The sequence below is a fragment of the Hemiscyllium ocellatum genome, chromosome 35, assembly GCF_020745735.1.
Source record: "Hemiscyllium ocellatum isolate sHemOce1 chromosome 35, sHemOce1.pat.X.cur, whole genome shotgun sequence".
Classification (NCBI taxonomy): Eukaryota; Metazoa; Chordata; class Chondrichthyes; order Orectolobiformes; family Hemiscylliidae; genus Hemiscyllium; species Hemiscyllium ocellatum.
Window position 1 is genome coordinate 11,740,706 of NC_083435.1, and position 72,089 is coordinate 11,812,794.

Here is a 72,089-nt window from a genome sequence, read left to right on the forward strand (position 1 = left end):
TCAACCTGAGCTAAAAATCTTCTCAAAAATCGCTAACTGATGATGATATTCGACAGCTCCCTGGACTGGAATAAGTCCTCTGATAGATTATGCACATTTCGGTCCATGCCGACAATGGCACAATCAAGTTGCTTTTCTATACTTGCAGTTCAAACCTATATAACAGAGAGAGTATCATTCCAAATTGTTGGACCTCCCCTCTGACCGTGAACACAAATGGTGCCGGGAACAACCCTAAGCCTCCAGGCCAGGCATCAATCAAGGAGTCCTTGATTGGTGAAGGGCATTGGGCTTTTTCCTATTTTCTCCTTTCTTTCTCACTTTTTATTTACTTAATAAATATTTAAGTAGATTTATGTTATTGAGCCTTCTCTTCAAGACATTTAGCCAAATCCAAAGAACGGTTTTCATACATTTTGTGACCTGAGGCAATGTTTGATCAGGTCCCTTTTTTATGAAAACAGATCCAGTTCTCAATTACTGAACACTAATTAGCCCTGTGATCAGTTTTAATCCTGATCAGTTAGGAGTCAAATGTACTTACTCAATCCTCCATCATTGATAGATGACCTTCATCAGCCTGCTCACACCACAAGTTCATTAGGAATGAATGACTTAAGACAAATTACTCAACACCCAGTTCCGTTCCAATCACCAAATGATTTATTTTACTTCAGTGTAAGTAAATCACTGTGTTAACCATGCACTTCTCCTCTGATCAAAAGAAATCATACCTTATTTATACCTTTATACCAGATCATCCTTGTTGATTACAGACCAAACACAATGTCAATTGCTTACAACTATATCCAGTTATGTTAATAATTAGGCATCAAGTGGTAATACAATTAGATTGTGAACAGTAGCACATCATGTCAATGTTCATCAGCAACCTTATTAGCCATCTTTAGACCTTCATAATGATTCTCACTACTCAGGATTTCCTTGTATCTACGAAATCCTGGTTTGCATGTTTCAGCACACACAGCTCAACTGCCTGCATAGTGATAATAGTTGTCCTGTTGAATAAACTTAAGCTTGTGGCAACAGTAACTACAGAAAAATGATCAATTTGGTGACCTCTGGATTTCCATACAATGAATCAATAGCATAGTCATAACCATTTTATAGCATACACTACAAATATGTGGTTACTGGCAGATGCCAGGGTGATAGATAAATGATTGATCCCAAAATAGCCATTCTCAAAATGCCTACCTTTCTAAATGTGGTTAATCTTTACTGGGTCTTATTGAATGTTACCAGAAACATCGGCGATTATTTTGTGACAATCTGATCTTGTAGATTCATTTTTAAGTTCAGTTCACTGACTGTGCCTCCATGCTGGTGATTTGCTGATCAAAGTTAGAGTTATAGAGCCATAGAGTCCTACGGCACGAAGGTCAGCCCTTTAGTCCAAACTGGTCCATGCCGACCAAAATGACCAACCACGCTAAACAGATTTCCTTGCACTTGGCCGATACCCTTCTAATCCTTTCCTATCCTTGTATTTGTCCAAATATATTTTAAACGTTGTTCATGCACCCACTTCAACCACTTCTGCTGTCAGCAGATTTCATATATGTACCATCCCCCATGTAAATATTTTGCCCCTCAGGTTCCCTTTTATTCTTTCCCTCTAAGCTTAAACTGATGCCATCTACTCTTCGATTCACAAACCCTGGGAAAATGACGAATGCATTCACCCTAACTATGTTTCTCATGATTTTATATTTCTTTCAGATCCCCTCTTCGTCGCCTATACTCTAAAGAAGAAATCATAGTTTGTCCAACCTCTCCCTATAACTCAGACCGTAGAATCCAGACAACATCCTTGTATATTTCTTCTGCACCCTTTCCGGCTTAACACCATACTTCCAATAACAAGGTGACCAAAACTGAACATAATACTCCAAGTGCGACTACATCAATGTACTGTATGGTTGCAACATAACTACCCAACTTCTATACTCAGTGCACTGACTGATAAAGTCAAAGGTGTCAAAAGCCTTCTTCACTGCCCTGTCTATCTGTAACTGTATTTCTAGAGAACCATGCACCTGAACTCCAAGGTCACTTCGTTCCACTATACTCCTGAAGGCCCTACCATTCACCATGAAACTTCTTGCTTGATTTGACTTTCCAAAAATGCAAGATCTCACACTTATCTAATTTAAATGTCATTTGCCGTTTCTCAGCCCAATTCCAAGCTGATGCAAATTCTGAGACACTTCCTCACTGTCCGTAGTACCATGTAATCTAGTATCATCTGCAAGCTTACTAATCATGCCTTGTATATTCTCATCCAAATCATTGATATAGATAAGAAACAGCATCGGCCCAGCAGCGGCCCCGGAGGCACTCTACTAGTCACAGGCCTCCAGTCCAACAAGCATCCTTCTATTATTACCTTCTGCTTCCTACCAACAAGCCAATTTTGCATCCAATTTGCCAGCTCCCACTGGATTACATGTGACTTAACCTTCCAGAGCAGCCTACTAAGTGAAACCTTGTCAAAGGCCTTATGAAATCCATATAGAGTATGTCTATTGCCCTACCCTCGTCAACCTTCCCGGTCACTTCATCAAGTTGACTGGTCGAGTGTGCCTCTGATGAAAAGTGAAGAAAATATTCCAGATATATTTCCTTTACCGACTATGCTCACCATTACGGCCTCACCTTCTAAACCTTGCCACTTGCAAGGACATGGCGACTTTCAGTTCATTTGTTTACATATGTTTTAGATTTATAGAATAGCAAAGTAGAATATTTTAATATACCCTGCTTCCAATGTGTCAAAATGTATCTATCTGTGAGGTGACTGACAGTCTTAAGTATGTAATCAATATTATTCTCAGCACAATTTGGGTTTATTTACAAATGTGTTCAAACATGGAATCATGTGCAATGTCGGACACTTGATCTGAATTTTGAAAGCAAAATGGGTTCCAATGGCAATACCCAATTTCCATTTATTCATTTCCTCACCTTACCCCAAACGACCCCCACCCCCTGCACACCCCACACGGCCCCACCTCCCCCCCCTACTCACCCTTGTCTGACAGAACTCCTTGCTAAGCTTACAATACCCAGTTCTGGTATAAATCTCATTTTCTTCTTTTTTCTTCTCTCTCTCCAACTTTGAAAGAGTCCCAAAGGATTAGTCTGAAATTGGCAGGGATACATTACAGGTGGATCTTTTAGCACTTGTTAATGCCACAGATTACCAGCGGTGCAGAATTGTCTCCATTGGTATTCATTCCCGGACAAAAGTATGGAAATATCTTCTCAGTGAAAGTGTGGGTGAAAGTGTGGATATGGGATATGTTGTCTGCATTGTAAAATGACACCTGTCCACCCTCATAATCCAGAAAGATACCTATCTTTTGGGGCTTCAGAGGTAGGACATTCAGGGTGTCAGAGCGGGTAGAGGTCGTAAAATATATTTTCCCTGCTCTCAGCCACACTGTCCAGTAACCATTCACAGGGCAGGAATCTATTTTCCCCTTTCTACCAGCTGACTCTCGAGCCACTCCAATTTCCCACTCAGTCTTGTTTTTAACCTTCACTTCCCAGTAATGTCTCCCTGATGTGAATCCTTCTGATCCCAGGGCAGAGTACCAGTAGTCAAATCTCTCATTGTTGTCCAGAATCTCCTGATCGTTGTCTCCAAGTCTCACCATGGTCTGGTCCTTAGACAGGATTAGCCGGGGATTTGCAGTGTTCGGATCCAGAGTGAGAGAGGCTGGAGCTGGAAAATAAATGTTGAAATAGCACTGTCAGTGACAGTGGGCAATTTAGGGTTGGAGGTAGGATAAAGCTGGAAAGGGGGTAAGAAAGAGAATAAAGAAAGTGATACATGGTACGAGGAGAAAGTGACCATTGGAAGGAATTGGTCACTGAGGAGTTGAGATTAATTCTGTAAGGGATCACCTGTTGTCAGTCAGTTGGGAGTGAGTTGAGGTGGAACTGTGTTGGTTCTTGAGGCACAGTGGGAGTGTCCCTACTTCTGAAATAGCAGGTCTGGGTTCAAGCCTCACCTCTTCCAGATGTGTGTAATAGCATGCCTGAACAGGTTGATTAAAATTATTTGGAGGCAGAACTAGTGAGGAGGGCAAGAAGTGTGCGGAATGTGAACCTTTGCGATCGGGTGTTGAAAGCGAACATACGGAGAGGTGAGACAATAAGCAGGAAAATGTGAGGTCTGCAGATGCTGGAGATCAGAGCTGAAAATGTGTTGCTGGAAAAGCGCAGCAGGTCAGGCAGCATCCAAGGTACAGGAAATTTGACGTTTCGGGCAGAAGCCCTTCATCAGGAAACGTCGAATTTCCTGTTCCTTGGATGCTGCCTGACCTGCTGCGCTTTTCCAGCAGCACATTTTCGGCTGAGACAATAAGCAGGATGGCAGAAGGAGAAAAGGAAAGTAGGAGTAAAGGAGAGACAAAGCATGAAAGTACAAAGAGGGATAGCTTGAATTTTGAAGAAAACTAAGGAAGTAGGCTGGAGAGGAAAGAATTAGAGTGCACAATGCTGAATGCTTGAACGTGTGCCAGATTGGAGGAAGTACAGGATGAAGGATGGTGTTGGGAAAACATTTGGCTCAGATGTGAAAACTACTGAACAGAGAGCCAAAGAGCATGGTGGAACATTGATGAAAGAAATAATAGAGGTGACAAGGAGAGTGACAGCATTTGAGGAAGAGGTAAAAGGAAGACCATAACATCAGAAAACAGAAAGACCCACATGGGAAGTGAAGAGGAACTGCAGAATGAAAAGAAGGTTCAAAAGAAAGAGAGAGAGACAGCAGAGGACGGTGAGGGGAAGGAAGGGAAGAAAGGAAAATTGGGCGGGACCAACAGTAATTAGGAGAAAAGAGAGCTAATGTGATTTTGAGACCGAAGTAGAGCACTGATTGGAAGACAGAAGTAGAACTGATGATGAAGAAAGTATACAGGGCACTGAGGTAAGGTGTGAGTTGGATGGTGAAGGTAACAGATAGTATAAAGAATCAGGGCATATCCAAAGCAGAAATAGGCAAGAATATTCAGTATGTAAAAGGAATGGAAGAGATGTGCAGGGAGAAAATCAGTCAGGGGTGAAGATTGATGCAGAGATAATAGGCGATAGAAGTGGTACAACTTAACAGAAAAGACAAGTGTGTGTGTGTGTGTGTGTGTGTGTGTGTGTGTAAAGAGGTGAGTGGATGAATATGGATTGTAAGGAAGGAGAAAATGAGTCTAGAGTCATTGAGTTATACGACATGGAAGCATACCCTTTGGTCTAATTTGTCCACATCGACCAGATTTCCTCAATTAATATAGTCCCATTTGCCAACATTTGGCCGATATCCCTCTAAACCCTTCCTATTCGTGTATTCTTGATGCCCTAGGCTCCACTATTGTCTCTGGCAGCTCATTCTTTCAATCCATCATCCTCTGCATGAAAAGGTTGCCCCTTAGATCCCTTTTAAATCTTACCCATCAGCTTAATCCTATGCTCTCTAGTTTGGACTCCCTTGTTCTGGGAAAAAAAAAGACTTTGGCTATTCATCCTATTCATGTCCTTTATGATATTATAAACCTCCAGAAGGTCACTCTTCTCCCCTCCCCCGACTCACTGATACTCCAGAGAAATATATCCCCAGCATCTCCTTACAGCTCAAAACCTTCAAAGCAGACAACATCCTTGTAAATCTTTACTGACCTTATAATCCTGGTGTCTGATATCTGTTATGTATAAAGTCTTATTAGGCACAATTAGGCATTTTTTAGGGTTATCAAATATTTTAATTTCACAGTGTTGCGATTTCAAATGCTAATGAGTTAAATTTGGTTTGGCTTGGTTTCTTTGTGTTGTAACACACTGAAAGAAGAGGGAGTGGATGGGGAGAGCAACAGAAAAGCCAGAAGAAGTTGGAGTCAAGGCAAAGGAGTTTAGGTAAAAACAGCAAATTGATGATAAGAGATGATATCAGAGGCCAGAAGTGGGGAAGGAGGAAGCATAATTGTTGGAACAGGGATGCTGTATGTTTCAAAGAGCAAGGAACCTGACAATTGTAGCAAGGATCCTTTAACATTTGTTAGAAAATGCAGCAATTGAAGTTTATGTTGCAGAAGAACCGGAGCCTTGGGTTTCTGTAATCACATCGAGTTCTGGTTGCAGAATGGTTTGATTGTTCTATGGTCTTTTGCTGAAGAAAACCATGTAATTGATTCTCATGTAATTGAACAAATTAGAGCGAAGTGATCATATTTCGACCAAATCATGAGCACTCTCCATTCTCTGCAGTCAAAACCCAGTTCAGACCGGAAGAAATCAAATTGTCTTTCTAATGGCTGTTCCTCTAAGTGTTGGGTCTTACTTGATTCTTCAGACACCTCTTATAAATGAACCTCATCCCCTTTGAATCTTCCACACCAATGGAAGCATTCAAGGACATTCAAAATGAAAACTACTGATCAGAAAGAACCAACAAAACAGTCGTGAGCAAAGATTTACTAACTTCTTTCGCAGTTCTGTATGCGTGTGCGTGTGACCCATTTCATAAGATGTGAGTTTCGGTTTGAACTGTTGCATGCTTTTTTAAGAAGGCATACTGTGTGTTAGCTTTTATTGGTCGAGGGAGGGAGTTTCAGAGCCACCGAGTCATGCTGCAGCTGTACAAAACTCTAGTCCAGCGGCACTTGGAGTATTGCACATAGTTCTGGTCACCTCATTATAGAAAGGATGTGAAAGCTTTGGAAAGGTTTCAGAGGAGATTTGCTAGGATGCTGCCTGGTATGGAGGGAAGGTCTATTAGGAAAGGCCTGATGAGGAAAGGCTGAGGAACTTGAGGCTGTTTTCATTAAAGAGAAGGTGGTTGACAGGTGACTTAATTGAGTCATATAAGATAATCAGAGGATTAGATAAGGTGGACAGTGAAAGTTTTTTTCCTCAGATGGTGATGGCGAGCACGAGGGGACATAGCTTTAAATTGAGGGGTGATAGATGTAGTTCAGATGTCAGAGTTAGTTTCTTTACTCCGAGCATAGGAGGAACATGCAATTCACTGCTTGCAGCAGTCATAGACTCACTAACTTTAAGGGCATTTAAATGGTCATTGTCTAAACATATGGGTGACAGTGAAACAGTGGACAACAGATGGGCTTCAGATTGGTTCCTCAGGGCAGCACAACATTGAGGACCGAAGGGCCTGTACCGCCCTATAATGTTCTATGTTCTACATTCTATGACAATTTATAACTTCCTCCATGTAGCCAGAATCTAATTATTTTTAATCAGTAATAACTTGTCAAGTACAGCAACCTCGTCCAAGCTTTTATCAAGCTAGGACTGATAATCTTGTAATTTTTTTCTACTTACTATAAAATCCTTAAGTTTTGTGATATCTCTGGGAAAGGTGTGACTTGATTTCAAGTGTGCTATCTCAGTGAGTCATAGCAGTTAGATTTGAGAAATTAAAATCTACGATCATCTGGCTTCTGGATAACAAAACAAATGTAGGTGGGCCTGACAGCAGTGAGGAAGTTAAAATCTGTCTACAGAGGGGTATGGGCATTTGACATGACTGGCTAATATTTTCGCTGATTGAATATAATGTGAGAAACTGAGTTTATGTACTTTGGGGGATGAATAGATGAATATCATTTAACTGGATAAAGTCTGAAAATTGCAACTGTACAATTGGATTTGGATGATCATGTGCATGAATTGCAAATGGCATACAAGTTTCAGTAGGTCACAGGGAAGAAAATATGGGATGTTGGATGTTATCTCAAAGTTAATGTAGTTTATTTTATTGTTATTCGTTTGTGGGATGTGAGCATCTATTGTCCATTCCAAGTTGCCTGGAAGGAGTTAGGAGTTAGGAGTCAGGAGTCAGGAGTCACATTGCTGTGGAACTGGAGTCACATGTCGGCCAGCGCAGGTAAGGATGGAAGATTTCTGTGCCTGAAGGACATTAGTGAAATGGAAGTGTTTTAAGGTTAGGGTCTATGTGTTTCTTAATTCTCATTTTGTGGGAGCCCAACACACTGATGCAAAGGACAAGGCTGAAACAATTGCAACTATCTACAGTGTCACTGAGGCAAAGCCATGGGATGCTCTCCCTAATGCCAGCATGTTTCTACTTAAATTAAATACTTACAATGGTTCAAGGGGGCAGTTGACCACCACATTCTCAAGGGCAGGTTGAAATGGGCAATAGGTGTTAGACCAGCTAGCAATGCTTGCAGCAGTGAATGATTAAAATAAGCCTGATGTACTAACTACACATTCTATATTTACATAATCCTGAATACCATAGTATCAGGGTTTTGAGCCTTTAGATAATTCAATTCACTACACGTAGTGTCGGAACGTACTGGGTACTGAAACACTTGAATGTTGCTAGTAAACATACGTGCGATTTCTTAAAAAGAATCTACTTAATTCCATCTTAGAAATATTCAGGGGCACAGCTTAATTCTGCTCTGCACAATTTCACCTTTTAAACAAGAGGGTTCCAAACATTCACAAATATCTAAGAGAAGAAATATATTGTGAAGTATCAGTTTTCAGTGAATGATGATTTTTAAAGTAAAAGCCTCTCATTCTAGTTGCACCCATTAAAGCAAACATCCTCTCTAAACCTATCCTATCAGGAGTTTTCGTGATTTTATACGTTTCAATCAAATTGTCTCTTACTCCAAAATCCAATCAATACAACGATAGCCTGTATTGCTATGTTTACATTCCTACTAACATCCATAATTTTACACTTTCCTGTATTATTTCGGTTTATCATTTGCTGGTAGCTGCTAATATAACTATTAATATATGTTTCTACCTCCATCTGTTTTGTTTAGAGTGTACGATTCCATCTATATTTGTGTCAACTACCAACTTGGAATCATGCCATCTAAACCTAAATGTAAGTAATATACATCAAATGTAAACATTTGTTGTCATTGGACTGATTTCTGAAACTAATGAAGAACATCTTATATCATGGCAATCTCAAAAACACCCACTAACTCAATGCAGTTACCTAATCTAACTCCTTTACATGTTGCTGATGAGCTTTGAGCTTTTTTTCTACAATGACCTGCAAAGTAGCATATTCTGAAAACATTCTGAAAAACTAATTACGTATTTGTGATGTCGAAGACCACATAGAATCTGCCTGAATGGGAAGCGATGGCCTAGTGGCAAAATAGTCAGACTGTTAATCCACAGACAAGGATGAAATTACGACACATCTGGATAACAATAGCAGGATAGGTCAGAGCCAGCATGGATTTATGAAGGGGAAATCATGCTTGACTAATTTTCTGGAATTTTTTTAGGATAAAAAGCTGAAGATGGACAAAGGAGATCCAGTGGATGTAGTGCACCTGGACTTTCATAAAGCCTTTGATAAAGTCCCACATAGGAGGTTAGTGAGCAAAATTAGGGCGCATGGTTTTGGGGGCAAAGTACTGATTTGGATTGAAAACTGGTTAGCTGACAGGAAACAAAGAGTAGTGATAAACGGCTCCCTTTTGAAATGGCAGGTGGTGACAAGTGGGGTACCGTAGGGATCAGTACTGGGACCACAGCTTTTTACAATATATATTAATGATATAGAAGATGGTATTAATAGTAACATTAACAAATTTACTGATGATACAAAGCTGGGTGGCAGAGTGAAATGTGAGGAGGGTGGTAGGAGATTATAGGGTTAGGTGAGTGGACAGATGCATGGCAGATGCAGTTTAATGTGGATAAATGTATGGTTATTCACTTTGTTGGCAAGAACAGGAAGGCAGATTACTACCTAAATGGAGTCAAGTTAGGTAAAGGGGCAGTACAAAGAGATCTGGGTGATCTTGTTCACCAGTCAAGGAAGGCAAGCATGCAGGTACAGCTGGTAGTGAAGAAACCTAATAGCATGCTGGCCTTCATAACAAGAAGGATTGAGTATAGAAGCAAAGAGGTCCTCCTGCAGCTGTGCAGGGCCCTGGTGAGACCACACCTGGAATATTGTGTGCAGTTCTGGTCTCCAAATTTGAGGAAAGACATTCTGGCTATTGAGGGATTGCAGCGTAGGTTCACGAGGTCAATTCCTGGAATGGTGGGACTATCTTATGTTGAAAGATTGGAGCAACTGGGCTTGTATACCCTCGAGTTTCGAAGACTGAGAGGGGATCTGATTGAGGCGCATAAGATTATTAAGGGATTGGACACCCTGGAGGCAGGAAACATGTTTCCACTGATGGGTCAGTCCTGAACCAGAGGACACAGCTTAAAAATAAGGGGTAGGCCACTTAGGATAGAGATGAGGAGAAACTTCTTCACCCAGAGAGTGGTGGATGTGTGGAATGCTCAGTCCCAGAAGGCAGTGCAGGCCCAGTCTCTGGATTCGTTTAGGAAAGAGTTGGATAGAGCTCTCACGGATAGTGGAATCAAGGTTATGGAGATAAGGCAGGAACAGGATACTGATTGAGGATGATTAGCCATGATCATAATGAATGGTGGTGCTGGCTCGAAGGGCAAAATTCCAGTACCTATTGTTTATTGTCTATTGTAACAATGTGGGGATCCAGGGTGAATCCTGCCACGGCAGATGATGCATTTTGTATGGTGGCAGGGCAGCTGATTCGAGCAGTTAGTGAAGTATGCCATATTCTGGAGTTTAGTAAGAGTGGCAAAGGGTTCAAGAGCAACAAGGTGATACTGAACTTTTTAAAAAAGCATGCCAGAACTCAGCTCGAATATTGTGCACAGTTCTAGGTGGCACAAAAAGGAAAGGTGTTGAGGCGTTGGTAAAAGTTCAAAACAGAGTTACAAGAAGGAATCAAGCGATGGGAAACTTCTGGTATGAGAAGCGTTGAACTATTAGACGTGTTGAAATAGTTCTCCTGCGATAGCAGAAGGCTAAGAGGACAAATGATAGATGGTTTCAAAACCATGAGAATGCTGGCTAGAATACATAAGGAGAAGGTGTTTCCACTTGCAACTGTGTCGAGAGTAAGATAGGACATAAAATAATTTGTAAAGGAATCAAGTGTGACGTGAGATCTTGTCTAACACGATGAAGGCTCATGTTTGAAATGCACTCTCTGAAGTGTGGTGAGACAGCTTCTATCAAGAGTGAAATTGATGATATTTTGAATAAAAACAGTAACCAAGGATTTGGGAAAGGACAGAAGAATGGTATTTTTTTTTAAATCATTTGAGAGCATGGAAAGGCACAATGGTTTGAATTGGTCCTTTATGCAAAATCACCATTCTGCAATTACGTGAATATGTTTCTTCATTATCACTGATTCAAAGTGGTGAAACTAGCTTCCTAACAACACAGAGTGCCCACTTGCAGCTGGTCAAAAATCATGCACATAAGCCTTCTCAAGGTGAGCAGCAAATACCTGAGATAGCTGAATGACTATAGTAAACAAAAGTAAGAAATGTAAAACAACTGACAGATTTATAGAGATAGAACAGTAGGACATGCATGATGGCAACATAATCTCAGTGCTGCAGGACACTTGTGTGATCCAAGTTAAAAATGGTGGTATACCAAAAAGCACTATGTCACACTCTGAGGTGGATGACTCATCAGGAATGGGAAATTATTGGAAGATTTTCTCATTCACTTGAGATTGTGTTAACTTATCAATTCTATCTGAAAGGCTTTTGTGAACAAGGTGTGCGAAATTACATTAATTCTGAAGATTATAGTGTATTATTAGCTTGAGTTAAAACCTTGTGGTAGTATATTATTGGGTCTCGGGTTTAGAATCGAGTGGTGCTGGAAAAGCACAGCAGGTCAGGCAGCATCCAAGGAGCAGGAAAATCTATGTTTTGGGCAACCCGACAGTAATTAGACTGTGGGATCAGTGAGTCAGGAAGAAAGGCAAGGGAATATAAGTTCAAGTTTAATCACAGGAACTATTAATCTACATATAGGTTAGGTGAAAGAGATTGGTGAAAGTAGTCAGGCAGATGAATCAATGTATTGCTTGTGGATATTATTTAAAGGAGCAAACATACCAGAAAACAAGTATTCTAGATATAATTAATGACTTCATTGGAAAAGCTCCAATGAAGCTCTAGCTGTCAATGCAAAATAATCTGATTAAAATTCACAACTTGTAAAAAAGAAGACTGAGTAAGAAAGTGAGTTTTCAGTAATTCAAAACTCTTATCAGGCTCAAGTGAATTTTGAAAGATGAGATGAGATAAAGCAGTGATGAGTCAGTGACAGACATTTAAGATAATTTGTAATAGGCAAACATACATGACAAATGGAAAGAAAGACTCTTTCAAAAGTTATCTGCACACATTCTCACCTTGACCAATGTTTTGAATTACGATTATAAAATGATGTGCTTTTCGCACAATGTTTTAGTTTTAAAATACTGATGAAAAAGGATGGACCAGATCAAAAAGAGGAAGTTCTCATTTGGAGGAAGGCTAACTTTGAAGGCATTAGGCAAGATCTTTCAAAAGCTTATTGGGGGTAGATGTTCTCAGGTAAATGGGATATCTGGAAAATGGGAAGCCTTCAGAAATGCGATAACGGAATCTAGAGATGGTATTTACGTGTTAGGGTGAACGGAAAGGCTGGCAGTTCTGGGGAATGTTGGATGACTAGAGAAATAGAGAATTTGGTTATGAGAAGGAAGAAAGAATATGTCAGGTATAGACAGCATAGATCGAGTGAATCCTTAGAAGACAATAAAGCCAGTAGGCGTATGCTTAAGAGGGAAATCAAGAGGGCAAAAATGGGACATAATATAGGTTTGGCAAATCGAATTAAGGAGAATCCAAAGGGTTTTTAAAAATACATTGAGGACACAAAGGTAACGAGGGAGAGAAAAGGGCTCCCCAAAGATCAGCAAGGCGGTCTTTGTCTGAAGCCACAAGAGATGGGGATATAATAAAACGAGTATTTTGCATCAGTGTTTACTGTTGAGAAGGACATGGAAGACAGAATGCAGGAAAATAGATGGTCCCATCTTGAAAAATGTCCATATTACAGAGGATGAAGTGCTGGATGTCTTGAAATGCATAAAAATGGATAAATCCCCAGGACCGGATCTGGTGTACCCAAGGGCTCTGTTGGAAGCTAGGGAAGTGATTGCTGGACCCCTTGCTGAGATATTTGGATCATTGGTAGTCACAGGTGAGGTGCTGGAAAATTGGAGGTTGGCTAATGAGGTGCCACTATTTCAGAAAGGTGGTAAAGAAAATCCAGGAAACTATGGACCTGCCAGCCTGATATCATTGATGGGCAAGTTGTTGGAGGGAATCCTGAGGGACAGAATGTATTTGGAAATACAAGGACTGATTAGGGATCACCAACAGGCTTTGTACATGGAAAACCATGTCTTACAAACTTGATTGACTGTTTTGAAGAAGTAAAAATTGATTGATGAGGAGAGAGATAGATGTAATCTATTGGACTTCAGTAAGGTGATCGACAAGGTTTCCCTTTGGAAACAGGTTAGCACGGTTAGATCTCATGGAATACAGGGAGAACTAGCCATTTGGATACAGAACTGGCTTAAAGATAGAAGGTGGTGGTGGAAGGTTGTTTTTCAGACTGAGGCCTATGACCAGTGGATTGCCACAAGGATCGGTGCTGAGTCCATTTCTTTTCATCACTTATATAAATGCTTTGTTTGTGAGCATAAGAGGTATAGTTTGTAAGTTTGCAGATAACACCAAAATTGAGGTGTAGTGGACAATGAAAGTTATATCAGATTGCAAAGAGATCTTGATCAGATGGGCAAATAGGCTGAGGAGTGGCAGATGGAGTTTAATTTAGATAAATGCGAGGTGCTGCATTTTGGAAAAGCAAATCTTAGCAGGACTTATATACTAAATGGTAAGGTCCTCGGGAGTGTTGCTGAACAAAGAGACCTTGGAATGGAGGTTCATAGCTCCTGAAAGTAGAGTCGCAACGAGATAAGATAGTGAAGACAACGCTTGGTATGCTTTCCTTTATTGGTCAGAATATTGAGTACAGGAGTTGGGAAGTCACGTTAAGGCTGTTATTGCATGCAAATCTGATTTGCTTCCTATGTCGTGAAATTTGAAAGGGTTCAGAAAAGATTTGCAAGGATGTTTCCAGGATTGGACGATTTGAGCTATCGGGAGAGGTTGAACAGGTGGGAGGCTGTTTTCACTGGAGCATTGGAGGCTGAGTGGTGACCTTATAGAGGTTTATAAAATCAGGAGGGGCGTGGACAGGATAAATAGCCAAAGTCATTTACCTGAGGTGGGGGAGTCCAGAACTACACAACATAGATTTAGGGTGAGAGGGGAAAGATACAAAAGAGGCCTAAAGGACAACGTTTTCATGAAGAGGGTGGTACGTGTATGGAATGACCTGCCAGAGGAAGTGGTGGAGGCTGGTACAATTGCAACATTTAAAAGGCATCTGTATGGATATGTGATTGGAAGTATTTGGAGGGATACGGGTCGGGTGTGATAAGTGGGATTACATTAGGTTGGACTATCTGGTCAGCATGGACGAATTGGACTGAAGGGTCTGTTTCCATGTTGTACATCTCTATGACTGACTCTAGATCGCCTATTAATATTTTAGTTTAGACTTACAGTGTGGAAACAGGCCCTTCGGCCCAACAAGTCCACACCAACCCGCCGAAGCGCAACCCACCCATACCCCTACATTTACCCCTTACCTAACACTATGGGCAATTTAGCATGGCCAATTCACCTGACCCGCACATCTTTGGACCGTGGGAGGAAACCGGAGCACCCGGAGGAAACCCACGCAGACACGGGGAGAACGTGCAAACTCCACACAGTCAGTCACCTGAGTCGGGAATTGAACCCGGGTCTCTGGTGCTGTGAGGCAGCAGCGCTAACCACTGTGCCACCGTGCCGCCCGTATCTTACCATCTTCAGCAAAACTCAACATAGTGCTGTATAAATGTAGTTTCATTACCAGAAAATCATGCTGTAATCTTCAACTAATACAAAAAGATTATTTACTTTGTTCCATAATACCAAGAGTTTCATACACATAAATTTCCAAAGCAACAGAATATGAGGTTCGGTAGGAGCCATCGAATGTGAGCTTTTAATCTGAAGATTTGCAGTCTCTTTAGTCCATGCACAATTGGATTTGTAATTAAGGGATTGTGAGTATAAGTTTACCTGGGTCAATACTGTTAATCATTTCTCTCCATATCACGTACTGTAAAGGGCCTTTGAACTTTCCAGCAGACAGGGTGGTGGCTTCTGTTGAGATTTGCGGAGTTTCATCGCTAATCCTGTACGTATTAAACCATTGATGTTGTCAATTCATCTTTATTAGAACTTCAAATGAATTATATGAATGTTCAATCTATCTAAACATCCCAATCGTTCATGTTAGATCAAATGTGACAATGATATTTTAATCTCATTTCAACACAGAAGGAACAGGTAAATTCGTATTTCATTGAAAGAAAATGTTTTCAGCCTGATAACAGGTTAGTTGCTGCACTGTTACATACTGGGGATGTTTGTGCCACAGTGGGGAACATTTGTGTTTTTTGCTTTGTAACATTTGTGTTCACATCACACTGCATGGCTCATCATAATGCGCTTTCAAAGTGCAGCCTAAATATAATTCAATAATCATTTTATACAAATTACAAAAGAAAGTGGACTCAACAGAGATACTTGTGGCATACTGCTGGTCATAAGTCTCTTGTCTGAAAAGCAATCTGCATTATCACTTTCTGTCTTCTCCCTTCGAACCAATTTTGTATCAAATTGGCTAGTTCTCCCTGCATTCCATGTGATCTGACCTTGCTGACTAGTCTGCCATGCTGAACTTCATAAAGTTCAGGTCGACCACTCTGCCTTCATCAATGCTCTCCGTAACTTCTCCAAAAAACCCAATTAAGTTAGCGACTCACAATTTCCCACACACAAAGCCATGTTGACGATCACTCATTTGTTCTTGCCTTTCCAGATACATATCTGCTTGCCTTTATTGGTCGGCCATGATGTGGAAATGCCGGTGTTGGATTGGAGGAGACAAAGTCAGAAGTCACATGACACCAGTTTATTGCCCAACCAGTGAAGTCTTCACCTGATGAAGGAGCAGTGCTGAAAACTTGTGGTTTCCAATAAAGTTGTTGGACTATCAATTGGTGTCATGTAACTTCTGACCGAATCGGTCAGTGCACTGAGTATTGGAGTTGACAGGTCATGTTGCAGCTGTAAAGGCATTGGTGAGGCCACTTTTGGAATGTTCCGATAGCAGGGAGATCTGAACTGAATGTAAGGGTGTTGTGAAACTCGAAAGGGTTCTGAAAATATTTACAAAGATGCTGCCAAGGTTGGAGGTTGAGGTTTAGGGAACAACTGAAAAGGTTGGGGCTGTCTTCCTTTGAGCATTGGAGGCTGAGGGGTGACCTTGCACTAATTTATAAAATCATGAGGGACAGAGAGTGAATAGCCAAGGTCTTTTCCGCAGGGTGGTGGAGTCCAAAACAAGAATGCATAGGTTTAAGGTGAGAGGCAAAAGATTCTAAAGGGAGCTAAAGGACAACTTGATAGTGCATGCGTGGAATAGTCTGCCAGATGAAGTGGAGGCTGGTAAAAAAAAACATTTAACTAGCACCTGGATGGATAAATGAATAGGAAAGGTCAGAGGGTTATGGGTCAAATGCTGGTTAATGGAACTAGATTAAAAAAGGATACTTGGTCGGCAAGGACGAGTTAGAGTGAAGCATTTGTTTCCGTCGCTGTACAGATATCTGACTGCTCCACAGCTCTCATTGGAGGAATAACACCTTATCTTCTGTCTGGGCGCCCAACAGCCCGGAGGACTCAACACTGAGCTCCAATTTCAAATGACCTCCCACCCTATTCCCAACTACCTGCCCACCCCCCTCCATCTGCCACCAACCTGATTCATTCCTCTCATTGACCAACTAGGTTATACTAACTGACTTCATCTATCCCACTTCCCCACCACCCCTTTTTTCTTCAGCTCCCCCCAGTCCTGAAGAAGGGTTACACCTGAAACATCCACTTCTGCACCTCCTGATGCTGCTTGGCTCGCTGTGTTCTTTCAGCTCCCTGCTTGTCTACTAATTTTAAATCAATCATTTGCTGGCATGAAAGTTGGCATTTTCATGATTACACTTCATTCTTCCAGACTTAAGCATGTATTTGAAAATACATGCTGCCATAGCAATTTAAATCACTTCACAATCAGTTCACTGTATGACTGGTGTAGATCAGAATGGTACCAATTGCATGGTGTGAATTCCATTTCTATCTGGTATTGATGAGGAGCTTACCTGTCACAATGGGTAAGACCCATTTTCTGGCTTGGAAATAAAGATACCATTATGCCAAACAGCAGAAGGTAAGCATTTCACCTACTCAGTTAATAGTTTACAAACAATTTTCATCAATGCATGTAAAAAAGGAAGCTGAAATATTAGAAGCTGTTATTACCTGGAAATGAACTACAAATTTCAAAGCAACATTACATTAGATTCCAAAAAATACTGTTTTTCTCTCTCTACAGACCTGCTGAGTTTCTTCAGCCGATTGTGTTCTAATTCTCATAATAAAACGCAATTTTCCCGGAATCCTACCTGTCGCCTCCTTGTTGCCATAAGAAATCTTTGATTTCAACCACAGCTCAGTTGACAGCTATCCCTTGTTAAATTTCTTGTAAATTTCTTGTTAAACCTCTCTACTTCGCGACATACCACTCTTTTATAAATAAGTCGTCTCAAATCTATTTCCTCGCCTGTGTTCATATCTGCTGGCGTGGGTTACTTTTAATTTCTTTATTTTCTAAGATCATGCTGACATTAGAGTATAAAAAGAGAACACTGTGGTCATTTAGGTTACGATTTTCTCGGGTTCGTCGGTGGTCTCTGGACATTCCAAAGGCAACTATGTCTCAGGCAGCCGGCGGCTTGCAAGTGATCATTGCAGACCTTGAGAATGGTATTTTGTGTGCAATCTACAATGTCATTTAATACTTTTTTCAGAATGGTTTTCTACATAATCACACTTGTTATTGCATGAAAACAGACAAGGGTGAATCAGATTGGAATAATTTTCACTCAACTAAAAACGCTCTTAAGACATAATTATGAAGAATAAGCACGAAAGAAATGTGTTTCCTGCAGTCATAACATTAGTCTGAGATATTTTAAATGAATTACTTCCATAAAGTTTCAATACTGAGATTATCTTACCTTCTCTTCCGACCAAATGACACCTGAAAAGAAAGACAAGCAATGAGCAAAATAGTAACTGAATTCAGGAGGAAGTAGGTTGAAATGAAGGAAAACCAAACAGTTGAATTTTAACGTGAAGGACAAAGTGACGCATTTTGAAAAGAAGAATGTGAAGGGACAATATAAACTAAATAATGCAATTAATTAAAAAAAACAGGAACAGAGAGGTTTGGTGTATTAAGTATAACAATCAGCAAGAATACAGAATAATAAATTAGGGAGTTTTCCATTTCTCATGACAAAGAATGGCGGACAGTGAAGGGAACAGATTCAGCAGGTGTTTTCTAGAAGGGTTCGACGAGAAGGAAAAGAATTCAACTGTCCCTTCCAACCCCCTCCCCCAACCAATTCGCCCAACACTCGAAATATCAACTAATTGCTTAACCTTTACAAAAAGGGTGCAGGCGTGATAGACCAAGTTGTTTCCTTCTGGTCTGCAGCATTTGATATTTAGATTATATGCTGTCAGATTCTGAACCCTCAATAACAATTCGTCTCACACACCAGTGACTCTCATTCTTCATTCACAACACACACATACACGCACACAACGTTGAGATGTGTCTCAACTAAATAGGGAATTCCAGGAAAAAAAATTATGCATATGTAACAAAAAGAAATTCCACATCAGCTTTCAAATCATACTTCTAAGTAGCGCGAGATTCCAGGTATTCCAGAGATTCTGTAGGAGTTTAAGAGCAATTAATTCAGCAACATCAGGAAAATCGTCCAGTGCTGGTCATAAATTCTAATTTATTCTGTTTCTTTCTTTTTAGTAAATGTCACATTCATTGCATAGTTGTGATCAGTTATTCTAAAACTCTGCAAAGTCTGACTGATCTGATCCGGAAGGTTCTGTCTCACCTTCAGAAATGCCTGCACGTCGTTTTGCTCCATGAGAGTCTGCAAACTTGAGCGTTTTTCCTCAATAGATTTTAATCTCTCCTGAATCTCTTGAACGTGTTTCTCCATTGGTTCTACAATCCTCTTCTCTTCTTTCCAGAGATCGCTGAGTAACCGCTGCTCTTTCGCGGTGAGAATCTGGTGCAATTCTCTGAACTCGGATTTGATGTGCTTCTCCAAACTGGCCGCCTGTTCCTACCATATGAATTGCGAAACAGCATTAGATTTAAAAGTGGGTAACGTCGCTTGGTTTCGACGCCATCTTGGATGACAGAATAAATTACCAAATAAATTGCTTAAATGATAGAATACTGAATAAATGAATATTAAATTGATAATACTAAAACTGAAACAGGTTAAATATTTCATCTTTCCCTCTCCGCAGATTTCACCGTCTTTACTCCTCGCCGTCCGACAGCATAAATATCCCCCGATTAACCGAACAAAATTAGCAACAATGCCAGGAATCCTGTACAGGGAGGCCTCACCTTAAGATCAGAAATCTTCTGTTTCAGCTTCTTTTCGGATTCTTGCTCAACCGACTGATCGCCTATGAGAGATTCTAACGAAGATTTCACACGTTTCTGGAATTCGAGGAATAAATAAATCAGATTTAAAATGGCTAGCTGAGAATATGATTAGATGAACAATTCATAAAATGTCTTCTGTTGTACCTTGTACATTTCAATGGCTTCCTCAATCGGCAGTTCGCGGTGCTGTCCATGTCCAGGCGAATCTTTGCAAGTTTCACAGATCAATTTGTTTTCAGTTTGACAAACCCACTTCAATTCTTTCCCGTGGTCGTCACAAGTTTGTTGATTTTCCTTGACTTTTGGAACCTGTTTTGCCTGTCGAGCTTTCTCGGCCAGGTTCTCTAAGACTTTATTTATCCTGAGGTCTCTGCGTGGAAACCTCTCTCTACATTCCGGACAGGAGTTTATGTCCTTTTCCCGACTCTTGGTGATGCAGGAGCGGCAAAAGTTATGACCACAGTCCAGCGAAATCGGATTAGTGAAGAATTCATGGCAAATTGGACAAATTATCTCTTCGGTCCAGTTCTCTTCCTTCTGCTTGGAAGCCATGTTCGCGCTTTGTACTTCCTGATCCAAACTGTTTGACTTGGATTCTCGTACGCTGCAGAACAGCTTCAGATCCGCGATTTTCCGATTAAATCCCGATCCAACACTAACTAATTATAATTTCAAACATGTTTTTGTTATATAGACCATTTTAACTGGTAGAGAAACAAAAGCTTAATATTTTGAAGAGCGTTCGGAGTTAGTACTGGGAGGGGAACTGAACTCTGACCAGAATCTAAAGTCCACAGAGTGTTGACACTCGATGAGCAAAAGAGAGGGAGAGGCGAAGGACGTGGGCAGGGATCGGGATTTTATTGCACAATAATCTAGACCAAACTGAACTTGAACTTTTGCAATGTTCGGGAATCAGAGACATGGACAAGACTGTTCCTGATGAAGTCCAACAATATTCACGAAGGAGACTGTGCACTAACGACCATGTAGTCTCAAATCAGAGTGTTAACTGCTTATTTGGCAACATACAGGTGTTGTTGTCCGCATGCAGTTTCCGCCCTTTGCCCTTCTGGGTATTAGACCGTGCAAACATGGAAGGTGATTGGCACAACAGATCTTCAAATTCACAGATAATGTGACAATAAAATACGTTGCGTTTTTCTAAACGGAGACACACTTACTGATCAATCTGATAAAGAGTCACTAGTCCCGAAACGTTCACTGTCAAAGATACTGCAATACTTGTCGTGCTTCGTTAGGAACATCTGTTTTCGATTCAGATCTCCAGCACCTGCAGCTCATTGTTTTACTGCAAACTTATTAAATGTTTTTGGAGCTGCGACATTTCAGATAAGTTCACTACAGTCTTGGTGGATTTCTTTTGGGAGGCAGGGGATGAGTTTTGCCACAAATCTCTGAGACTTTAACTTGTTCTCTCAGCCAGTGTATTTTTTTTACAACTGCTTGAAATTATCTATTGTCAATGAAATGCTTTAGTGCATCGTGGGCGATTCAGTCTTAATATTGCAATATTTCAAAAGCAGATAGTTTTGTTGTGGTTCTGTTCACCGAGCTGGGAGTTTTTGTTGCAAAAGTTTCATCCCCTTTCTAGGTGACATCCTCAGTGCTTGGGAGCCTCCTGTGAAGCTCCGGCTGATGCCGGAGGAATCAGCACAGAAGCGCTTCACAGGAGGCTCCCAAGCACTGAGGATGTCACCTAGAAATGGGACTAAACGTTTGCAACAAAAACTCCCAGCTCGGCGAACAGAACCACAACAACGAGCACCCGAGCTACAAATCTTCTCACAAACTTTGAGCAGATAGTTTTATTTTTGTCTGTTCAAGATGGTTATTGCCTTATGCTTTAGTGGTTTAAATATTGATTATTACTTATCACACCAAGCCTGCATGTTGCAAAGAACAAGGAACAATGCAGCACAGGAACAGGCCCTTCAGCTCCCCCAGTCTGCGCTGACACATTTTGTCTTTCAATATTAAAACTGTCTTCATTTACAAGATCCGTATCCCTCTGGTCGCTTCATACTCATATATTCATCCTGCAACTGTGTCTGCTTCCACCATTTCCCCTGGCAGTGCTTTCCAGGCACTCATCGCCATTTCAGTGAAAAGCTTGCCTCAAACATCTCTTAACTTTTCCTCATGTCCGCTTTCCACCCGTCCTCTCCCCCCCTCCCTCCCACATACACACACACACACCCCACCTACCCGCATCTTGAACCTGTGTCACCTAGTAATTAATCCTTTCACTCTGGGAAAAGATATATTCTTTCAGCTCTATCCATGCTATTCACAATCTTATAAAATTTCAATCAGTTTGCTCCTTAGCCTCCTGCATTCCAATGGAAACAAGCCCAACCTAACAAACCCTTCTTCATTGCTAAAATTCCACCTTCCAGACAACAACCTAGTAAAGCTTTCCTGTGCTCTTTCATAATCATCCACATTCTTGTGCTATTTTGGTGACCAGAACTGTATGCAATTTTCCAACTGTGACCTCACTCCTGCTCTACAAAGCTGCATCACAACTTGGTCATGCTTAAATCCAATGAAGAGAAGCATGTCAGAGGCATTTTTAAAAAATACATTATCTATCTTTGCTACCAAATTCAGTAATCTGTTGATCTGCAGCCCTACATCCCTCTGCATATCAATACTCTGAAGTGTTACACCAGTCACTGTATAATTTCCACATTTTAATTGACCTTCTACAATGCAACACCTCACATTTGTCTGAATCCATCTGTTGCTTTTCTGCCCATGCCTTCAATTGATGTATATTCTGCTGTATCCTCTGGTAATTCTCCTCATTCCACCAACCTTTCTATCATCCACAAACTTACTAATTAGATCAGCTACAATTTTCCCCAAATCATTTATGTTTACCACGAACAGCAGAGGTTCCAGCATTTATCCCCGCAGACATCTAGGTGGAGGCTTTTATCATGCAAACATGTACAGAACGATCTTGGGGTTCCAGTCTATAGCTCCGTGAACATCGCCACACAGATATGGTGACAAAGAAGGTGTATGGGTTGCTTGCCGTTATTGTTTGGGGAATTGAGTACAAAGATCAGGACGTCATGTGTCAGTTTTGTAAGACGTTGGTTTAACGACACTTTTACATTTACCAGGATTCTGCCTGGATTAAATGATATGAACTGAAAGGGGAAGCTAGAAAAACTCAGCATGTTGTCTCTTGTGTGACGGAGGCTGAGGGGAGGCTTCAAAGAAGTTTAAAAATCATGAAATGCATAGATTGGGTTGACAGTCAGAGTTCTTTTTTTTCCCCAGCGTTGAAGTGTCAAATACTAGGGAACTTGCATTTAAGATTGGAGGGTGAAAGCTCAATAGAGATTTGAGAGGCAAGATGTTTACACAGAGTTAGGAGTTTGGAACGCATTGGCAGGGGTGGTGGTGGAGGCAGATATAATACACATTTAAGGGATTTTTAGATATGCATATGAATATGCATGAAATGGATGGATATGGACCAATATTAGGGGAAGTAATTCATTGCATTTGGTATCATGTTCGATACTGAAAATGTGTTGCTGGAAAAGCGCAGCAGGTCAGGCAGCACCCAAGGAGCAGGAGAATCGACGTTTCGGGCATGAGCCCTTCTTCAGGAATCCTGAACAAGGGCTCATTCCCGAAACATCGATTCTCCTCTCCTTGAATGCTGCCTGACCTGCTGCGCTTTTCCAACAACACATTTTCAGCTCTGATCTCCAGCATCTGCAGTCCTCACTTTCTCCTCCTCTCATGTTCGGGATAATATCATGGGCTGAAGGCCCCATTCCTGTGCAGTTCTATGTTCTATGTTGTTCTAAACAATATTCTGTTCCTCTATTAAAGTGGACAAATTCACATATCCCAACAATACGCTGTATTTATTAGGTATTTTCTCACTCATTTAACTAATTAATTCAAATTCTAGGCTTGTTTAGTGTCATGAGGTGTGGAGGTGAAGGTGAATGGTATTCATTCAGGTGCCATTCTGGGAACACAATTTAAATCTCACTGCAGCAGATGATGAAAACTGAATTGCATTTTTAAAAATAATATTGAAAACAAAATGCCGAAAAATAAGCACAAAGCCATGGTCAATTGACAGTTTTCTCAATAAATCTGGTGCAGTTCACCAGCATCCGACAGGGTGAAAAATGCAACTTCAAACCCATAACAATGTGATTGACTTTTCTGTGACTTCTTAAATTGTCTCAATCACTCTGTCATACCAACCGAAAGTCTCAAAAAGGAATGCAAAAGAATGGACCTGCTAACTTTGATGGAAGAGTTAAAAATGGCAAGAGCAAACTAAGCCTCGTCGACCCTACAGTGCCTTCCTCATTAATGGCTGGGGCTGCAGTCAGAATTGAGAAAATTGTCTCTACAATCAAGCAACAGGCCAACAGGATAGAGCCAGTCGTGTTGTCGGCATAGTAGCATAAACTGGAGTACGTTGCCCTGGGCAAGCTCACATTGATTCCGAACACATAGTAAATCATCAAAGGATAAAGGTAGGGGTGCCTAGAAAACATGATGAGAAAGAAACTGTTCACTACTCATTAACAAATGAATTCTGACATTAGGTGTGAACATATAACTTCGTTGGAACAGATATTAGAACACTGAATAAAAATCAATATCTTTTGTATTTCCTGTACAGTGTGGTAAGAGCCGTCAACCTTAAACCGAATTTTGTGATTTGTCACGTGACATTCCTTGCCTCATTTGTGCTCACCACTCACGTGATCGGAGGAATCCAGATCAAATCAAATCAATTTTCCCAGGTGATATATCTTTCTTACTTCTGTTATTCCTTCACTCACGCCCATGTCTTTTATTTAGCCTGTTCCCTTGACAGGACATAGAAGCCACAGTTCACCATGTTAGTGTCAATAGTTGTTGTCTTCCTACTGCTATGTGTGATACTATCCCAATCCAGGAATTTATATTAATATTCATATTTTTATTAACATTTCTGTCCTTCAAATTCCTGCCCTCTATTCTCTTCATGAACATCTAGCTTCTTTTGTGACTGCTCATGAGTTTTGACAATTTGATCCATCTTCTGCTGAGTTTCTCTAAGCTGTTCACTTAAATGCGGAATAGGGGATGAGACGTCCTCATCATTTGGGAGGTAGTTGTGGAGCAGGTAGCATAGAACATAGAACATAGAACATGCGTCCATATGTTTGTCCAATGATGACTTAAATATATTTAAAGTTGGTGAATCTACTCTCGTTGCAGGCAAAGCATTCTATACCCTTCCTACTCGGAATAAGGAAACTACCTCTGACATCTGTCCTCAATTTAAAGCTATGCTGCCTTGAGCTCGCTGTCACCATACTTGGAAAAAGCCACTCCCTGTCCACTCTATCTAACCCTCTGATTATCTTATTTGCCTCTATTAAGTCACCTCTCAACCTTCTTCTCTCTTACGAAAGCAGCCTCAAGTCCATCAGCCTTTCCACGTAAGACCTTCCCTCCATACCAGGCAACATCCTAGTAAATCTCCTTTGCACCCTTTCCAAAGCTCCCACATCCTTCTAATGCTGTGACCAGAACTGTACACAATACTCCAAGTGCGGCTGCACCAGAGTTTTGTCCAGCTGCAGCATAATCTCATGGTTCCTGACCTCGATTCCTCTATTAATAAAAGCTAAAAAAAATTATACCTTCTTAAAAACACTGTCAACCTGGGTGGGAACTTTCGAAGATCTGTGTACATGGACACCGAGATCTCTCTGCTCATTTGCACTACCAAGAATCTTACCATTAGCCCAGTACTTTACATTCCGGTTACTCCAACCAAAGTGAATCACCTCACATTTCTCCACATTAAACTCCATTTGCCATCTCAGCCAAGCTCTGCAGCTTATCTATGTCAAGCTGTAACCTACAACATCCTTCGTCACTATCCACAACTCCACCGACCTTAGTGTTGTCTGCAAATTTACTAACCCACCCTTCTAATCCCTCATCTAGGCCATTTATAAAAATGTCGAACAGCAGTGAACCCAACACCAACCCTTGCTGTACACCACGAGTAACTGGACTCAGGATGAACATTTTCCATCAACCACCACCCTCTGTCTTCTTTCAGCAAGGCAATTACTGATCGAAACTGCTATATCTCACACAATCCCATGCCTCTGCATTTTGTACAATAGCCTACTGTGGGGAACATTATCGAACGCCTTGCTGAAATCCATATACACCACATGAACCAGTTTATTCTCATCTACCTGTTTGGTCACCTTCTCAAAGAACTCAACATTTGAATTAAAGCTCACTGGTCAATAATTACCAGGGTTGTCTCTACTCCCCTTCTTGAACAAGGAAACCACATTTGCTATCCGCCAGCCTTCTGGCACTATTCCTGGAGACAATGACGATTTAAAGATCAATGCCAAAGGATAGGTAATCTCCTCCCTGACTTCCCAGAGGATCCTAGGATAAATCCCATCCGGCCCAGGGGACTTATCTATTTTCACTCTGCAGGATTTCTAATCATTCATCCTTGTGAGCCTCAATCCGACCTAGTCTAGTAGCCTGTATCTCAGTATTCTCCTTGACAACATTATCGTTTTCTAGCATGAATACTGTCAAAAAATATTCATTAAGTGCTTCCCCTATCTCCTCTGACTCCACACACAACTTCCCACTACTATCCTTGATTGGCCCTAATCTTACTCTCGCCATTCTTTTGTTCCTTAAATACCTATGGAAAGCCTGAGGGTTTATCCTGATCCTATCCAACTTCTCATGTCTCCTCCTGGCTCTTCCGAGCTCTCTCTTTAGGTCTTTCCTGGCTACCTTGTAACCCTCAAATGCCCTAATTGAGCCTTCACATCTCAGCCTAACATAATCCTTCTTCCTCTTGACCAGAGATTCCACTTCCTTCGTAAACCACAGCTGCCGCACTCTAGAGCTTTCTCCGTGCCTTATGCATACTTATCTAGGACACACAGGAGCTTTTCCTTGAATAATTTCCTCATTTCTAATGTGCCCATCCCCTGCAGATTCCTTCCCCATCTTATGCTTCTTAAATCTTCCCTAAACGCATCATGATTGCCTTTCCCCCAGCTGTAACTCTTGCCCAGTGGTATACACCTATCCCTTTCTATCACTAAAGTAAACATAACAGAATTTGATCGCTATCACCAAAGTGCTCACCTACTTCCAAATCTAACACCTGGCTGGGCTCATTACCCAGTACCAAATCTAATGTGGTGTCACCCCTTATTGGCTGTCTACATTCTGTGTCAGGAAGCCGTCATGCACACACTGGACAAACACTGACCCATCTATAGTAATCGTACTATAGTGTTTCCAGTCAATATTTGGAAAGTTGAAGTCCCCCATGACAACTATTTTGTTTCTCTCACTCCTATCGAGAATCATCTTTGCTATCCTTTCCTCTGTACCTCTGGAACTATTCAGATATCAATAGAAAACTTACAACTGGGTGACCTCCCCTTTCCTGTTTCTAACCTCAGCCCATACTACCTCAGTTGAAAAGTCCCCAAATATTCTTTCTGCAACTGTCCTTGACCAGCTATGCCACCCCCCCCCCCCCCCCCTTAACCATCTTCTCTGTTCTTACTGAAACATCTGAATCTTGGAATCTGCACCAACCATTCCTGTCCCTGCTCTATCCATGTCTCCGAAATGGCCACAACATCAAAGTCCCAGGTACCAACCCATGCTGCAAGTCACCCACCTTATTCTGGATACTCCTGGCATTGACAGCCACACTTCAAACCAGCTTCTTGTTTGCCTGTTCCATCCTTCATCTCTGACACTTGATTTCGGACCTCCCTTTTCTGTACTCGATACTTGGTTCCCATTCCCCTGTTGGATTAGTTTAAACCCACCCCAATAGCCTGACACTTCACCACCCCCCCCCCCCCAACACACCCCACTTGCCCCCCCCCCCCCCACTCCGGAATATTGGTACCTCTCTGGTTCAGATGAAGACCATCCTGCTTCTAGAGGTTCCAACTACCTAAGAAAGAGCCCCAATTATCCAAGAATCCAAAACCCTCCCTCCTGCACCATCCCTGCAACCACGTGTTCAACTCCTCTCTCTCTCTCTCCCTATTTCTTGCCTCACTAGCACATGGCACAGGAAACAGACCAGAGACAACAACTCTATTCGTCCTAGCTCTAAGCTTCCATCCTAGCTCCCTAAATGTCTGCCTTAAATCTCCATCTCTCTTCCTACCTATGTCGTTGGGTGCCTATGTGGACCTCGACTTGGGGCTGCTCCCCTTCCTCCTTAAGGGTTGCAAAAACATCATCAGCGACATCACGAACCCTGGCACTTGGGAGGCAACACACCAACCGTGAGTCTCTCTTGTCCCCACAGAACCTCCCATCTGTCCCCCTAACTGTGGAGTCCCCAATGACTACTAGTCTGCTCCTCTTCCCCCTTCTCTTCTGAGCAGCAGGGACAGACTCTCTTCCAGAGCCCTGAGCCCCACTGCTTTCCCCTAGTAAGACATCCCCCCCAACAGTATCCACAATGGTATACTTATTGTTGAGGGGATTGGCCACAGGGGATCCCTGCACTGCCTGCTGGTTCCTTTCCCGTCCTCTGACTGTAACTCATCTACTCTTTCTTGTACCTGAAGAGTACCTCCCTGTAACTCCTCTCAATAACCCTCTCTGCCACCCTAAAGATCCGAAGTTCATCCAGCTCTAGCTCCCTAACGTGGTTTTCAAGGAGCTGAAGTTGGGTGCACTTCCCACAGATGTACTCAGCAGGGACACTAATGGTGACCCTTACCGCCCACATTCTGCAGGAGGAACATTCAACTGCCCTAACCTCCATTCCCACTATTCTAAATTCCCAAAGAGACTGTTGAAAAATAAGGGATAAAAAATAAATTTGTTACCTTACCAATCTGGTGCACAGAATCTATTTTTTTGGTTAGAGAAGGAGGATGGATGGGAGACACTACCTGAGTAGTGTTTCCGCGAACGCAACCACACAAATATATGACTTCCCAGAAGTCCTTCGCTCCTCCCTCGCACCTCTCAGCAAATGGGCATTCCCAGATCTCATTCGGGCTTGGCCAATAGGAACCAAGATGGGTGATGGAGAAATGTAATCTATGACGTCTCTTTGGTTCACACACAATCCTGTCTTTCTTTTATTCTGATTGCGTGATATGGCCGGCCATTGCTTATTTCTAATATATGCCCTTTCATCGTATTAAATTCACATATATAAACTCTTGTTCCAAGTTACTGTGTTCTAGTATCGACTCAGGTTGGATCAATTGCACCAGTGATAGATATCTCTCCCACTTTCGATCTGGCCAGCGTTATGTCTTACCTGGTCCACTATGCAGAATCCACATGTGTCATCCTCTTGTTTTCTGTCGATCAAGTCATAGAATTATAGAGATATACAGCATCGAAACAGACCCTTTGGTCCAACTCATCCATGCCGACCATATATCCTAAACTAATGTAGTTCCAAATGCCAGCACTTGGCCCATATACTGCTAAACCCTACCTACTCATGTACCCATCCAGATGTTATTTAAATATAGTAAATATACCAGCCTCCACTACTATATTGGCGGCACATTTTCTTTAACTGATCTGGACACCTGAAATGTTGATTATAATGGGTAAATTATCAGATAATATCTCTCCTTTGTTTAATGGTGTTATTCCAATAAGTGAACCCTCTGTCAGGAGTGGGCATTTCATTTCTCTTGACGTAGTGGTCGAAGCAGGGGTCACACCTACAACGATAAGACAAGCTCCTACCCTTACTGGAAGGCCTCCCCATTTCCTCATTTATCGCTTTGATCAGTCTGTCAAATATTCATTTGGTGTCTTCAGCGCTCCCGCCCCCTCCCCCCCGCCCTTATTCTGCCTTTTGAACGACGCCCATAATTAGGGATTACTTAGGCGTTTCTGAGTAAGAACCTGAAATGTTAACATTGCTTTCTCTTCACAAATGTTACCACATCTGCTGAGTTTCCACAGCAAATTCTAGTTTTGTCTTGTCAGATGTAGGGTTTGATTTGTTTAAGTATTCGATGATTATGTTGTAAGTCAGACCTGAACAATAAATTTTCATGTTACACAGGTTGCATTTACAGCCCTGGAGCTGTTGGGGTTTATCCTGATGCACTTTTTGAACAACGGTTTAGGGATTGGATGGCGATGCAAAGAGAGAAATTCACGAAAGTCATTATCATAGTAAGAGATGGAGCTAGATAAGTTGGATGTGATGGGGTGGTGACTAAAGGGCCTGCTATTACAGGGCGTGAATCTGCAACAAGATCTGGACAAATCCAGATTTGGGGCTGAAAAGCGGCAAAGAACGTTTGTGCCATACAAATATCAGGCAGTGATCGTCTCCTGTAAGAGACAATACAATCATCACACCCTCACATTCAATAATGTTACCGTCACTGAATTTCTTACAATCAATATACTGGGGATGGCTGTTGAAACTCTCTTAGAATTTCCATATAAATGCAGTTTATATGCATTTATAAATGCATATAAATAGTGGCCGTCTATTGGCAGGTCAGAGGCTAGAAATACTGCAGCGAATAACTCACATCCTGAACCTCTTTCCCCCTCCCCAAAGTATGTTTACAATCCACAAGGCATAAGTCAGAAGTGTGAAGGAATGTTCCTCACTTGCCTGGATGGGTGCAACTCCAACAACACATAAAATACTTGACACAATTGAGGACAAAGCAGCCCCCTTGATTGGCACCACACCTACAAACATCCATTACCTCCACCATCAATGCTCAGTAGCAGCAGTGTGTATGATCTACAAGATGCAGTACAGAAAATCCCCAAAGATCTTTAGCTAACACCTTTCCAAATTCACCAGTACTTCTATCTCGAAGGACAAGAACCGCTGATACATTAGAACACCACCAGCAGCAAGTTTTACACCAAGCCATTCACCACATGACTTGCAAATATAACACAGTTCTTCCACCGTAGCTGGATCAAAATCCTGGAATTCCCTCCCGAACTCATTATGAGTCCATATACATCACATAGAATACAACGGTTCAAGAAGGAAGCTCACCACCATCTTCTTAAAAGCAACCAAGGAGTGACAATAAAAACTGAACACATGTGAGGCCCAAATCTCAGGACTGATCAAAAAAAATTAATAATAAAAGACAGATTGCTGGCCAACATTTTGCACACCATTTCACTGGAGAATTTGTAATCTGCAGCGAGTACGCACTGTGATAGAATTCCATCCAGGTCCATTTTCTGAATCTCCAGCATGTCCACCAACCCAACCTTATTCTGCTTCACTGTCTTAGTCCAACAGGTTCATTTACTCCTCTCCGAGGTCTCAGTCTGATTTCCCTTCATGTGGCCGGTTTTAAAGGCATGGTTTATTGTCCAGACCCGACTGAAAATTAACTGGACCCAAAACCTTAATTCTGATTTCTATGGGCTGCATTCAGTAATGTCATGAGATGCTTCCCTTCATATTTCCCTCCACCCTCCACACCCCCATCCCCACCCCACACTTATTTGTTGTATAGATGAACTCTGGCCAGCTCCTCTCTCATACTTTCGTAGTTACCTCTACTTGATTATAATACCATTGTATTTGATTGATGTTTCTCCCTTTCAAATTGCATGATGAATTCTATCATGCTGTTGTCACTGCTCTCAAGGAGTTCCTTCACCTCAGCTCCCTAGTCAAGGCTGCCTCATTATACATCACGAATCCGAGAATTGCCCATTTCCTGGTCGACTCTACCATAAGCTGCTCCAAAAAAAATCTCCTTGACTTTTATTAAATTCATGTTCTTGGGGTCTGCTATCAACATGATTTTCCCAGTCCATTTGCGCAGTGAAGTCACTTACGATTATTGTAAAAGTGTCTTTCTTACATGCCTTTGTTGTCTCTTAATTTAGTTTCTGCCCACATCCTGAGTACAGCGAGGCAGTCTACGCATAATTCCTATCAGGAATATTTTGCCTTTGTGGTTACTCAACTCTGCACGGACAGATTCTATGCATTTTTACTCTGTATCACTTCTTGCTATTGATATAATTTCATTTCTTACGACCAACGCAATGCTGCTCCCCACCCATCTGCCAGTCCTTTTGATGGGACATGTATTCTTAGGTGTTTAGTTTCCAGCCTTTATCCCCTTGCAGCTATTTTGTGGTGATACAGAACATTGTTCCCATCCATTTCAATTTGCACTACAAACCCATTTACCTTGATTCGTATTTTGTGTGCATTTAAGTACAGCACTTCAATCCTGCATTGACTGCGCCTCTTCTCATTGTTATCTCCTAATCTGCTGTGCCTGATTTTAGATTCCTGGCTCTTGCAATATTCTTTGTCATTTTACTTGTTTTGGAAACCTTAGGCTCTGCTGAGTGCTCTCCCACTTGAACTTCTTCCACAATTTTCCATGCAACTGAACCCACCCCCTCCACACTACTTCGATAAAAATCCACAGTTCTTGGACTCTGGTTGCAACGTGATTCAGGTGGAATGTATGCCATGAGATCAATTTCCTCTTTCCTTGCATTAATGCCAATGTTGCATGAATTCAAACCAGTTTATTCCACTTCAGTCATTGAGCTACACATTTACCTTGTTAGTCCTGTTGACCCTGTGCCAATTAGCTCGTGGCTCAGGTAATAATCTGAAGGTTCCCACCTTTTTGCTTCTGCCTTTCATTTACCACCAAGCTACTTGTATTCCTTCAATTCAGAGTCAGAGAGATTTAACTCATTCTCCTTTCTACATATATCGTCAGTACCCCATTTGGATCATGAAAACGCGATGCTTCCCCTCTTATTCCAAGTTCCTCTGCAAACGAGATGAGATATCATGAACTCAGGCATCAGACAGGCAGCATAATCTTTGAGACTCTCAATACGGACACAGAGAACAGTGTCTATTCCATTAACTATACTGCCCCCAATGACTACTGCATTTTCTGTTTTCATCACTCTTTTGAATGGCCCTCTGTACCACAGTGCTGTCGTACGTTTCCTCCTACTTCCCTCAGCCACACAGGGACCAAAGAAAACAAACGTGGCATGCCTCATTGACTATTGCACAATGATTCTGACCTACAAAATTGTGAAGTTCTTCGAAAGGATAGTCATGGCTGATATCAACTCAAATATCTGAGCTTGGCTGAATCCCTTGCAACTTTACGACCGGCGCACAGGTCCACAGCAGAAACCATCTCCCAAGCCCTACCCTCATCCCTGAAACATCTAGAAATTAAAGATACCTACTTTAAACTTGTATTTATTAACTGCAGCTCCCGCTTCACCACGATAATCCCAACCCAACTGAACTCCGAGGCTTAGGTCTGTGCTCCGCCCTCTGCAACTGGATCCTCAACTTCCAAACCCACAGACCGCAATCGATGAAGATATACAACAGCACCTAATCCACTACAGTGCTCAACACTGGTGCGCCAGAAGCATGTGTACTCAGCCCCTTATTGTTCTCCTTGTTCACTCATGACTATGTGACCAAATTCTGTCCAAACTCCATCTACAAGTTCGCTGAGGATACCACCATTGTATGCCAGGTATTAACCAACGATGACACAGAATACAGGAAAGAGATAGAATACTTGATGCCATGGTGTAAAGGTAACAATCTCTCTCTCAACATCAGCAAAACTAAAGAGCTGAGAAGCAAGGAGTAGTGCTTGCCTTTATCTACATCAATGGAGCGGAGGTGAAGATAGCTGACAGTGTCAAGTTCATTGAAGTGAGGGTAACCAACAATCTGTCCTGGATCACCCAATTTGATGTAATGGTGAAGTAGGCACAACAATGCCTCTTCTTCCTCAGGAGGCTAAGCAAATTTGACTTGTCTATGAGGACCAAGTGAGGTCTGCATATGCTGGAGATCAGAGCTGAAAATGTGTTGCTGGAAAAGCGCAGCAGGTCAGGCAGCATCCAAGGAACAGGAAATTCGACGTTTCTGGCATAACCTATTTCCGGAAAGGGAAATTCCTGATGAAGGGCTTATACCCGAAAAGTCGAATTTCCTGTTCCTTGGATGTTTCCTGACCTGCTTCGCTTTACCAGCAACACATTTTCAGCTCTTCTCTATGAGGACCCTCAGCAACCTTTACAGATGTAGCATAGAAAACATTCTATCTTACTGCAACATGGTTTCGTTAAGCAACTGTTGTGCCCAGGAGCTTAAGAAACCACAGAGAGTTTTGAACAAAAACAGTCAACTTTCATTCCACTGACTCTGTCTACAGATCTAGCTGCATCGAAAAAGCAGGTAAAATCATCAAGAATCACCCAATTAGCACACCATACGGCTCTAAACACACTTTATGATCACTTCAATTGCCAAACCAGGCAATACGTTACAGATCCTCCCCACCCTCTGGGTGCAAATACTGAATCTTTAAATCCCCTCTGAACATTCTGCATACCAATGGAAATTTAGCTCACTTGTTATTTACTCTTCAACTAAGGGAACTGCTGTTTTCAATTCACCCTGTCCATGGCCTCATGATCGTGGAGTCGAGAGTGTAGTGCTGGAAAAGCACAGCATGCAAACAGCATCCGAGGAGCAGAGGAATTGATGAATTCTTGATAAAGGGCTTTTGCATGAAACGTCAATTCTCCTGCTCCTCGGATACTGCCTGACCTGCTGTGTTTTTCCAGCACCACACTTTCCACTCTAATCTCCAGCATCTGCAGTGGTCACTTTAGCCTCATGATTGTAGAGCCCTCTGTGGCGCAGTGGTAGCATCCCAAACGGAAGCAAGAGACCTGGATTCAAATCCCAAGTGTTCCAGCGGTGTATCGTGCGTATCTGATCATGCTCAGCTGGAGTAATAGGTTACGATTTTAAAAATGGATAGAAAAGGTCCTGTCATGATCTTATGCACTTTTTATGATGTCTTCCTTAACATTCCCTGCTCCAAAAAGAAAGAGGTGACCTTATCTAACCTCCCTTCGTAGTTGAAATGCTCTACTTCAACTACTTCGTGAAATAAGAACAGAACTGCTGGAGAAACTCAGCAGGCTTGGCAGTATCTGTGTATACGAAGCACAGTTAAAGTTTCAGGTCTAGTGACCTTTCACAATGATGGTACCTGCTAAAGGTAGTATATATGCTGAAGACAGGGTGTAGAGAACGTAAAGGTGTAAACCTGTATAGGTGGAGGTGGAGTCTATCGGAATAGAAATACATTGAGGAATGGATAATTGTAGACCAGGGAGAAAGAGGCGTTGCTGATTGTGTCTATCTGTCGGAGAAAATAGGTTGGCAGTGACAGGGGTGGGAGTGAATTAAAATGTATAGAGGAAGGCTCTAGAATTATTGAATTTGATAATGAGTCTTGAAGGCTCTCGCAAAGAAATGAGTCTGGACAGTGAGTTAAACACTAAAATGAAGAAAAATAACCATGGATGCTGGAAATCTGAAACTAAGTCAGAAATAGCTAGAGAAACTCAGCAAGTCAGGCAACATCTGTGACGAGGAAGCAAAGTTAAATTTCAGGTGCCGTGACCCTTCTTAAGGCACGCACGCTTTAAAGGAATTCTGTTCTTTCCTTCAACATGACGTCAACTCTAATCTTTCTTCTTCACCATATTACTTTGTTCGAGTGTTTGCCCAAAAATGCTTCTACAGCCAAGTCTCACTTCACAGCAACTGCCACTGGCTCACCCTTATGCCACATGGATACCAATGGAAGTTTTATCTTCATGTTTCAAATCCACCCAGGATCACAGGAGTCTGTGTGATGTATAGCTGTTCTTGTTGCATCCTGAGATTCACACACAATGCTATACAACACCATATGTGCACTCTCCAACTTCCACCCAACAGCGCTAGCTCACGTTATCTCTGAGCTGCCCTTTCCCTCAGTTTCAAATCATTCTCTGGCTCATTCGACATTACAACAGTATTCCTTTCTCTTCTTTCATGGATTAAGCTGCATTTCTCTTCAGGTGTGTGAACTCGAGTACACCATTCCTCTCCCTTACCTTCCTCCCTGCTCTTTCATTTGTCTCTTTCCACTCTCATAAGCTCACTCTTGGAGGGAATTTACTATCACTTCTGGCCTTCCATGCTATAATGCTGAATATTCAGTACACAGCAAAGGTCTTAGTTTTATCTTTCTGTACCCCAGCTAAGTGAGTTGCAGAAGCAACATTATATTGAACTCTTATTCCATTACCTTAGTTTCTTTAACAATTTCTTTGAGACAGAGTCCTTTTCTCATCCTATAGATGCCTTCACCTACCTCGAACACACTCCCTCCTCCCGGACACTTCTCTCCAGACTTTTACCTGCACTCAAATTGTTCATTGAGAACTGTTGATGTAACATCAGTCGCCTTAATTTCTCTGCTCCCTTCCACCCATTCAAACATGGCTCCCTCTGAATTGACTGCAGTCGATGCGGTCAGATCCAATTCTGACTTTGTAACTAAGACTCCCAACAATGGTGCTGCAGTTGTTGCCTGGAATACTGACCTTTACCTTGCAGAGTTAGTGTACCAGTCTTGGACATCTTTGCCTATCTCCCCCTAAACCATGTCATCACTAGAAAACATTAGGCTTGTGTTTCCATGACAGTCATTAATCTCACATTTTCTAGGGTCTACTCCTCAAAGCCTTCAAGCTTATAGATCACTGTACAGCCCGTTTCTATCTTTTTCCCAAAATCTGTCACTGGATTGCTCCAGCAGACATATTATTTTCAACTGTTTGTGCTCCATGGTACTTGTCTCTTCAGATCTCGACTCAAATCTTTTGACCTGTTCAGTCCCTTTCCACTTACACCCATGATTCGTCTGATGGTTTACAGTAGTTTCATAATTTCCAATTCAAAAGCACCAGTTGCCTCCTCTTGGCCAAGGATCCGAAATCCCTTTACCTGCTCATTGCCCATCAGGGTGATCTCAGGCCCCTCCACTTCTCCCTATAATTTGTCAGAACTGATTTTGAACTGCAGTCTGGGAGCAGAGAGCCCACAGTGCCATTAATGAGGGAGTCCATGGTTTTCACGAAGGAGTCTGTGAATAAACAGTGAGATAGTCTCAAGTCAGAATGGCTGAGTTTACATGGCAACTTACAGATATTGACATTCACAGGCATTTTTTGAATTTTGTCCTTCTGAGTATTCAAGGTCGCAAGTGTGGAAGGTGATTGGTGCACAATGTATGGATGAGGTGCCAACCTAATGAGTTGTATTGTTTTGTAAAAGGTTTCAAACTTAATGATCCTCCTGATGAAGAGTTGCTAGTCTTGAAATATCCATTCTGCTTTCTTCCCTAAAATGCTACAAGTCTTCTTGGTGTTTCACCAGAAATTTCTGTTTTCTTTTCACATCTGCAATACTTTCTGTTTGTTTTACGACATAGTTATTGACTATTGTTGGAGCTGTGGGGCAACACACTTGCTTAGCGTTAGCACTACTACTTTATAGTTCCAGGGACTTGGATTCAATTGTCAGCGCGAATGACTGTTGCTTGGTGTTTGCATATTCACCCCGTGTTTATGCAGGTTTCCTCGGAGAGCTCCTGTTTCCTTGACAGTCCAAAGATGTGCCAATTAGGTGGATTGGCTATGCTAAATTGCCCATAGTGTCCAGGGATGTGTCAGTTGAGTAGATTATGGTTACAGGGATAGAGTAGAAGAGCGAGTCTGGGTATGATGCTCTTCGGAGAGTCACTGTGGAATTGTTGGAAGTGGTGGAGGCTAGTACAATTGCAACATATAAAAGTCATCTGGATGTGTATATGAATAGAAAGGGTTTGGAGGGCTATGGGCCAAGTGCTGCCAGGTGGGACTAGATTGGGTTGGGTTATCTGATCAGCATGGACGGGTTTGACAGAAGGGTCTGTTTCTGTGCTGTATATATCTATGACGCTATGATGAATCTATGGAATTCACAGCCACAGAAGGCTGTGGAGGCCAGGTGATGGAGTTTCAGATGGAGGTAGACCAATTCCTGTCTGCAAAGGAATCAAGGATCATGGAGAAAAGGCGGGAGAATGGGGTTGAAGAACGGATCAGGTAGGTGATTAGAGTTGAGAATGTGGTGCTGGAAAAGCACAGCAGGTCAGGCAGCATCCAAGGGCAGGAAAATTTACATTTTGGGTTTTTAAGAAACGTATCAGCTATGACTGAATAGTGGAACAGATTTGCTGCCTTAAGGAACTTATTTCTGGTCTTATATCTTATGATCTTGTGGTCTCGCAGGAAATGCTTGAGGAATTGAAGTTTATTGTCAGAAATAGAATACATCTCTACATCTCCCTGCATCAGGGATATCGATCCATAGATTCACATTTCAGGTTGCATTGTCCATCAATTCTGGATGAGTAATTATTCAAGTGAAGTGTGTGGGATAAAACCTTGAACAATATGATACATTATCGTTTCATTTGAAAGAACTTACATCAGGAGTTGAATGGCCCTGCTGGATACCAAACTTGGGGTCAGTGAGCATGTGCTGCTTCCTAGCACTGTTAGAAGCAACCTTCATCACTTTATCTATGACCAAGTGTAGACTAATGAGGCGGAAACTGACCTAGAATTCGCCAGGATACGCCTGGGCAACTTTGATTGACTAGGTCAGCAATTCCTGGAGAACTGTTTCTGGAGTGATATCAGGTCTGATGGCCTTTGTAGCCTGCAGTGATTTCACTTTTCTCTCCATAGGTGTTTCCACGTCTACTGAATGCCTCCAGCATTTTCTTCTTTTTGTTATTGATAGATTCCTTGTTCTCAGCTTGCAACACCTAGTGTCATAGCGTCATAGAGATGTACAGCATGGAAACATACCCTTTGGCCCAACTCGTCCACGCTGGCCAGATATCCGAGATTAACCTAGTCCCATTTGCCAGCACTTGGCCCTATTCTTCTAAACCCTTCCTATCCATATATCCGTTTAGGTGCCTTTTAAATGTTGTAATTTTCCAGCCTCCACCATTTCTACTGACAGCTCATTCCATACGCTCACCACACTCTGTGTCAAAAAGTTGCCCCTTACGCCGTTTTAAATCTTTCCTCTTTTGATTAAATCTATATAGCCTCTAGTTTTGGACTCCACCATCAAAGGGAAATGACCTTATCTATTTACCCTATTCATGTGCCGCCTGATTTTATAAAACTCTACTCAGCCTCCAATATTCCAGGAAAAATAGCCCCAGTGTATTCCTTTGCTCGCTGTAGCTCAAACACTTAACCCACTGAAACTCTACGTTTTTCACAGGCTGTACTTGGGTAGCGTTGGCGTCATGAGATCGATGCTGAGACCTGCTTCACGAGTTGTAGCAACCCATTGAATCCAGTTGGCTCCTGGAGACTGATGCAATTTTTTGAGCCTGTAGCAAGTTGTTGCATTCTGTTAGAGTCGATCTACTCAGCTGCCATCTTAACTGTCCTGCCTGACTTGAAGGAAATCATTATTTAATTGACTATTGGTCACAGCATAATGTTATATATGCTAAACAATGCATGATAACATTTCTTAAGGTCTAAATGAACTATCTGCAGCCATTTGATGTTTCTATGGAATGGGTTAAAATTGATGATGATGTTTGACATTGAATAAGTCCTGTGATAGGTGACGCACATTTCTGTACATGCTGACAATGGCACAATCAACTTTCTTTTCTGTACTTGCGGTTCAAAACTATATAAGAGAGAGAGCATGCTGAATTGTTGGACGTCCCCTCTGAGTGCGAACATGAATGGTCTTCGGAACAAACCTCAGCTCCAGGCTAGACATCGATTGAAAAATCCCTGACTAGTGAAGGGCATGAAGCTTATTGCTATTTTCTCCTTTCTTTCTAATATTTTATTACTTAATAAGTTTATGTTATTGAGCCTTCTTTTTACGGTGTTTTGCTGAATCCAAAGAACCTTTGTGATACAAGGCAATGTTCAATCATGTCCTTTTTTTTTGAAAGCCAATCCAGTTCTCAATGACTGAATACTGACTGGTTCTGCGATCAGTTTTAATCCTGATCAGTTAGGAGTAAAATACACTTACTCAGTTCTCTGTCATTGAGAGATGATCTTTGACAGCCTGCTCGCACCAACAATTCATTTGGAATGAATGACTGAAGACAAATTATACAACACCAAAGTCCGTTCCAATTTATTTTACATCCGTGGCAAATAAATCACTGCGCTAACCATGCAATGCTCTGATGATCAAAGGAAATTATACATTTCTTAGATTTTTACATCAGACCATCCTCGTTGATTACAGATGAAACACAATGTCCATTGCTTACAAATATATCCAGTCAATAATTAGGCATCAAGCGTCTATCCAATTAGCTTGTGGACAGTAGCACAACTTGTCAATGCTCATCAGACACCTTATTAACCACTCTTGGACCTTCGCAATGATTCTCGTTGCTCAGGATTTCCATATATCTACCAAATCCTGGTTTGCACGTTTCAGCATTCAGTTTGTCAGCTCGCCTGTTTGCATGGCGATAAGAATATCAATAGCATATGCATAACCATTTTATACCATAAAACATAAATGTGTGGCGACAGGCAAATGCCGTGGTGAGAGACAAATGATGGATCCCAACATAGCCATGGAAGATGCATCATTCTCAACATATCTGCCTTTCTAACTGCCATCTATTTTTACTGAGTTTTATTGAATGTCTCTCAAACTACCTGTGATTATTTTGTTATAATCCGTTGTTGTATAAAGATTTTTAAGTTAATTTCACTAACTGTGCCTTCATGCCATTATATTGGCTGGTGGTCTAAATTAGAAACATAGAGCTATAGAGTCCTACATCATGAATTCAGGCCGTTTGGTTCAAACTGGTCAATGCCGAACAAAATGTCCACCCATGTTAAACTGATTTCCTTGCACTTGGCCCATACCCTTCGAATTCTTTCCTCTCTATGTATTTGTCCAAATGCCTCTTAAATGTTGTTACTGCATCTACCTCAACCACTTCCACTGGCAGCTCATTCCAGATGTGTACCACACTCTGTGTAAAAAACGTTGCCCCGCAGGTTTTCTTTTATTTTTTTCCCCTCTAAATTTAAACTGATCTCCTCTACTCCTCGAATCACAAACCCTGGGAAAAAGGCTGAGTTCATTCACCCTATCCATGCCTCTCATGATCTTAACACTTCTATAAGATTCGCCTTCAGTCTCCTATGCCCAAAAGAAAAAGTCCTTGCTTGTCCAACCGTTGCCTCTAATTCAGACCGTTGAGTCCAGGTAGCATCCTTGTAAATTTCTTCTGCACTCTTTCCAGTTTAATAACATCCTTCCTATATCAAAGGGACCAAAAACTGAACCCAATACTCGAAGTGTGACTTCACCAACATTCTTTATCGCTGCAACATAACTTCGCAACTTCTACACACAGTACTTCTGTCTGATGAAGGCAAGTATGCCAAAACCTTCTTTTCTGCGCTGTCTATCAGTGACTCAATTTTCGGAGAACTATGCACCTTAACTCCAAGGTTGCTTTGTTCCACGACATTCCTTAAGGTCCCACCATTTACCATGAAACTCGTACCTTGATTTGACTTTCCAAAATGAAAGATCTCACGGTCATCGATATTAAATTCCATTTGCCATTTCTCGGCTTAGTTCTCCAGCTGATCAAGGTCCTCATACAAATTCTGATAACCTTCCTCAGTGAAAATGACATCACCGATTTTGCTGTCATCTGAAAACGTACTAATCGTGCCTTGTACATTCTCATCCAAATCATTGATATAGATAACAAACAACAATGGGCCCAGCAGTGGCCCCTGAGGCACTTCAGTAGACACAGGCCTCCAGTCCGAAAAGCATCCTTCTACTATTACCTTCTGCTTCCTGCCATCACGCAAAATTTGAATCCAGTTTGCCAACTCCCACTGGATTCTGTGTGATTTAACCTTCCAGAGCAGGTTTCACCTACCATGTGGAACCTTGTCAAAAGCCTTACTGAAATCCATATAGACTATATCTACCACCCTGTTCGCTTCACCAAGTTGACTGGACGAGTGCACCTATGATGGAAATTAAGGAAAATAGTCCAAATTTATTTCCTTTGCTGGCTATGCTCGCCATTATCTCCTCACCTTCTAAAACTTGCCACTCACATGGGGCATGGTGACTTTCAATTCATTTGTTTACAAATGTTTAGCGTTATAGAATATCACAGCAGAATATTTTAATATATCTTGCTTCCAATGTGTCAAGATGCATCTATCTGTGAGGTGACTGACAAAAAATTTGTCATTTATATTATTCTTAGCATATCTAGGGTTTATTTACAAATGTGCTCTAAACATGAAATTATGTGCCATGTGGGATACTTTATTTGAATTTTGAAACCAAAATGTGTCCAATAACAATATCCAATTTCTACTTTTGCATCACATCACCTTACCCCCCAACCCCACCACCCCACCCCACCCCCATCCCACCACCCACTAATTCTTGTCTGACAGAACTCCTACTGAGCTTACAGTTCTCAGATCAAGTTTATTTTTGGACTGTTAAACTTACCACCAGGATACACGAACACTAATTAGCCTCAAAAAGATATGGCTCACTATCAATAGTTTCCATACATACAGACAAAGAAGGGCACCACTTTGACTGGGACAACACACACAATCTAGAAAAGGTGAAACAAAGACACACATGAGAATTCTTACAGGCAAGGCATTCTAACCAGAACTCCATCAATAAACACATCGATTTAGATCCTATCTACCTTCTCTTGAAAGACAGAACTGGAAATTACATTACCCACCTTAAGAAACCAAGAGCTATAAATCGAGAGGTGGGACACAACACCAGCACTTCACCGGAGACTCTCACTGATGATGTTACATAGTATGGTGATAAAATGTCTGAAAACAATTCTTCCAGCTCAGTAGGCTAACTTACATACATATCATCAACCTGAGTGACAACTCTCAAAAATTGCTAGCTTTCCTCTATCTCCACCAATGAAAGTGTCCGCCCCTATTAATTTGAAATTGGTAGGGAGACATGATGGGTGAACGTTTTAGCAGTTTTTAAGGCCACAGATTACAAGCGGTACATTATTTTCTCCATTGGGATTTGATCCTGGACAAAAGAATGAAAATATCCTGTCAGTGAAAGTGTGGGTGAAAGTGTGGATATGGGAAATGGTGCCAGCATTGTAAAATGACACCTGTCCATCCTCATAGTCCAGGAAAACCCCGATCTTTTCGGGATTCAGGCATAGGGTCTTCAGGATGTCAGAGCGTGATGAGATTTTCCTTGTTCTCGACCACACTGTCCAGTAACCATTCACAGGGCAGGAATCTATTTTCCCTTTTCTCCTAGCCTTCTCTCGAATCACTCCAATTTCCCACTCAGTCTTGTTCCTAACCTCCACTTCGTAATGTCTCCTGATGTGAATGCTTCCGATCCCAGGGCACCAAACCAGTTGTCAAATCTTTCATTGGTGCATTGAAGCTCCTGATCTTTGTGTTGAGTCTCACACTGGTGCAGTACTCAGACAGGAGGAGCCGGAGATGCGCTGTGTTTGGATTCAAAGTCAGAGCAGCTGGAGCTGCAAAAAGAACATTTTGAAATAGCACTCTCAATGACTGTGGGTGATTTAAAGAGAGCAATGGACGGGAGCAATGGAGAATGAGGGGACAAGGAGGAGTGAGTAGGAGCAGGACTAGTGCTAGGAGCAGGGGGGGAATCAAGAGTGGATGAAGAAAATAAGATCAAGAAATGAGAAAGCTGGAAATTGAAACGAGAGAGGATAAAGAAAGTGATACATGGTACTGGGAGAAATGCAGGATAAAGACCATAGGAAGGAATTAGACTCTGATAAATTGAGGCCTGTTGTCAGTCGGTTGGGAGTGAGTAGAGGGCGAACTGAGTTGGTTCTTTTGGCACAACGGTAATGTCCGTTTTTCTGAAACTACAGGCCTGGGTTCTAGCTTCACCTGTTGCAAATATGTGTAACAGCATGGCCTGAATAGGTTGATTAAAATATCAAGAGGCAGAATTGGCGAGGACGGCAAGACGTGTGCGAAATGTGAAATTTGTGATTGGTTATTGAAAGAGAAATTAGGGAGAGGGGAGACGATAGGCAGGACGGTAGAGGGGAAAAAAGGAAGATAGGAGTAAAGGAGAGACAGAGCATATTTGTGAGAGTGCAAGTACCAAAAGAGGTGGCATGAATTTGGAAGACAACTGAGGAGGCGCAAGTGTAGGATGAAGGCTCGGTGCATGGGAGTAGGGAGAGAATTTGAACACATAATACTGGCTGATTGAAAGTGTGCCAGATTGGAGGAAGCACAGGAAGGGGAGTAGTAGTGGGAGAAAGTTTGGGTCAGATGTGAAAATTGCAAGACAGAGAGCGAAAGAGCATGATGGAATGATGAGGAAGCAAGAAATAATAGAAGTGACATGGAGAGTGACAGCATTTGAGGAAGGGGTAAAGAAGCACATGGAATCAGGAAGCGGAAAGACTCAGTGGATAAGTGAAGAGGAAATGCAGAATGAAAAGAAGAGAAAGTTGAGAAGAAAAGCAGAGAGAGAGAAAATAGAGGATGGTGAGGAGAAGGGAGAGAAGTGAGGAAAATTGGTTGGGAGAAACAGCAAGTAGGAGAAAAGAAAGCGAATGTGATTTGAAGAGAGGTAGAGCACTGTTTAGATGATAGACGTAGAGCAGATAATGAAGCAAATAAACAGGGCACTGAGGTAAGATTTGATTTGGGTAGTGAAGAAACAGATAGAATAAAGAATCGGGGAATATTCAAAGCCAAAATAGGTGAGAATGTTCAGTATGTAAAAAGTAAGAGGGTTAGAAGAGAAGTGCAGGGAGAAAATTAATCATGGGTGAAGATCGATGCAGAGATGATTGAGGTAGAAAGTGGTACAACTCTCCAGAAAACACAAGTGTGTGTGTGTGTGTGTGTGTGTGTGTGAGAGAGAGAGAGAGAGAGAGAGAGAGAGAGAGAGAAAGAATAAATACGGATTATAAGGAAGAGAAAATGAGAGGTAGAGTTATACTAAATGGAAACAAACCCTTCCGTCTAAGTTGTCCATGTTGACCAGATATCCTAAATTAATGTAGCCTCGTTTGTGAACATTTGGCTTATATCCCTCTAAATCCTTCCTATTCTGTACCCTTGAGGCCCCTGACTCCACTATAGTCTCTGGCAGTTCATTCTTTCAATCCATCACCTTCTGCATGAAAAGTCTGCCCCTTAGATCCTGTTCAAATCTTACCTTTCTCAGCTTAAACCTATCCTCTCTAGTTTTAGCCTTCCTTGTTCTTGGAGAAAATACCTTGGCAATTCATCCTATTCATGCCTCTCATGAGTGTATAAACCTCCAGAAGATCTCTCTCCTCCGCTCCGCGACTCTAGCCTCTGATACTGCAGAAAAAAATAGCACCAGCATCTCCTTTTAGCTCAAACCCTCCAAAGCAAACAACATCCATGTAAATCTATGCTGATCTTATAATCTTGGTGTCTGATACCTGTTATGTACAAGGTCTCATGAGGCACAAGAGGGAAATTTTTTAGGGTTATTGAATGTTTTAATTTCACTGTGTTGCAATTTCAAATGCTCGTGATTTAACTTTGGTTTGACTTGGTAGCCCTGCGTTGTCTCACACTGAAAGAAGAGGGAGTGGATGGGGTGGGCAACAGAAAAGGCAGAAGAAGATGGAGTCAAAGCAAAGGAGTTGAGGAAAAAACAGTAAAAGGATGATAAGAGTTGGCATCAGAGGCTAGAAGTGGGAAAGGGGGAGCATAATTGTTGGAACAGGGATGCTGTATGTCTTGAATGGCAAGTAACCTGACAGTTGCAGCAAGGATCCTTTACCGGTTGTTGGAAAATGCAACAATTGAAATTTATGTTGCAGAGGAACTGGAACTTTGGGTTTGTGGACTTACATGGAGTTCTGGGTGCAGTATAATGTTGATTGTTCTATGGTCTTTTGCTTGGGAACAACCAGACAATTGATTCGCAGGTAACTGAACAGATTGTGGCTCAAAGTATGATGGGGAGAAGTGATCACATTTTCACCAAATCATGAGCACTCAATTGGTTTTGATTCTGCAGTCAAAACCAGTTTAGACCTGAAATGCCAAGTTACTTTTTTGTCAGCTGTTACTGTAAGTGTTGGATCTTAGCTGATTCTTCAGACATCTCTTATAAATGTGCCACATCCCGTCTCAATCTTGCAAACTAATGGAAGTGTTCAAGGACATTCAAAAAGAAAACTTCTGGTCAGTAAAAGCCAACAAAACAGTCTTGTTAGCAAAGATTAATTAATTTGTTTTGCAGTTTTCTCTCTGCCCATATATTTGTGTGTGTGTGTACGCGCATGTGCGTATTAGGCGCATTTCATAAGATGCGAGCATCTGTTTGTACTATCGCATGCATTTTTAAGAAGGCACATTGCGTCCATCAGCACTTCAGAAAAGCAGTCAAAATTATCAAAGACCGCTCCAACCATTGTTATAATATCTTCTGACTTTTTTTATTTCAGGCAAAAGATAGAAATGCTTAAACATATGGACCAAGGGGTTCAAGAATAACTTCTTCCTCACTGTTCTTCGCTTTCTGAATTGGTCTTTCAAATTTCCAATCTAATATTAATCTTGCTTTTTGTGCACCTTCTTTGCAGCCATAACTTTGTATTCCTCGTTCTGTTCAATCACTCTATGATCTTTGCCTGTATTGCGTACAAAATAAACTTTTCACGGTACATAGGCACATGTGACAAGAATAAATCAAATTAACAGATTTAATTTCGACAGTTTTACACAGTACGTTTAGATTGGCTCAGGCTTGGCGGGCTGAAGGGCCAGTTCCTGTCCAGTAAATTTTCTTTGTTCTTTGTTCTTTTTTAAATCAGAAGTCTCAAACCTGTTAGAGAAACTGTACTTGACCTTTCAAAATATATCTCCTCACATTTGTGCAGATTAAACTACATCTGCCATTTTTCTGCCCTTGCTCCAATTGATCAATATCCAGTTATATCCACTGACAATCGTCCTCATTATCCACGACTTCATTAAACTATGTATTATCTGCAAACGTACTAATTAGACCAGCCACATTTTCCTCCAAACCATTTATGTAGACCGTGAACAGCAAAGGTCCTAGCACTGATCCCTGTGGAACACCACTAGTCACAATCGTCCATTCTGAAAAGCATCCACCGCTACCCTCTGTCTCCTATGATTAAGCCAGTTCTGTATGCCTGTTCTCTCCTGATACAATATGATTTCACCATTTGTACCAGTGTGGCATGAGGGACCGTGTCAAAGCCTTTACTGAAGTCCATGTGGGCAACATCAACCACGTTTCCAATTCAATTATCTTTGTCATCTCCTCAAAAAACTCGATTAAGTTAGTGAGGTGCGACCTCCCCTACATAAAACCACGTTGTCTATCCTAATAAGCTAAAAATCACACAACCCCAGGTTATATTCCAACAGGTTTAATTGGAAACACACTAGATTTCGGAGCGATGCTCCTTCATCAGGAGTGTCACTCCGAAAGCTAGTGTGCTTCCAAATAAACCTGTTGGACCAAAACCTGGTGTTGTGTGACTTTTAACTTTGTACACCCAAGTCCAATACCGGCATCTCCAAATCATATCGCTAATAAGTGCATTTGCTTCTAAATGTGTGTAAATCGTGTCCCTCAGAATCTTTTCTAATAATTTCCCCAACACGAATATGAGGCTTACAAGCCTGTGATTTTCTGGATTAGTCCTGCCACCCTTCATAAACAATGGGCCAATATTGGCTATTCGCCAGTCCTCTGGGACCTCACTTGTGGCCAAAGAGGATACAAAAATATCTGCCAATGCCAATTTGTTGTCTTGCCTCCCTCAATAATTTTGGATAGATCCCAGTAGGACTCAGGGACTAATCTACCTTAATACCATTTAAGACTCACAATCTTTTTAATAGCAACTTGGCCTACAAAATCAACACTACCTTCCCTCAGATCATCTTTCCCAGTTCCTTCTCTTTGGTGAACGCCAACACAAAGTATTAATTTAGGACTTCACCTACCTCTTTTGTCTCCACACACAGATTCCATCCTTTGTCCTTGACAAGGCCAACCACTTCCTTGGATACCCTCTTGCTTTTTATCTATGAAGTTTAGGGAATTCAGCATATCCATAAGAGCTTCACCAATGTTTACAAATGCCCCAAAGAAAGCATGCTATCTGGATGCATAATGGCCTGGAACAGCAACTGCTTTGCCCAGGATTATAAGAAACTGCCAAAAGTTGCGTGTACAGCCCAAGTCATCACAGAAGAAAGCCTTCAATCCAGTTATTCTGTTCACACTTGTTGCTGCCATGGAAAAGCTACTAACATCATCAAAGACCCTTCCCTCCCTGGTAGTGCTCTCCTACAAACTCTTCTGTCAGGCAGATGATGCAGACGTTTGAACACAGGCAGCAACAGGTTCAAGAACAACTTCTTTTCTGCCGTTATTAAAAGATGAATAGACTCTCTAACTTCAAGTAATGCTGATCTTGCTCTGCGATCTCCCTTGTAGTATAACATGTTTGTCTCGCTCTGTCTAAGCACCTTTTGATCTCTATGTCATTATTTGTTATGATCTGTCTGTACAACTCGCAGAACAAAGGTCTTCACTGTACCTACATACACGTGACTAAAAGAAATCAAACAAATCAAATATAGAAAACTTTGAAATTCTCCTTAATACTGTCCACTAAAAACTTTTCAATACCTCATTTAGAACCTCTAATTCCTTGTTAAAGGTCTTTCTTACTTGTCTTATATACTTCAAGGGTTTTGTCAGTCGCCATCCTTTTCGACATTACATATGCTTTCCTTTTCTTTTTGACCAAGGTCATGATATCCCTTGTCATTCAAGGTTCACTTAATCTATCCTTCAATCTCACAGGATCATGCCACTCCTGAACTCTTATCAACTGCCGTTTGAGATACTCCCACATGTCGGATGTGGATTTACCCTGAAACAGCTGTCTCCAATCTATATGCTCCAGATCCTGCCTAAAGATTATCCACGTTTTAACTAGACTATCCCATTAAAAACTTTTAAATGAGAAAAGTAAAGATTAACCAGTTCTATTCCACACTGTCTTTAAATTCCCTGAACTATATATCCACTGGACTGTGTGCCAATCTGGATGTGATCCCTCCCCCAGTCATATGCAGCTTAATAAGTAAAGAGTGCTTTAATGTTTTGCATAAAACAGGTAATTATGTTATCATTTTTAAGAATAATTTTACTGAGAAGGATCAGAAAACCATGAGGCACCGTGTCAAGACCGTTACTAAATCAGTGAATAACTGGCTCAATTAATAACTTACTCTACTTACATTCCAGTAAATTGTGTTTGATATGGTTAAAAATTATCTCTTAATTGCATACATGACCAATCAATCCACACAGCACATTCAGTACAGACTATCAAAATAGCATTTGCAGCAAGATATATCCCATAAATATAAGTTTCCTTCCCATCAATTTTATTAGAGTACACAGTTGAGCATGACATTCCAAGTAATGTTTCCAAACCTGGGTAGATCCAGCCCTAAATTTTAATGAGTCAAACTGACAGTATCATCATGTTTACACGAACCAAACTGATTATGATCAACTGAAAATGATAGAAACTCTCAGTGGGCTATCCATCACAAGAACGGCAAGCATCTTCACTGCCTGAGTCCAAATTACCTAATTTTCCTAATTAACCTGTTCAGAGGTGCTAGTATACACTCCTGATGCAGGACGGTCTTGAATCCCGATCTTCCAGTCTTCCAGAGGATAGGGGTACTACCATTGCACCACAAGAGTGAACCATCTCCCCTCCGACCCACACCCACCCCATTCACCCCCACTCCTGCACCAACCCACTCAATTCATGAGTCCAAATTGAATACATTCATGTATCACAGCAGCAGCTGGTCTTCCCCTAATTCTTCTTTGATACATTAATTCTTTGATACATGTTACTGTTACTCACAAGGCCAGAATTTAATACCCAACTGACATTAAGATTCAACTACATTTCTGCGTGTCTGGAGTTGTTTGAGGGACTCCCAAACCGTTCCATATTTCCTCATTGATTCAAATTTTGCCTCCATTTTGTAGTTAGATTCAAACTTTTGTCGCTGTACATCAGGGTGGAGCTCTAGATTGCTAGTCTAGTGACATTGCCATAACTCTTTTGTATCCCTCTTCGAGGCAAGTGTAGGTGGAGTCCATGGGAAGAAGGCTGGTTTTCGTAATGGACTGGACTGTGTTCATAACTTTGTAATTTCCTGCAGTCTTGAGTAGATCAGTTGCTATACTAAGCGGTGATGAATCTGGACAGGATGCTTTTAATGGTACATTATGGACATGCCGAAATGCCTCAGCCTTCTGAGGAAGTAGAGGTGTTGGTGTGCTTAATTGACTGTGGCATCGACGTGGATGGACCAAGACAGATCTTTGATGATAATTACTCTTGCGAACTTGGAGCTCTTGACCACTTCCACTACAACAGCATTTATATACACCGGTGCATATCCACTACTCTGCTCCTGAAGGCTCCATGGAAAGACTCCACTGACCCTGCAGTGAAATGATTTGGTGTCCCCCCCTAGAAAGACTCCACTGAGCCCAGTCTGAGAACCACTGACAGATTCATCTACAACACCGTCATAGAGCGCCACCTCCCGTCTGTGGAGCAACATTACAGGCAGGAAGGTTACCGGGTTCCTGCGGCTCAGAGCTCATTATACCCGGTAAGTCTCTTTCCACAATTGAGCTTCTATTTGCTTTTCTCCCCCCTCTCCAACTCCTTCTTTCATCATGCCCTATAGAGTTCCTTGTGGATCTTTAAGTTCCCAGTTCCGATATAGGGTCTATTCCTAGACTATTAACCCATGACTGAGACCAATCCCCATCAGTTTACAGTGGGCAGGAGGCAGAAATTATGGGATGTTCTTCCAGATGACCACTAATCCCGCAGATTTTTAGCATTGCTTTATTCTTCTGTCTGTCATTGGGTTGAAGACTGAAGAAGGGAAAGACCCTCTCAGTGAAAGTGTGGGTGAAAGTGTGGAGGTGGGACATGGTGCCTGCATTGTAAAATGACACCTGTCCACCCTCATAGTCCAAGAAAACTCCAATCTTCCGTTGCTTCTCCATCTGAGTGTGGATTGCCCTCGAGGATGATCTGAAGGAAGCAGAATCGCTTTCGGGGAAGAGCCACAAAACCCAATATCCAGACTCAGGTTTCAGGTTAACGTTCCCTTTTCTCTTGACAGACTCTTGGGCCACTCCGACAATGCACAAAGTCTTATTTCCTGTCTCCACCTCCCAGTATTGTCTCCCTGATGTGAATCCCTCCGATCCCAGGACAAAGAGCTCTAGATCAAATCTCTTCGTATTGTGAGGGAAAACATGCTGCCTTTTCGCCAATCTTGCACTAGTTCGGTCTGCAGACAAGACGAGGCGAGGATTTGCTGTGACTGGGTCCAAAGTCAGCGAGGCTGGAAGTGGATACATATAGATATATATATAAATACATTGATTTAGATGTTTGCTGTCATTAATTTAACCACATTTATTTTCGAAAACGCATTGAGGGCGAAAACAAAACAAGGTGTGAAATTCAGCAGGTATGACAGCATTTGTGGAGATGAAGCAAAGTTAACTTTTTGGTTTCTGTGAGCAACAAAAAGACTTGAAAAGTTAATTCTGCTTTCTGACCTCAGATGCTGCCTCATCAGCTGAGTTTTTGCAGTGTATTCTGCATTTATTTCAGATATTCAGCATCTGCTGTTCTTGATTTTTCATCATCGAGTTCCGTTATTGTTTGCCTGAAATCTAGTACAAATCAAGTCTTTCCACATCATGCAGTGTAAAATTTGGTGGAGTAGTCAGAGTACTTTCAAATAATCAAACTTAAAAATTACACAACACCAGATTATAGTCCAGGTTTACTTGGAAGCACTAGCTTTCGAAGCGCTGCTCCTTCATCAGGTGGTAGTGAAGGACATGATTGTAAGGCACAGAAATTATAGCAAAAGTTTACAGTGTGATGTAACTGAAATTATACATTGGAAAATATCTTGATTGTTTGTTGAGTCTTTCATCTGTTTGAATACCATGTAGTTTCACTTCTTGCACACGTAAATCCCAAAACTGTTTTTTAGAAGTTACATTTAAACGTTTAAAGTTACATTCTGGACGACAGTGCCAACAAACACATTCAAACACCACTTCTAAGTTGCCCTCCCCTAATTCACATACCACTCTGACTTAGAATAATATGATTGTTTTCTTTCTCTATCTCCGGTAGCTGGTTTCCTTTCTGGTACCCCGTCCTGAGAACACTGCAACAGTACTTACAGCAGATGGGCCGAACAAGTTAAAGTTTGGAATTCACTATTTTCTGAATGCAATTCGGGATGGGAAATTAATGCTGATTCTGTCAGTGATGCCTACATCCTTTGAAAGATAACAATATGTCGTGGGGCGGGGGGAGGCAAGTGATTTAACAAAGACGGAAATAGATGATCTAAGCAATGGTACAAGTATCAGTGTATAATGCATGATATATACCTCTGATTTTGAGTTCAATTGTGACATCAAGGTTGCGAACTGGACAGCGTAATCTCATACTGTCACATAGGAAGAGAAATTGAACCAATAGCCATGATTCTGTCTCCCCACTGTTTAATTGAAAGAAATTTTATCTCATACCTCGCTGTTTGTCCGCAAAACCTACAGAAATCAAAGTGTATTTCAGCTATTTTCTACTATTAACAACTTGGAATTGACCTTTTTAAAAAAAGGAAATCAAACAGAAGCATGGTGAACTGATTGCATCGTGATCTAACATGGAAAACGTGGGGCTGGCAATGGCCTAATGGTATTACTGCCAGTCTGTTAATCCAAAAATCCAGGTCATGTTCTGGGGAATCACATTAGGGCAGATGGTACAAATTGAATTCAAAATTCTGTAATTAATCATCTAACGATGACCGTGAACCCGGTGCCAAATGTTGAAAACCCGCTTAGTTCACGAACGTCCTGCCATCCTTACCTGTTCTGATCTACATGTGACTCCAGACCCACAGCTAGGGGTTGACTCTTAACTGCCCTCTGGGTAATAAATGCTCACCTAGCCAGTGATGTCCTCATCCCGTAAAAGAATGTTAAAAAGAGAGAAATTGGCCACATAGCAGGTTCGCAGGAAGGGGGGGGGGGGGGTCAATGAAACAGCAGAGGAATAAACAAAGCATTAGTTCCCCAGGAAGCCTGGTTTCAGTTGGATTAATTCCACCTTGCTTTAATACAATGAAGAGAAATAGTGCAGCGTGAAAGATGTGACTACAAACACGGACTCACGCAAATTTCCTTGTATCCTATGGCTTCATACCTTTGCTGGATTACAGTGGTGCTGGAAAAGCACAACAGTTCAGGCAGCATCCGAGGAGCAGGAAAAATCAACGTCGACTTTCCTGCTCCTCCAGGCTGCGTGAACTGCTGTGCTTTTTCAGCACCAATCTAATCCAAAATCTGGTTTCCAGCATCTGCAGTCATTGATTTTACCTCATATCTTTACTACCAGCCTACCTTTCCAAAGCTTATCTTTCTGAATTCCAAGTACACTACATTGAAGGCATTGTCCTATCTGTACATGCAGCCACCATTTCGAAAAAAAAACAGCCAATTATGTTGGTGAGACATATCTTCCCGTTAACAATATCAATCTGATTGTTCTCAATTAACTACTGGCTTTTTAAGAGCAGATTTAAAAGGTAGTCACCATATTCTTGCCAAATCATGGGTCTGTTTTTGGTATCCCAAACCAGTCAGCTCAATGCAGATTAATTCTGTCTGGCAGAATTGCTGTCCACAGTTTCCACATTAGTATGATTATGCTGACGGGTCTGTAGTTTCCTTCTTTGTCACTTGCTCCCTTCTTGAATAATGTTACTATACATCGGGTACCTCTCTTGAGACCAGAAAGAAATGGAAATTTATTGACAGTGCCTCTGCTATTTCCTCTTTTCCTACACTTAGCAGCTTGAGATTCATTTCATTTGACTCTGGAGGCATATCTGCTTACAAGCCTCATTGTCTATGTTTTTTTTTGTTATAACATAATTCTTGCCATCAATTGCTATACTCTTACCGGTGAAAACTGACAGATGGCATTAATTTGGACCCTACCTATATCTTCCAACTCTATGCGTAAATTATCACTTTTGTTCTTAATGGGTGTTGCTCTTTACCTCCTTATCCTTTTACCCTTTATGTACCTGTAGAGAAATTTAGAATTTTTATCTTTATATTACCTGCCTTTATGTTTTCATGTCCCACACCGCCTTTTCAATCTGCTCATTTCTTTTTTAAGTTCCCCCTCGCACATTCTGAACTCCTTCAGCATCTGATATTTTGAGCCCTCAGTATTTCCCATATTCTTCCGTTTTCTCTTTATCTAATGCTACATGTTTTTTTCAGGCTTTGCTGGATTTGTATCATTTGTGAGAGGATCTTGCAAATGTAATATTTATGAAGCGTGCCAAAACACTTCACATTATGTATTAAACTTGAAGTTTAACGAAGGGCTGGGTATCTTTCCCAGGACAGGGTGTCCAATTCAGAATTGTCTTCTCCTCAACCCTAATAATTCTACTAATCATAAAAAGGTGTATAGTAGTATTTGAGCTTTTGTTTTTCATATTTGTTGAACAAACTGGCTCCTTTCATTGCTGACATCCTGGGTCAATTGTGTTACTCTTAGTTTAAATAGCTCCACGCTAAGTATATGACACGTTCTCACTTCATGATAATTATATTTATTTCATAAATAGTGCCACATGACCATTATGCTGTGCCTAACAACTAATTTCTACCAATGATAACCTGACAATGATTAAACAGACATTCCTGATGTATCAATTGACGCATGAAAATCAGAGATTCAGATCATTATATTTATGTTCAGTAAATGTTCATAATAATGGTACTATTTCATCCATCTTTTTCAATGTTTCCTTCCCCACCACCAGAGCAAAGTGGCAGCATTGTGCATGATATTTAAGATGCACTGGACCAATTCAGCTGGGCTCTTCCTTCAACACCACTCCATATAGCAAGCCTGGTATTAGAAAGACTAGGATATCAGATGCATGGGGACACTGCCAACTGCAACTTCCCCTGCAAGACACACACAGTACTGAGTTGGATCTGAATCGTAGCCTTTTCATAGTTGTTGGGGTCAATAGTCTAGAACGCCATCCCTTCCAGCACTATGGATGTAACTACATCACATAGAATTGTACTTGTTCACGAATGTGGCTATTGAATACGTTTTCAGTTAAGGATAGCTAGTATTGCCCCTGACATAGATAAGTCTTGAATGCCTAAATCTAGGACCCAATAACCTAGTACAATCTCACCCAGTAAACCAGTTTGTGAAATGTCATCACCAGTCAACTTCTGGGGACTATTCGGATTCCATAGTTGATAATGGAATAAGTGCTTTCTCGTGGTGTATTCAATCATTTTCTCTCAAGGAACAAGTGAAAACAGATGACCTGTTAATTAATCTAGTACTCCGTATTGGAAGCTCCTGTGCATAAATTGCCAGTTCCATTTTCTAATAGCTCAATTTTTGTTGGTTCCAGAACACTCTCACCAAAGACAATAAGTTTCAAGCTACATTCTCCTGCTTTTTCTAACAGTATAGTCCCAGCTAGGGCAAGCAATTCCCTGCCTTCGAGAAGGAAATTATTACCTTTGTTCATCAGCTGTCTCGCTGTATTCAATGGCCCCACTTGAAGAGATTATTATTCTCTGCCTCCAATGAGAATTTGCTGAATTTCCTGTATGCTAATTCTACCACGAGGAACCACAAGTCTTTTCCAGAAAAGTTGATTGCGACATTCCAATTGAGAAGCCATTCTCCAAAGATATGTCAACACAGAGTACAGATCAAAACTCTGACAAATGTACATGTCTGCTTGATTTATTGGGTGACTTAAAGACTCAACCAGTCTTTACCTAATTTGCCTGACCTGCTGCCCTCTTGCAGTTTCAGTTTTTTTTAAATATAAAGTCAAAGTACTGTAGACGGTGGAGATCTGAAACAAAAGTAAAAATGCCGGAAGAACTCAGCAGGACTGACAATATCTCATGAAAACAAATCAAACGTTAAATATCAATATCAATCATATGTGACAACATAGTCATGCCACTTATTTCTTTAAAAAAAAACAAGCTCATAAGATGTGGCACCAGGGATCTGGGTTTAATTCCAGCCTTGGGTGACTGTATGGAGTTGGCATAATCTCCCCGTGTGTGCTCTGGTTTCCTCCCGGAATCCAAAGATGTGCAGTTTACGTGACTTGGCTATGCTAAATTCTCAGAGCGTTCAGGCATGTATAGTTTAGGTGCATGTGTCAGAGGTAAATTTTGGGGAATGGGTTTGACTGGGATATTCTTCGGGGGGTTAATGTGGACCTGTTGGGCTGAAAGGACTGTTTCCATACAGTAGGGATTCTGATTCTGAATATTTTATAACCACACATAATTGTCCTTCAGAGTGGTTAAGAATCAAGCATACTGCTGGATATCTCTATGTTAATTATAGGCCAAACTGAGTCCTGGGAAATGTTTTGTAGCATACAAAAGAATTCTGAATTTGAAAAAGGAATATAAAAATCTTACTGGGGTTAACGTAGCTTAACATATCTCTCCATGCTGTATACTGTAAAGGTCCTTTGAACTTCCCAATAGTCAGGGAGCCATCTTCCACTGACAGTACGTGAATGTCATCACTGATCCTGAAAATATTGAACAATTGATGTTTTAAGTTGATGAAGAACAAATTTGCTCTTTATTGTAATAGTTGAGGTGAGAATCATATCCTACCTTCTCTTCTGAGAAGTTTCTCTCTGAAAATAGATAATTTAAAAACAGTGAGGGTGACATGGACAGACCTCAGAAAGATATGGTCAGGCTTGTGAATGCACATAGGATAGATGAGAGCTATGTAGAGAGATGTGAAGTTGCACAATTTTAGAAATGCTCTGTGGATTGAAAGACAGCAATATTTAAGATAATTGGCAAAACAAAGTACCAAGAAAGATTATCTTTTAACAAGAGTTAGTGATCTGGTAAAAAGGAACAGGAAGCAATAACTGCTGCAATAAAAACAGAAATTGCTGTCGAAACTGTGCAGGCCTAGTAGCAGCTGTGGGGGGGGGGGGGGGGGGGGGGCGGAGGGGGGGGGACAGAGTAAACATTTTGAGCCTGCTGACTCTTAATCAAAAGTCACATTCAATGCAGGTTTGAAGTGGGAAAGATGGGATCATAAGACTATGGAGCAGATTTAGGCCTTTCAGTACATTGACTCTGCTGCACCAGAGTCAATGAGACCATGGCTGATGTAATAGCCTTTAACTCCACTTTCTTCTCCATTGCCTCAGAACCCTTGATCGCCTTACTGATTAGAAAATCTGTCTAACTCAGCGTGGAATATACTAACATGGTGCCACTATTTAAGAAAGGCAATAAGGACAAGCAAAGGGGCTTTAGACAGTGAGCCTGACGTCGGTGGTGGGCAAGTTGCTGGAAGGAATCCTGAGGGACAGGATGTACATGAATTTGGAAAGGCAAGGACTGATTAGGGATAGGGAACGAGGATTTTTGTGTGGGAAATCATGTCTCACAAACTTGAGTTGAGTTTTTGGAAGAAGTAACAAAGAAGATTGATAAGAGCAGAGTGCTAAACGGGATATATGTGGTCTTCAGTAAGGCGTTCTACACGATTCCCCATGGGAGATTGGTTGGGAAGGTTAGATCTCATGGAATATAGGAAAAACTAGCCATTTTGGATAGAAAACTGACAGAGGGCAGTGGTGGATGGTTGTTTTTCAGACTGGAGGCCTGTGACCAGTGGAGTGCCACAAGGATCAGCACTGGGTCCACGACTTTTCATCACTTATATAAATGAATGCATGTGAGAATAAGAGGTATGGTTAGTAAGTTTGCAGACGACACCACAATTGGAGGTGCAGTGGACAGCAAAGCAGGTTACCTCAGATTACAACAGGATCTTGGGCCAATGGACTGAAAAGTGGCAGATGGAGATTAATTTAGATAAATGCAAGATGCTGCATTTTGGGATAGATAATCTTTGCATGACTTATGCACTTAATGGTAAGGCCCTATGCAGTGTTGCTGAACAAAGGGACCTTGGAGTGTAGGTTCATAGCTCTTTGAAAATGGAGTCGCAGGTAGATAGGATAGTGAAGAAGGCGTTTGGTATGCTTTCCTTTATTGGTCAGAGTGTTGAGTATAGGAGTTAGAAGGTCACGTTCTGGATGTACAGGACATTGGTTCGGTGACTTTTGGAATATTATGTGCAATTCTGGTCTCCTTCCTATCGGAAAGATGTTGTAAAACTGGAATGGGTTCAGAAAAGAGTTATAAGGATGTCGCCAAGGTTGGAAAATTTGAGCTATAGGGACAGGCTGAATAGGCTGGGGTTGTTTACGCTGGAGCATCAAAGGCTGAGGGGTGACCATTTCGTGGTTTACAAAATCATGAGGGGCATGGATAGGATAAATAGATAAAGTATTTTCGCTGGGGTCGGGAAGACCAGAACTAGAGGGCAAAGGTTAAGGGTGACAGATATAAAAGAGACCTATGCAGTGGATAATACGTGGATGGAATGAACTGCTAGAGAAAGTGTTGGAGGTCAATACAATTGCAGCGTTTTAAAGACATCTGGATAGTTCTATGAATAGGAAGGGTTTGGAGGGATATGGGTCAGGTCCTGGCAGGTGGAGATAGGTTGAGTTGGTATATCTGGTCGGCACGGATGAGTTGGACCGAAGGGTCTGTTTCTGTGTTGTACAGCACTGTGACTAGACGACCCTATGACCCAACCAGTGCACCATCTAAGGTAAAAGAAATCCTCAGATTCACTATTCTCTGAGAGAAGAAATTTCTCTCCATCTCTGTCTTAAACGGACCATCTCTACTCAGATTGTACGCTTGTGTCCTGGACTATCAACAAGCTAAAACTATTTTTCTGCAGATATTGGGTCAAGTTCACTAAAGACAATGTTAAATATAACATCATGAATATTAATAATAAATCACGGGATAAGCATTACATTTGGGCAACGGAGAAAATCATGCAAGCGAAGTATCAAAGTTAGGACAAATGCCCTCAATAAGTGACAGATATTCTGAAGGCTGTCCCAAAAGGGCGAGGGTTGTGAAATTTGGGACAACTGTTCAATTTCCTGAAATAAACAACGTACTAGTATTCAATGTAATTCCTCACCCTTAGAATAACCTCCGTGTCTGTTTGATCCATTTGTTTCTGCAATTCTAAGAGTTTATGCTCAATAGAATTTAATTTCTCCTGAATCTCTCGAAGGTTTTTCTCCATTGGTTCTACAATCCTCTCCTCTTCTTCCCTGAGATCTCTGAGTAAACGCTGCTCTTTCTCAGTGAGAATCTGGTGCACTTTAGTGAACTCGGATGTGATGTGGGTCTGCAGACTGCTCGCCTGTTCCTACCAAATGAAATGTGAAACCTCATTAATGTCCCGCGGTAAAGGGAACAAAACTAACCTAGATCCCAGAAAATCAGCACAGGGAGAACTCACCCTCACTTCGGAAATCTTCCGTTTCTGGGTCAGTTCCGTTTGGAGAACCGCCGATTTCTTCTCTGTGAGAGAATCGAAGGAAGATTTCAGCTGAAACTTGTTTCGTGAAAAAAAAGTCAGAGAATAAAAGTGATATTATTTTTCATGATGAATATATATTAAGGTAATAGGTCATCAAATATTTTCCATTTTACCTTGTAGATTTCAGCAGCTTCGTTAATCTGCATGAAGTCGTGATCTCTATGTTTCAGCGAATTTCTGCAAATCATGCAGATCAATTTCTTGTCAGTTTCACAAAACAGCTTCAGTTCTTCCTCATGTTCCTCACAGTGACGTTTACTTTCCTTCACTTTCGGATTCAGTGTTAATCTGCGTGCATTGTGGGCCTGATTTGCTAAGGTTCTGTTTCCCCTGAGGTTTCGTTCCGAAAATTGCTCTGTGCATTCCGGACAGGAATTTATTTCCTTCTCTTCCCAACTCTGGCTGATACAGGAGCGGCAGAAGTTGTGTCCACAATCCAGTGTAACCGGCTCGGTGAAGAAATCCAGACAAATGAAACAAATAGCGTCCTCGGTTAAACTCGCTGCCTGCTGTCTGGAAGCCATACTCCCACTCAACACTTTATGATTCAATCCACTTTACTTCAGATAGTACGGATCAGACGAATGCCTACAGTCAGCGAGTCCATTTAATTTCATTGTAAGTTATTGGAAATTATCGTAAATTAGAATGTTTCCCATTGACCTTTACACATGCGACAAAACATAGCGCAGAATGTGAAATGACCTGCTTGAGAGAATGAACTTGGACTCTTTGAATTCTGGTCGATGTTATAAACGGCCTTTGACCGTTGATAGTAGATAGGTGATATCATTGGGTGTGGATTGATATTCCTTCGTACTTTGCTCCAAATCGAATATATTATTGACTAACAATCTTACAACAATTCAGAGATCACCAATTACATTTATCACTAAAGACGAACCTCTGATTCCAGGTTATTTTAACATTTCAGTTAAATTCCTTGTTTCATACTGGGATTTGTTCCTTTGTCCACTCCTAGAGTGCGTTTCCATAAATACGATCAACTTCATACACTGGTCCAAATGAAGAAGAACTCTTTGTTAAGTCATATGAGGTAGAAATTATTAAATTGGCCTGTACTGTGTCAGCAGCTTTGACTGTTGGCCTCAACTTGTAATATAGGTTAAAACAATGACTGCAGATGCTGGGAATCAGATTCTGGATTAGTGGTGCTGGAAAAGCACAGCAGTTCAGGCAGCATCCGAGGAGCAGTAAAATCGACGTTTTGAGCAAAATCCCTTCATCAGGAATACTTGTAATATGCCGAGTCCTGGATAAATTATCACCTCGACAACACAAGACATTTCCATTCCCGTCGCAACAGTGGAAGAAGGATGCAGTTGAACTTCTATATATCAGATTGGTAAAGAAGGCAAACCCATAGACCACATTATTATAACTCAGCATCATTAATTTGGGATAATCTGAGAAATTTTCAAGTGTTTTAAGTTCCTCAGTTTTCTGTTCTCTTTCATTTGTGTTCCATTAAGTAATCTCGTAAATGAATTCTGTTTTGTTTAAAACTCAGTGGTTTGACCAGCTGTATCCCTTCTTGAATATCTGTGTTTAGAATTGCTTAAAACAACTTGAAAAATTAGGGTTTTGGCTACTTCCATGAAATGTTTCGAGGGGGTCTGACCTGTGCCATAACTCTCTGAACCAAGGTACTCTTCAGCTGCTCTGTGTAAAGAGAACACGGTTGAAAGTGAATACAAAACACAATATTTAAAGTAAAGAAAAGTAACACCAACACAATAAACAATATTGCAATCCTGATTCGTTCAAGATCAAATCACTGGAGAGCTCATTTAGAATATGAAATGTAAGGAAGATGCTAGATATGACTACGTTATACCAGAATTGATTATTTTGGACCATGGATTCCCTGGATGCCTCCTGAAAGTGTTACAAACATCTTATAGATCCACATCATCCAGAGTGTGAATTCCCGGATGATCGGGATTTTTTGGACTATGAAGTTGGACAACCATCACTTTATGATGTGGACAACATGTCTCATCCCCATATTTCACCTACCGTTTCACTGAAAGAATCTTTCCATTTTCTTTACCAGGATATAATTAGGCCGGAAACAAGTGCATACTATTTGAATTCTGCAGGAAAATTGGTCACTACAATATCCACTTCCAACTATCACATCTTCTCCTGCCTTCTGCCAGCTGCAAACTGATGGGTGCAAACAGAAAGAATTGTGCTTGCGAGTAATCAGAAACAAAAACTGAAATTTCTGGAAATATTCAGCAGGTCTTAACAACATCTCTCAAGAGAAATCAGAGTTAACGTTTCGGGTCCAGTGACTCTTCCTCAGAACTCAGGTCACTACATGAAAACCATTATCTCTGATTTCTCCCCAGAGGTACTGCCAGACCTCTTGAGTTTTTCCTGCTTTTTATTTTGTAAACTGATGGGTGTCAGTCTCAGCCACAATGGAGAAAGGAGCCAGCTTAACCATTCTAGGAATAAACCCTGTATCAGAACTGGAGATTAATATCAGCATGGAGCTCTGTAAGTCTGTGGATAGAAGGAGGGGACTGAAGAAACAAATATATGTTCAATAACAGACATAGAACAAGACAGCACCATTCAGGACCTTCGGTCCTCGCTTTTGTGTCATCCTTTTATCCTACTCTAAGTTCAGGCTAAACTACACACCTGTCATTGTACTACCTTCTATGTGCCCATCCAAGATTTGTTTAACTGTACTTAATGTATCTAACTCTGCTACCACTGCTGGCAGTGCATTCCACGCACCCACCTCTTGCTGTGTAAAGAATTTACCTCGAACATCTTCCCTACACTTTGTTCTAATTGCCTTAAAATTATGCCCCTTCGTAATAGTCTTTTTTTCCCAATGGGAAAAAGTCTCTGGCTATCCACTCTATGTATGCCTCTCAACATCTTATACACCTCTACCAAATCACCTCTCATCCTTCTGCGCTCCAATGAGGAAAGATCTCGTTCCCTCAACTTTTCTTTCTAAGACATGTCCTCCAGTCTAGACAGCATCCTGGTAAATCTACTCTGCACCCTCTGTAAAGCTTCCACATCTTTCCCATAACAGAAGACAATATTCCAAATGTAGCATAACCAGGGCTCCATAGAATTGCAACATAACCTCGTGGCTCTTAAACTCAATTCCTCTTAAAAACCAATACAATGTCCATCTTCTTAAAAACCCTATCAACTTGGCTGACAACTTTGAGGGATCTATGGTTATGGATCCCAAGATCTCTCTGTTCTTCCACATGGCAATTTATCCTGGCTTTAAGCCTGTATTCTGAATTCATATTCGACCTTACAAAGTGAATCACTTCACACTTTTCCAAGTTGAACTCTATTTACCACTTATCAGCCAAGGTCTACAACCTGTGAATGTCCTGTTGCAACCTACAACAGCTTACCTCATATCCACAGCTCCACCAACCTTCGTGTCATTGACAAACTTTACTAGCCCACCTTTCCACTTCCTCATTCAAGTCATTTATAAATATTACAAAGAGCAGAGGTCCCAGAGCCAATCCCCATGGAACACCACTGGCCACCTGCTCCAGGCTGAATAATTACCATATATCACTACTCTCTGTCTCAATGGGCTACCCAATTCTGTACCCAGACAGCCAGATTTACCTGCATCCATGCCTCCTTACTTTCTGAATGAGCCTACTATGGGAAATATTATCAAACGCCTTGCGAGAATCCACATACACCACATCCACCACCACATTAATTAATGTGTTTTGTTACATCCTCAAAGAATTCAATAAGGTTTGGGAGACATGACCTGCCTCTCACAAAGTCATGCTGACTTTCTCTAATCAAACTATGCTTTTCCAAGTAATCATCAATCCAGTCTCTTAGAATCATCTCCAATATTTTGCCCACCACAGACGTAAGACTCTGGTGTAATTCTGTTGTTCTGTAATTCCCAAGATTACCTCTATTCCCTTTTTTGAACAGGGAATAATATTTGCCACCCTCCTATCATCTGGCAGTACATCAGTGGACAGTGAGTACGCAAAGATCATGGCTTAAGGCATAGCAATCGGTTCCCTCCTTTCCTGTAGTAACCTAGGGTATATCCTGTCTGGCACAGAGGATGTATCTATCCTTATGTTTTTCAAAATACTTAACACATCCTCCTTCCTAACATCAACATGTTTGAGGATATATCTCTGTTTCAAACTGTCTTCAGAAATGTTAAGGTCCTTCTCAGTAGTGAATACTGAAGCAAAATATTCATTAAGGACCTTCCATACCTCCTCCAACTCCAGGCAGAAATTCCCTCCGTTATCTCTGGTCGACTCTACCCTCACTCTTGCTATCCTCTTGTTGCTCACATAAGCGTAGTTTTCCTCAAAGCTTTCATTAATTTTACCCACTAAAGGTTTTTTATTCCCCCTTCTAGCTCTCCTCAGTCCATTTTTCAGTTCCTTCCTGGATACCTTGTAACCTTCTGAAGCTCCCTCTGATCCTTGCCTCCTCATATACTTCCTTTAATGTGCTTCCTTCTTCGTCTTCACTGGATGTTCCAAATCCCATGTAGCCCAAGGTTCTTTCAACCTACCATCCCATCTTGCTTCAATGGGACAAACCTGCCCAGCTCTATGAGCAACTGCTCACTAAACAACCTCCAATTTCCTGGCGTGCATTTCCCTGAGAACATCTGTGGTGTGAGCTGTAAATTGCAAGAATACGAGGACCTTCCTGCCTGTAATGTTGCTCCACAGGCGCAAGGTGGCAATATATAGGAAATTTTCATTTCTTTTGTTCCCGTCTTTTTCATTTTAACAACTTTTGATTCTTCTCAGAAAGCACAAGGTGTTTTCACAGCATTTCCATAGTCGGTCAATTACTGGTTTAGGATAACATAGTGGAGGAATAAATAAATAGTGGAGAAGAAAATTGGCCTCATTAAGCGCTCACAACTGAGAGATGTCATAAAAATATAAGCTGCTCACCCTCCTGGGAGGCAATCAGCGTTTTTAGTCAGATATTTGTAATTAGCATCTTCCAAAGTGCTGACACATGCTGGAGATGATGGGACTTAAAACCCATGTCTCTCACTGTAGCGGTAGGGGAAATATCACTGCACCACAAGATCTGCAGGGTTCTGTTGTCATGCTGATGACTTCTGCCATCTGTAGCTGATTGCGATTCCACAAGTCAGTTGGTAGTCTGATGCTAGTTGAATCGCAATCTGGACAAAGACACACATGGGCCTTCCTGTGGCGCAAATATAGCGTCCGTACCACTTGAACCAACAGGCCTGTATTCTAAGTCCCACCTCCTCTAGAGGTTGAGTAGAAGAACAAGTTAAATAAAAAAATTACCAGTAGGCATATATATGATCAAATAGTTTATGCTGTCCATGTAGCACCTTGGTACTGGAGGAAGACTGTCGCATTTTTACTGCATCAGTTTAAGTGGTAGAAATGACAAATAAAGCTTCTCCTCTCTCTCTCTCTCTCCCTCTCTCTCCATTGCTTGAATAGAGCAACATCACAAACAAAACTCACAACTGGTCCCAGTAAAAGTGCAGGATCTCTTTTCAGAGAACTTAGTTGTTTCAAACAAGCTTCTACCTTTCTTACCCCACAATATGAATTACTCAGAGGGCTCTGAGTAAGGACCTGAAACAGTGAAACTGCTTTACCTTCACAGATGCTGCCAGACCAGTTAAGTTTCCAAAGCACTTTTTGCTTTTGCTTAAGTATTTGATGAGTAAGTTGCAATTCAAACCTGAATAATACACAGGTTACATTTACTGGCCTGTAGTTGTTGAGGTTTATTCTGACACACATTTTGAACAATAGTTTAAGGGGTTAGGTGATGTTGCAGGGTCAGGAATTGAAAGAAAATCGCTATAATAGTACGAGATGGTGCTAGATAAGATGAGGCTAAAGGTCTTGGCAGCATAGGGCCTAGTAATCTGCATACCAGAGCAGTAAAGGAAGTAACACTTCAAATATTCTTGAGCAACTCTACAGAGTGTAGAATGACAAATGTAACCCTACTGTTTAAACTCTAAGTAAGAATTTTTTTAAAAAACAAGTTGTAATACTTTCTGCCCAAGTATTACTGCTCCATTTCACTTTTATTCCCTGACACCTTTGATCTCAAGTTTACGATTCTTTGATCTGACTTTCAATTTCATGTCCCATGCTTCCTTACAATGAAAATGTTCCTCTCCAATTGTTTTAAAGTACTTTGGGATTGAATGGGCTGGGGGCATGTTTTGTTTTTTTTTAAAAATACACGTTTTTTCACCTTACACAACAATTTGAAGCTCATCAAGCCAAATCTTCCGAATACCATTTTGTATCCAGAGTCCCAAGATACTCCTTCAGCATTACAGTCTCTGGTTGCTTCTGTAGCAAGTCTCTGATTGGGTTGGTTGCTCGGTTATATTATATCTAAACCAACTGACTTCTGGACGGGTGGATTAGAAACAAAAATACATAACATGGAAGGGGAATTTGATAAAGAGTGTGAAGAATACGGAGAATGTTCTTCTGACTTAATGTTGCCCGTAAAACAGCAGTGGGGTAAAGCCAGAAGTCAGTTAGCCAATGGGCTTGCAAAGAACAAATAAGAAACAATGATGGAGGAATATGACAAGATTTGGGAAGAATTACTTAAACAGGGCAAAGTCCCTAAAGGGGAGGAGAGGAAGAAATTGTCACCGTTCTTAGGAAAAGCAGAAGAGCAAGCTAAATTAGAAGTAGAAGAGCACATGAAGGGAAAAAAAGGGTCAATGTTGGCTAGAAGAAAGTGGACAAAAGAAGGCGGGGAGAAAGAAGAGAGGAGGATTCATCTGCACAACATGACGTTAGCCTGTGTAGCGGTAGAAACATTACAAAAGAGAATAGGTGGTACCTCTAAAACAGAAAAGGCAGGACCATCCGCGCCATTGTATCCTAAATTGCCTGAGGCACAATCACCGCCCCCATATCCTGTAACACAAATGCAACTTATGTATGTTCAAGAAGAGGTGTTAGATGTGCAAGAAGTAGGAACAAGAGAGTACAACGTAGTAAAAGAAAGACTGGCGGAAGTAGTAGAAGAAAGCATCAGAAAAGTAGAAAAACTAACGTTAGAAGTTGAACAGAGGGTTCAGGATGCGGAGGAAGCAAGCAGGGTGATAATCACGCACAGCAGAAAGAAAAAACAGCCAGGAAAGGAGAGATATTCAATAGTGCAAGAGCCAAATGCTTACTCGACACAGTGTCGTGCTGAGAATGAAAAGGGGGGGGGGGGGGGGGAAGATTACATAGTTCAGGTCAGTTACTAGATGACGGGTTCTCAGGCAGAAGAAGGAGAGATTTGAGGGAAGGACGAGATAGAGAGAAATCGAATGGAGAGGAGTCTAAAAATAGTACAGACATTGAGGACGAAGAATCCCTGACAGAGGATGACCCACACACCTACCCCGTCACTTTGAAGGGCTCACTCACAATGCATACCGAACATGACCCTCCACTGAAGCCCCCACCTGAAACAAGTTACAACCTGCATCGAAGAGACACATTACGACAACCCATAAAATATCAGCACTACCAAATACCATTAATTTACAGAGGGTCTTATATGGGGGATGTTTATCAGCCCTTCACATATACTGACATGAACTACATCCTGGATAAAATGCCCCCACTCATGAAGGGAGGTGGGCCCTGGATGACTAAATTTTGCCAATATACACCAGGCCACAAGTTAGCTATGGGCGACTGGAGAGCATTATGGGTTAACAATTGAGTATGTGGGAAATACAGCAGATTGAAGTGTCTGCGGGGACCACCTTACTACCTGACTCTGACCTGTGTGGGAAGGGCAATGAGGGATAGATCCCCGATTCCACGAGCGATGCACTCACTCACTTTCACAATGAAGGAGGGTGAGGATATGCCTGCCTTTTTGGCGAGATGTAAGGGCATGTGGACAGATACTGCGGGGAGCCATCCAGGGTAGGGTCAGCTACAGACCACGTTATTTAGAAATGCCGTTATGGCAGGGATGCCTAAGGAAGTAAAAGAGGCAATGGAGAGTAATCCTGATATCCCAGGTTGTTTTACAGAACAGTGGGTAAAACACTTGACGCACCACATGAAGCGTTACAGGACAAAACAGGATGAAGATAAACAAAGCAACGAGTCAGCTCAAGTGCAGTTGCTGAAGTTACAGCTCGATGAGGCTAGAAGGAAGGCTAATGAAACAAAGAAGGGCTCCCAAAAGACGACTAATCAGATGGTTCAGCGGCCGTCTCCACAAAACAACCTGCCCAGTTTAGACCCAACACCTGATTGGATACCACACTACCCCCTTTATGGGGGTAGGCCGATAGGTGTTCCAGGAGGAATGCGTGGTAGAGGAAGAGGCCGCAGAGGAGTCAGAGGTCAGCCACCCTCCACCTGTTTTGAATGTGGCCAATCCGGGCATTGGAGAAAAAATTGTCCCATGCTGTGGGGACTCCAGGGAGGCCAGGGATTGATCCGAGGACAGTATGTCCGCTCAAATCAGCCTCCTTTTCAACAGGCTTTTCAGCCTTAGCAAGTCCCAAATGCAGCTGCAGCCCTGGTACAAGGACAGTACCCACAAACTATGTCGGAACGACAGGGATACAAATGTTGACGGAGCCCGAGAACTCAGGGACATGTGGGGTTGGCAGACCCCTTTATGCAAATGAGGGTAATAGACAGGAATCTGTCTTTTTTGGTTGACCTCGGTCTACCTCGCTCAAATATGTCATCCTCCAGCGTCCAGTTAGTAGGGTTCTCGGGTAAATCAGAAAATCTGCCTTTGACATCGTCACTGATCACATCAGTGGCCGGACAGACCTTTCGTCACCGATATGTTTCATCACCTGCATGCCCTGTGAATCTGATGGGACGTGACTTGCTGGTGAGATGCTGGGTCTCGGTTCTGTGCGGACCAGACGGACTGGTAGTGACCTTTCCAAATGGCTATTCCGTCAACTGTTCTATGACAATGATTCTCTCTGGATCCCAAATGATGTTATCACCGGACACATCACCAATGGCAGAAGGGCAGTGGGCAGATATATCCTGGGAACTCCTTGAACCCGAAAACAGGCAGGACAACGGCATACAGTCTTTATACAACCAATGGCGACCCTGGCTTCAGATGCTGCATCCCTATGCTCCTCCTGCAGATCCCCTTCATGTTACCCTATATTATGATAGAGATGATAATGAAATCTATCAGCATGCATTCTATCAACACCTAGAAGGGACTCGATGGGGTATTTTCTCCAGTTGCATTCTGCTAGAGAAAGAAGGTGTGGCGGGTGTTGTTGAACTAACTGCAGAACAGTTGGAATGGTATGAGATGTCTGAAGAAGCTATACCTCATGTCACATTGGCAGTGCATGCTGAATATCAGGCCAAAGATCTGGGACCTATGTCCAAACGCTTGATGGTGCTAACTGACTGGGTTTGGACTCAGTTACCCGGTTTACAATGTTCATCATCAGAGGCAGCCCATAGAATTATGTACAGGACAACTGACCAGGCACTGCTGGAACATAGGCAGATTGAAAGGTTTCATGGCAGGGAAAAGACAGACCATCCACAGGCTGCAGCGATGCTTGATACTCTACCAGATATCTTGCGGTCAGCAGGTTCGACGGACGTTGGTCACTGCAAACACGTCACACCAATCACATTCGATTTAATAGACCACACTCCGATTTGGCAGAGACAATACCCACACAAACCAGAGGCTGAAACCGGCATTGCTGACACAATTGAAGGATTGATAGCAGCAGGGGTATTAGAACCCTCCCAGTCAGCCTGGAACACTCCTATCCTACTTGTAGAGAAGCAGAATACATGTAATTATAGGATGGCGCATGATCTTAGACGGATCAATAGTGTCGTTTCTACTCCAACAGTTCCAGTTCCAAACCCCTACACTACGATGTCTGTACTGACCCTGACCATAAGTGGTTCTCGTGCATTGATCTGGCCAAAGCGTTCGTCTGTTTGCCCCTAGCTGATCATTTGAGGGACATGTTTTCATTCACCTACAAAGGCCAACAACTTTGTTATACAAGGGTCCCTCCAGGGTTCATTTTGTCGTCTGGGGTGTTTAATCAGGTACTGAAACAGCAACTGAAGGATCTGATGCTCCCAAAGGGGGTGGTATTGATCCAGTCTGTGGGTGACATTCTTTTGGTGGCACCCCACCATGTTTCTTGTGTGGCTGCCACATCGTTGCTGCTTCTCCTGTATAACGTCGGTTTCAAAGTTTCACGGGCTAAATTGCAATGCTGCAGACGAACGGTGTCTTTTCTGGGTAGAGTTATTTCCGCTAAGGGAACAGGTGTGTCTCTGTCCCATAGATCCTCCATTCTGCATCATACCAAACCAGTCACTGTAAAAGACATGCTCTCATTTCTTGGGTTGGCAGGATACAGTAGACAATTCGTTGCATCATATGGGGAGCTCACTTTCCTTCTAAGGGCCATGATAAATGAGCAAGGCATGAGAAATTTGTCGGCCCATTTCTAGTGGACCACGGAGGCAGACGAAAGTTTCATATCTCTTAAACAGGCCCTAACGCGGGCTGCTGATTTAGCGGTCCCCGGATTACAAAGAGCCGTTTTTCCTCGACATTTCTGAAAAATGGTGTTCTTTTCCTGAAAAAAGGGGGAGACAGGCAGGTGCTGATGTATGTAAGTGTTACCCTTGACCCAATAGAGGACAGACACCCGCCATGTACAAGACATGCAGCAGAGGTAGCAAAAATTCTCCAAAAGGTGGCACATCTAGTCATTGGACATGCACTAACAGTACTGAAGACACATAGTATAGTGGCCTATGTGAACGCAACAGCCTTTACAATGATGTCACTGCGGCAAACAAGGTTAGAGAAATTCTTGAATGCACCACATATAATTTTTACACACGAAGGAATTAACATGGCTGATAACATGGAAGAAAGAGAGCCACATCTGTGTGAGGAAAGGGCACAGAGAGACGCAAAAGTTAGGGCAGATTTACAGGCAACTCCATAAGTAGACCCAGAAGAAGTGCGGTTCACAGATGGTTGCTGTTACCGACATTCAGACTTAAAGCAGCCTATGCAGTGGTGCGACAGACAAGTGAGGGATTTGAGGAAGTGTTGACAGGAAAAATGACCGGTAAGGAATCAGCCCAGTTGGCTGAACTACAGGCAATGATAGCTGCGTTAGAATGGTCAGAGGGAAAAAGAGTAAATATCTACACCGACTCTGCATATGTGGCAGGGGCTATACTGGTAGAACTCAGTCAATGGATCAAAGCAGGATTCTTAACAGCAGAAAAAAACCCAATTAATCATGAAAAAGAGGTGAGAAGATTAGCGGTGGCCCTAATGAAACCTGCAGCAGTGGCGGTGATCAAATGTAGAGGACATGACAAAACTGATGCAATAGTAACTAAGGGCAATTAGGAAGCAGACTTAGCAGCAAAACAAGCAGCAGGAGATGCACCCCAGTACATAATGATGCAAACAGAGAGAACAGTGTATGACCTGCTGCCTGCCTGCGATGCAAATGTGTTAATAACAGAGCAGCAGAAAGCCTCTCCTCATGAACTGACAGTATGGAGAGAGAGAGAGGGGCCACAGAGTCAGAAGGAATTTGGAGGTCACCGGACGGTAGACCAGTGCTACCCCCAGGTTTGATAGCCTCCATGCTCCGGGACGCTCGTGGGTTGACACACTGTGGAAAGACGCAGATGCAGAGGTATCTGACACATTGGTGGCATCCGTTCTTGCCAGCGATGGTTGAAAATTACATCAGGGAATGTAAAACGTGTACAGAATACAATGTAAAAGCAACAGTGAAACCACACGAGGGAAAATTCCCTCTCCCAAGAATGCCAGGTCAGGAAATAGTGATTGACTACACTGACATGACAGACAGAGTAAACGGATACAGGTATCTTTTGGTAGCAATGGATGCATACACTGGTTAGCCAGAAGCGATACCTGCAAAAAAGAAAGATGCAAAAATAGTGACCAAATTCTTGATAAACCAATACATTCCAATGCATGGGTTTCCAAAGAGAGTCAGGTCAGATAATGGCACACATTTCAAGAACAAAAACCTGCAAGAAGTTGAAGTAGCTTTAGGACTGAAATATGCGTTTGGAACAGTGTACCATCCTCAGTCACAGGGAAAAGTGGAAAGGATGAATCAGTCCATAAAAGGAAAAATAGGAGAAGTGTGTGCCCTACCTTTTTTTAGCTTTAATGTATATTAGAAGCTCAGTAAACTCTCTCACAGGGTTCACCCGTAGGAGCTCACCACAGGGCAGCAGTTCCCGGGACCAGGAGCTGGAATACAGATGTTAGAGGGAGGAGGAGCCTCTCTAAGGCACAAACCTTACTATGATCAACTAACAGCTTTGGTGTCAGCTTTCTCCAAACAGGTTGGATCGGAAAAGGGAGATCTACAGTCAGGCGCCATTTACCACAGACTGGGTCCTGGTGAAGGTGATCAAATGGAAATGGTCGGAGCCAAGGTGGACAGGACCTTACAAGGTGGTGGAGAGGACATCTCATGCGGTCAGACTACG

The 72,089-nt window shown here is 41.8% G+C and overlaps 2 protein-coding genes across 2 annotated transcripts; both read right to left on the reverse strand.

Moving 5' to 3' along the window:
* Positions 1-3,200: 3,200 nt before the first annotated feature.
* Positions 3,201-20,239, reverse strand: LOC132832966 (zinc-binding protein A33-like). Its single transcript, XM_060851213.1, has 6 exons — positions 19,832-20,239; positions 19,646-19,741; positions 19,119-19,352; positions 18,213-18,235; positions 15,151-15,266; positions 3,201-3,751 (listed from the first exon to the last, which is right to left on the reverse strand). The coding sequence occupies exons 1-6, from the start codon at positions 20,237-20,239 to the stop codon at positions 3,201-3,203; spliced, it is 1,428 nt and encodes a 475-aa protein (XP_060707196.1).
* Positions 20,240-50,365: 30,126 nt separating this feature from the next.
* LOC132832427 (E3 ubiquitin-protein ligase TRIM69-like) lies at positions 50,366-56,528 on the reverse strand. The gene is made up of 2 exons (XM_060850406.1): positions 56,448-56,528; positions 50,366-51,253 (listed from the first exon to the last, which is right to left on the reverse strand). The coding sequence occupies exons 1-2, from the start codon at positions 56,467-56,469 to the stop codon at positions 50,670-50,672; spliced, it is 606 nt and encodes a 201-aa protein (XP_060706389.1). The 5' UTR covers positions 56,470-56,528; the 3' UTR covers positions 50,366-50,669.
* Between the last annotated feature and the right edge of the window lie 15,561 nt (positions 56,529-72,089).

Coding starts and splice junctions, on each gene's coding strand:
- LOC132832966 (XM_060851213.1), bottom strand. CDS start 20,239: ATGGCTTCCAAGCAGAAGGAAGAGAACTGGACCGAAGAGATAATTTGT. Junction 18,236..19,118: donor ACGTGCAGGCATTTCTGAAG/GTGAGACAGAAC, acceptor CTTTCTTTTCAG/GTGTCATTTGGTCGGAAGAG. Junction 3,752..15,150: donor GATTAACAGTATTGACCCAG/GTAAACTTATAC, acceptor TTTATTTTCCAG/CTCCAGCCTCTCTCACTCTG.
- LOC132832427 (XM_060850406.1), bottom strand. CDS start 56,469: ATGTTAAGCTACGTTAACCCCA. Junction 51,254..56,447: donor GTTAAGCTACGTTAACCCCA/GTAAGATTTTTA, acceptor ATCCACTTCCAG/CCTCGCTGACTTTGGACCCA.